Below are 60,948 nucleotides of genomic sequence, written 5' to 3' on the forward strand. Positions count from 1 at the left end.
TGGAGATATGGATACCAAGGAATTTGAATCTCTCAGCCCGCTCCACTACAGCCCGCTGATGTCAATGGGGGCCTGTTCGCCCCGCCTTTTTCTGTATTCCACGATCAGCACCTTTGTCTTGCTCACATTGAAGGAGAGGTTGTTGTCCTGGCACCACACTGCTAGTTCTCTGACCTCCTCCCTATAGGCTGTTGTGTCGTCAGCAAACTTAATGGTGTTGGAGTCGTGTTTGGCCACGCAGTTGTAGGTGAACAGAGAGTACAGGTGGGGACTAAGTACACACCCCTGAGGGGCCCCAGTGTTGAGGATCAGCGTGGCAGATATGTTGTTGCCTACCCTTACCACCTGGGGGCAGCCTGTCAGGAAGTCCAGGATCCAGTTTCAGAGAGAGGTGTTTAGTCCCAGGGTCCTTAGCTTAGTGATGAGCTTCGTGGGCACTATGGTGTTGAACACTGAGGTGTAGTCAATGAACAGCATTCTCACATAGGTGTTCCTTTTGTCCAGGTGGGAAAGGGCAGTGTGGAGTGCGATTGAGATTGCATCATCTGTGGATCTGTTGGGGCGGTATGCGAATTGGAGTGGGTTTAGGGTATCACGGAGGGTGCTGTTGATGTGAGCCATGACCAGCCTTTCAATGCACTTCTTGGCTACTGACGTGAGTGCTACGGGGCGGTAATCATTTCAGCATGGTTACCTTCGCTTCCTTGGGCACAGGGACTATCTGGTCTGCTTGAAACATGTAGGTATTACAGACTCAGTCAGGGAGAGGTTGAAAATGTCAGTGAAGACACTTGCCAGTTGGTCCGCGCATGCTTTGAGTGCACATCCTGGTAATCTGGGTTTCCCTTTGTAGTCCGTAATACTTTTCAAGCCCTGCCACATCCGACAAGCATCAGAGCTGGTATAGTAGGATTCAATCTTAATCCTGTATTGACACTTTGCTTGTTTGATGGTTCGTCTGAGGGCATAGTGGGATTTCTTATAGGTGTCCGGATTAGTGTCCCACTCCTTGAAAGCGGCAGCTCTAGCCTTTAGCTTGATGCGGATGTTTCCTGTAATTCATGGCTTCTGGTTGGGATATGTACATACAGTCACTATGCGGGCGACGTCGTCGATGCACTTACTGAGGAAGCCGATGACTGAGGTAGTATACTCCTCAATGCCATTGGATGAATCCCGGAACATATTCCAGTCTGTGCTGGCAAAACTGTCCTGTAGCGTAGCATCCGCATCATCTGACCACTTCCGTATTGAGCGAGTCACTGGTACTTTCTGATTTAGTTGTTGCTTGTAAGCAGGAATCAGGAGGATATAACTATGGTCAGATTTGCCAAATGGAGGGCCGGGTAGAGTTTTGTATGCATCTCTGTGTTTGGAGTAAAGGTGGTCTAGAGTTTTTTTCTCTAGTTGCACATATGACATGCTGGTAAAACTGTGGTAAAACTGATTTAAAGCATTTTCTTGTTTGCTTATGGCCTTCTAGAAATGGTTGAGTGCAGTCTTAGTGCCAGCATCAGTCTGTGGTGGTAAATAGATGGCGTCGAATAATATAGATGAGAGCTCTCTTGGTAGATAGTGTGGTCTACAACTTATCATAAGGTACTCTACCTCAGGCAAGTGTAACAGTAAAGACTTTACGTCCACTAACTAGCTAGCCATTTCACATCCGTTACACTCACTCCCCTTTTGACCTCCTCCTTTTCCGCAGCAACCAGTGATCCGGGTCATGGCACCAATGTAACAGTAAAGACTTTACGTCCGTCCCCTCACCCCGACCTGGGCGCGAACCAGGGATGCTCTGCACACGTCAACAGTCACCCTTGAAGCATCGTTACCCATCACTCCACAAAAGCCACGACCCTTGCAGAGCAAGGGGAACCACTACTTCAAGGTCTCAAAGTGAGTGACGTCACCAATTTGAAATGCTATTAGCGCGCACCACCGCAAACTAGCTAGCCATTTCACATCCGTTACACAAGCAATACCTCGAGACTTCTTTAATACTAGACATTGCGCACCAGTTGTTATTGACAAAAAGACAAACACTCCCACCCCTCGTCTTACCAGAAGTAGCTTCTCTGCTCTGCCGGTGCTTTGAAAATCCGTCCATTTCTATATTATCCGTGTCGTCGTTCAGCCACGACTCGGTGAAACATAAGATATTACAGTTCTTAATGTCGCGTTGGTAGGATAATCGTAATCGTAGGTCATCAGTTTTATTTTCCAATGATTGCATGTTAGCAAATATAATTGATGGCAGTGGGAGTTTACTCGCACGCCTACGGATTCTCAAAAGGCAGCCCGATCTGCGTCCTCTTTTCCTCCGTCTTTTCTTCATGCTAATGAAGGGGATCTGGGCCTGTTCCCGGGAGAGCAGTATATCTTTCTCGTTGGACTCGTTAAAGGAAAAAGCTTCTTCCAGTTTGCGGTGAGTGATCCCTTTTCTGATGTCGAGAAGTTATTTTTGGTCATAAGAGACGGTAGCAGCTACATTATATACAAAATAAGTTTAAAAAAATAACAAAATAGCACAATTGGTTTCGGGCATGTAAAACATCAGCGTCATCTTAGCATGCAACAATTTCAAAGATTTTACTGATTTACAGTTCATATAAGGAAATCAGTCAATTTAAATACATTCAGTGGGCCCTAATCTATAGATATCAAATGACTGGGAATACAGATATGCATCTGTTGGTCACAGATACCTTTAAAAAAATGGGCCTCAGGATCTCATCACAGTATCGCTGTATCAAATTGCCATTGATAAAATCCAATTGTGTTCGTTGTCTGCCCATACCATGACCCCACCACCACGGGGCACTCTGTTCACAACGATGACATTAGCAAACTGCTAGCCCACACGACGCCATACATGTGGTCTGAGATTGAGGCCGGTTGGACATACTGGCAAATTCTCTAAAACGACGTTGGAGACAGCTTATGTTAGAGAAATTAACAGTCAATTCTCTGGCAACAGCTCTGGTGGACATTCCTGCAGTTAGCATGCCAATTGCACGCTCCATCAAAACTTGAGACATCTGTGGTGTTGTGTGACAAAACTGCACATTTTTAGAGTGGCCTTTTATTGTCCTCGGCACAAGGTACATCTGTGTAATGATCATGCTGTTTAATCAGCTTCTTGATATGCCACACCTGTCAGGGATAGATTATCTTGGCACAGAAGAAATGCTGACTAACAGGGATGTAAACAAATTTGTGGCCAAAATGTGAGAGAAATAAGCTTTTTGTGCGTATGGAACATTTCTGGGATCTTTTATTTCGGCTCATGGAACATGGGAACAACACTTTACATGTTGCGTTCGTAGTTTTGGTTCAGTGTACTTTGACTAAGTAATGGTCAGCATGTAAGTCAAAGCAAACGAGTGTGAGATGCGAAGTAGAAGATCAAGTACCATAAAGGTATTTGTATCACAGCATAGTCAGAGCTTAGCATAGTCATGATCCATTTAGTCTAGCTCATAAAGACAGGCTGCTGAATGAAACCTCCCACTGGGAACAGACGTCAATTTAATGTCCATTCCACGTCGGTTCTACGTCATTTAATTGAAATGACGTGGAAACAACGTTGATTCAACCAGTGTGTGCCCGGTGCACTGTGTCAATCCCTGCCGCCTGTAGCATTCTCTCCTCCTTACAATCAGGAGAACGAGTATGGATGATTGGGCAGATTTTCTTTGTCAACATCAATACGGCTGCTATCCACTTCAATCCACTCTCAATCCACTTTCAACAGTTCTCGCAGGATTGGATTCAGACGTATTTTGATACGATTCAGTGCAATAGCCATTTCAGTCACTGTAGTCTATAATTTGGCCCGCTAAACATATACAGTATGTTATAGGTAAAATAATGGGGTATCGTCTATTTCTTAGTGTTATTGCTTTTTTTTAAGCTGGTTTTATGGGTTTGACTTTTTCCTGATGGAGGGATTAAGAAGTGTGATTATTTCCTGTGGTGGTTTTAGACTAACGCGCTTGCCTTCCTTATATGTTTCAAGTCTTCTGTCTAGCCTGTGAAGTAACCACTCTTCAAAACCCAGAATTACCCACTACCATTTGCCAAGCTTCTAGCATACAAATGTAGGTATCAGCTTGGCATTATGCCAGTTTTTAATGTCTATTATTTTAATTTGGAAACGTTTTGTGGGCCATGAAATCTACAAAACACGCTCCACTTGCACTATACAGGAAATGCCATTGTTTATAAGACTTCGTTTTAGCTTGGTGTGTTGAGTCTGCCAGGCAAAATTGGGAGCCATAATGCTCCCCATAGCTGTGCCTATGTTGTTTGAAGGAAACATTGGTATTTGAATGAATTGGTGGTGGAACAGTTTCAGTGTGGAATAGTTGCAAGGTCTCTGTTACAGAGATTGTGCTACAGAAATTAAAACTTGGTCCAGTACCCACTCCTCTGGACACAAACTGCCCTACCATATCCCTAAAATGCTGGTTTTCAAAGTTCTGTTTTCCCCAAAATGACTGTCACATCATCCTAAAAGCTGGTCTAAAAGGCAGGTTATCTTGGTGCAGGAGAGAACAAAGGGAAGCCACCTGTCATTACCAGACCTGTGTACCAGCCTCATAATTAAACCGACTGTGTTTGTTTTGGAAAATGAGGAGGCAGGCAGAGATGAAGGGGGGTAATTTGAGGCAATTAGGCCCAATGTGATCCCATTACAGTGATTTTACAGAAGGAGGAGTTGGGGTTGTGAGAGTGGAGACACAAAGGGCGTCATGCCAATGGCCCTATTCATTCTAAACCAGTAGCTAACCATTGATTTTTCCATGCACAGCTAGAGGAATGCAGTAACATTTCTCCTTTCTTTTTCAATCACTGTAGTTGTACTAGTCTGTGTTTGTATTTGTCTTTGAGACAATACAAATGATTTTTTTTCCATAATTTTCACAATTTCACAGTATTATTCCAACGTCAAGCTCGATTGAAATTTAAAGGCAATGTTCCCGCGTTTGTCGAGACTGCATTCACAGTAAATGCTAAATATGTCGGGTCAATCGAAAATTCCCTTTACATTTTATTGCAGATTTTCCGCAAACCTCAAAGTTTGGAAATATACACTCAGTGGCCAGTTTATTAGGTACCCTTTCACAAAAATGGTTGCTCCTACAGACGATGGGTCACGTGGCCGTGGGTTTCTATATAAATCAGGCATCGAGCCATTCAGTTACTGTTCGTTTGAAAGTTAGAATAGGCAGAACGAATGACCTAAGTGACTTTGCGCGTGGTACGATCATCGATGCCAGGCACACCAGTTCCAGAATCTCAGAAACGGCTGGCCTCCTGGGATTTTCATACACAACAGTACCTGAGGTTTACAGAGAATGGTGAAACAAACCAAAAAAAATCCAGTCAGCAGCAGTCCTGTGGGTGAAAACAGCTTGTTGATACAAGGTTGAAGGAGAATGGCAAGAATTTTTGCTGTAATGTAAATTGAGATTGGCTTTCCAATGGCTAATGAAATACTTTCTCACTTTTAAATGTTCTAATATGCCTCAAGACTTTTATTTGTCAGCTAAAGTGAGCGGTGCTATAATAGTTATCAATGACTCTAACCGATAGTGATCAATGACTCTACCCCCAAGGCCTTACTTCCATCTCTATAGTTGGATCAAGGCCAACGATTTTAGATGACAGAGATAGGAAGGCATAGGAAGGCATAGGAAGGCATAGGAAGGCATAGGAAGGCATAGGAAGGCCATTACATGTTAGACCATGACTATTATATTTTGGTCATTTCAAACACAGCTGTGTTTATCACAAAACTGAAATGACAGTTGTAGACTTGCTTTACACTATTAGCATATGCGTCGACTCCAATATAACAATGAAAAGTATAGATATTGTGTATAGATATTTATTATTAAAAGAAAGAATCTTGTGAAAGCATACTGTGCATTCTGGAATTCTCTGTGTCCACAGTGACTAAGTTTCAAAGTTTACAACTGATTAAAACTTTGAGCTCAGCACAGAACTCAGGCAGTTCATGCCCTTGACTGCTGGTGGAGGCTACCTCTCAGACAGAAATACATTAAATCAGAGATGGAGCTCATCTTTGCCCAGAAAAAGATGAGCCATCGCTTTCTTGGAATATTCTTCAGTCTAGACAAAAAAAGGTATTATCATTCTCAACCGCTCAATAGTCTTATGATGCCTTGTCTCAGGTATTGTCCAATGTTTCCAATATCAAAAGAGCTATTCATAATTTTTGTTGAAATACATGAAAACACTCATGTAGAATGAGCCAAAAAGGATTGAAGATACATTACATTTTCCAAAATCAACATTTATCCAACCAATATATTTTTTATCTATCGTTCTGCTTGCGGAAATGCATTTCCCGTCGATATGGATCCCACAGTGGAGCGCTGCAGGCGCCCCTTCTCCCTCCTCTTTCCTCTCTCCGTCAGCCTCCCACACTGATGAGAGCTGATTACTCCGTAGGTGAGCTCTTTTAACCCAGAGCTGTTTTTGATAAGAGTGACATCAGTAATGATGATTAGAATCATAAAATGTCAAATGACAGATAATGAAAAAGACAGTCCCAGCTATCAGAGGCACAATGCTGTTCCCTTGAAATCTTCGAATCGTTCCAAAATACACGTCATTGGCATCCTATAATCTTCTTCTCTTCATGTCCCCCTAACGTGGGACAGTCACTGATGATGGACTGAAAAAGAAAAGAAATGAGGTGTTAGTTGAAGCAAATGCCATATATAGGGAATGACAGAATGGAACTGCATTTCATGGGAAAGGGAATTGAATTAGGGAATTTGTGGATTACTCTTTAAGTACCACTGGAGAAAGCGTATATACTCTCTGTTAGTACTTGTACCAAGGCTTAGGAAACACTGATCTAATACTGTGTTTAGCATGCTTTAAAGGCCCAAAGCAGCCGTTTTAATCTCAATATCAAATCATTTCCGAGTAACAATTAAGTACCGTACTGTTACAAAAGAGTCATTTCTCAAGTATGAATTTTGCTAGTACTGTTTGGGAGTGGTCTGAGTGAGGGGCCTAATTAGACGAGCCTAATGGAAGGGAGATGTAACCTGAAAACAATCTGTTATTTGTCTTTGAACTCATACCACCTGGTGATGTTGCCAGGCCGGCTATTACACCATCCCACCAGAACAGGCAGAAATTTTAGGCGGTCTATTCAAACAGCTCTTACACTAAAACGCCATTATCATCATTTTCACAATTTCACAGTATTATTCCAACCTCAAGCTCGATTGAAATTTAAAGGCAATGTTCCTGCGTTTGTGGAGACTGCATTCACCGTAAACGCTGCATATGTCGGTTCAATCGGAAATGACCTTTACATTTTAACCCGGGCCTTCCACCAACTTCATAGTGTGGAAATGTACACTCAGTGGCCAGTTTATTAGGTACACCACCCCGTTCCCAAAAATAGCTGCTCCTACAGATAGTCACGTGGCGGTGGCTTGCTATATAAAGCAGACAGACAGACATCGAGGCATTCAGTTACGGTTCGATTGAATGTTAGAATGGGCAAAATGAGTCACCTAAGCGACTTTGCGCGTGATATGATCGTCGGTGTCAGGCGTGCCGGTTCCAGTATCTCAAAAACAGCCGGCCTCCTGTGCTTTTCATGCACAACTAGACACTCTAGGGTTTACGAACAACTCGTCAGTCTTTGCCGCGGATGGGCAATTGCAGCAGACAACCACACCAAGTTCCACTCCTATCAGCTAAAAACAAGAAGAAGCGGCTCCAGTGGGCGCGCGATCAGTGACCAGTGGGCGTGACGAATCCCGGTTCCTGTTGCGTCATGCTGATGGCAGGGTCAGCATTTGACGTAAGCAGCATGAATCCATGGCCCCATCCTGCCAGGTGTCAACAGTACAGGCTGGTTGCAGTGGTGTAATGTTTATGGGAATGTTTTCCTGGTACACATTTAGGTCCCTTGATACCAATTGAGCAACATTTCAACACGGTTCTTGATGGGTGTACCTAATAAACTGGCTACTGAGTGTATATAAAACACGGACAAATCTAGTTTTTGACTTCACTGGGCTTTGAAAGGCAAATGATAACCATGGAATGTTCTAGGTTTTTGATGGTTGCTTCTATACTTAGCCCCATAGTCTCCATACATACTTCAAGGCACTGGAGGCCTTCAGAAGAACAAGCTTTATCTGCGTAGGAGGAGACACGCAGAGGAGTTTGGCTTCTCGTGTTAAGACATGTCACATATCCTCCCCCTGCTGCCCTTGTGTGTCGCTACGGATAAGAACGTGCTAGAGGAATGAATGCTGATGTGCAGCTGACAGCTAGATGGTAGTCCCAGTTCTGATATACAGATTGCAATGTGCTGCATTTTGGAGGATCCTTTTGAATGTATCCTTTTGAAATGATCTCATTTTGCAATTTTTTTTGATCAGTCGTTCTTCATCATAAATTAGGTACTTAATGTGTTGCATTGTCAGTGTCACAGGTGTACCTTATTTACGTGTTTAATTTAATGAGTGATCTCATTGGCTGATTTAAAATATAATGTGATTTTGAATTGGGTATTTAAACTTTGAAAACCATGCCTTACAGAGCAAATGTTGAAAAGGGTACTTTGTGTTCTGCCTCTGCTTCCCGCTCAATCCCAAACCTGGAACCTGTCACTTATCTACCTTGTGACATCTGCATGAAGATACAGAACCATACATCCACATGGAGATCAGAGTAACAGAGTATTCATCACAATTCCAATTCAGTTCTAATGACTTTGCAGCAATTCTGTCTCCATCTGTTTAGCAGGTCATTGCCATTCACTGATTCAAAAACACATTTTTTCATCCATACGAAAGGCCATGCAGTCTCACAATTTAAGTTCATTACATTTACTTAGTGAGAACTAATTGTGCATTATATTAACACAAGTTATCTACACAGATAGATGTAAACATTCCAAAGGTTACAGTTAAATCTCTTACGTGTGTAAATATTAGTGTATGCTTTACTGTGTCATTTGTGTCAATGTCCATCATTTAAATAAATAAAACATTATGTCACCTTTATTTAACCAAGTAAACTAGTTGAGAACAAGTTCCCATTTACAACTGCGACCGTGCCAAGATAAAGCAAAGCAGTGCGACAGAAACAACAGAGTTACATGGAATAAACAAGCATACAGTCAATAACACAATAGAAAAAAAAAGAAAGTCTATAGACAGTGTGTGCAAATTGCTTGAAGAGGTAAGGCAATAAATAGGCCATAGTAGCAAAGTATTTACAATTTAGCAGATTAACACTAGAGTGATAGATGAGCAGATGATGGTGTGTAAGTGTGTGTGATATTGGTGTGCAAAAGAGCAGCAAAGTAAATAAAAACAATATGGGGATGAGGTAGGTAGATTGGGTGGGCTATTTACAGATGGACTATGTACAGCTGCAGCGATCGGTTAGCTGCTCAGATAGCTGATGTTAGTGAGGGAAATGTAAGTGTAATCTTGAAATGTAATCTCCAGCTTCAGCAATTTTTGCAATTCGTTCCAGTCACTGGCAGCAGAGAACTGGAAGGAAAGGCGGCCAAAGTAGGTGTTGGCTTTGGGAATGACCCGTGAGATATACCTGCTGGAGCGCGTGCTACGGATGGGTGTTGTTATCGTGACCAGTGAGCTGAGATAAGGTGGAGCTTTACCTAGCATAGACTTGTAGATGACCTGGAGCCAGTGGATCTGGCGACGAATATGTAGCGAGGGCCAGCCGACTGGTGCATACAGGTCGCAGTGGTGGGTGGTATAAGGTGCTTAGGTAACAAAACGGACGGCACTGTGATAGACTGCAGCCAATTTGCTGAGTAGAGTATTGGAAGCTATTTTGTAGATGACATCGCTGAAGTCGAGTTTTACAAGGGTAAGTTTGGTGGCGTGAGTGAAGGAGGCTTTGTTGCGAAATACAAAGCCGATTTTAGATTTGATTTTGGATTGGAGATATTTGATTTGAGTCTGGAAGGAGAGTTTACAGTCTAGCCAGACACCTAGATATTTGTAGTTGTCCACATATTCTAAGTCAGAACCGTCCAGAGTAGTGATGCTAGTCGGGCGGGTGGGTGCAGGCAGCGAACGGTTGAAAAGCATGCATTTGGTTTTGCTAGCGTTTAAGAGCAGTTGGAGGCCACGGAAGGAGTATTTTATGGCATTGAAGCTCGTTTGGAGGTTAGTGAACACAGTGTCCAAAGAAGGGCCAGATGTATACAGAATGGTGTCGTCTGCGTAGAGGTGGATCAGGGAATCACCCGCAGCAAGAGTGACATCGTTGATATATACAGAGAAAAGAGTCGGCCCGAGAATTGAACCCTGCGGTACCCCCATAGAGACTGCCAGAGGTCCGGACACCAGGCCCTCCGATTTTACACACTGAACGCTATCTGCGAAGTAGTTGGTGAACCAGGCGAGGCAGTCATTTGAGAAACCAAGGCTATTGAGTCTGCCAATAAGAATACCGTGATTGACTGAGTCGAAAGCCTTGGCCAGGTCGATGAAGACGGTTGCACAGTACTGTCTTTTATCGATGGCGGTAATGATATCGTTTAGTACCTTGAGCGTGGCTGAGGTGCACCCGTGACCAGCTCGGAAACCGGATTGCACAGCGGAGAAGGTACGGTGGGATTCGAAATGGTCAGTGTGGCGCTGACTTGTACTGTGTCTAAAGGGAGATGCAGGTGTCAGACCTTTCCCACTGAGCACAGACATCAATTCAACATTTATTCCATGTTGGTTCAACGTAATTTCATTGAAACAACGTGGAAACAACATTGGTTCAACCAGTGTGTGCCCAGTGGGTTGTTTGGCTCGGTCTCTCTCTCTCTCTCACTTTAGCCTCCTCTCATCGATCGCACACGTCATCTCTCCCACAGTCTTTCTTTGTCTCTAACTCTTGACATGAGAAGAAAATAGTCTATCAAGGAGAAAGTCAACCTGAGATACTCGTGCGTCCTCAAAGCCATCAAAGGCAATTTCCCCGACCATGCACCTTTGTTCTTTCATCTCACTTCATTCATTTTTTAAATAAAGAGATTCGTGACTGGATTAGGGCGGCATTTAAGATTGCCACCCGGCGCCACACTGGCGTGGAGTGTGTCTTCCTCGTGTTCCCTGTTTCTCCATGAATATGTAACAGCCTCCTCTTTATCCTCCTCCTCCCGCACCATTACAGAAAATCCAATTATGTCAATTTCACCTACTGTGAAGATGGGAATAATCCCAACGATAATCACCTCACACAAAGGAGTGGGTTGATCACTACCAGTAGAGAAGAGCGCTTTTGAAATGCTAAAGTCATGATTTTTTTTCCCCTTTAGATCTCAATCATTGTATCTGAGTTTATGTTACAGCTGTTGTGCAGACCTACATAGGTTAAACACATGAGAAAATATGTATTTCAAAATAAGAATTATTTTGAGGCATTTGCAAATACAATTTGTCAACACCATTACTTGACAGTTCAAGCATTTGCAAATACCAGAAGTGCTTGATTTTTTTCTTCTGTTGAAGTAACATTCCTCAAAAGTAGCAATCAGGTCTGATATTCTTACATGTATACCGTGTTAGTCACGTTATTGACTAAGTTCTAAAATAGTTTTCTAATCTTTCTGTCTGTCAATAGCACGTGCATGTAGTACTATCGTGTTGTCAGCACAAAGATGAAATTAAATGAGAAGTTGCTGTGTACAATCTTGAATATTAAACTTGGGGAATATACGAAGATGATGCCTCCTCTTATATCGGTCTTAAACCAATATTACCTACAAGTGCCTTCAGAAAGTATTAACAGCCTGAATTTAAAATGGATTCAATTTAGATGTTGTGTCACTGGCCTACACACAATACCTTTATAATTTCAAAGTGGAATTATGTTTTCAGATATTTTTAATCAAATTAATAAAAATGAAAAGCTGAAATGTCTTGTCAATAAGTATTCAGCCCCTTTGTTATGGCAAGCCTAAATAAATTCAGGAGTAAAAATGTGATTAACAAGTCACATAATAAGTTGCATGGACTCACTCTGTGTGCATTAATAGTGTTTAACATTATTTTTTAATGACTACCTCACCTCTGTACCCCACACATACAGATAATTGTAAGGCCTTTCAGTTGAGCAGTGAATTTCAAACACAGATGATTCAACCACAAAGACCAGTGAGGTTTTCAAATGCCTCGCAAAGAAGGGCACCAATTGGTAGACTGTAAAAGAAAAAGCAGACATTGAATATCCCTTGGAGTATGTTGAAGTTAATTACATTTTGGATGGTATATCCTCAATACACCCAGTCACTACAAAGACACAGGCGTATTTTCAGGATAAAATAGAATTGGAATGGAGCTAAGTACAGGCAAAATCCTAGAGGAAAATCTGGTTCAGTCTGCTTTCCACCAGACACTGGGAGATGAATTCACCTTTCAGCAGGACAATAAGGCCAAATCGACATTTGAGTTGCTTACCAAGAAGAGTGAATGTTCCTGAGTGGCCGAGTTACAGTTTTGACTTAAATCTGCTTGAGAATCTATAGCAAGTCTTTCAAATTGTTGTCTAGCCATGATCAACAAACAGTTTTTACAGAGCTAAAATGTTTTGCAAAGAATAATGGGGAAATATATTAGTGTTTTATTTTGACATTACAGAGTATATTGTGTAGAGCGTGGACAAAAATATGACAAATGTAACACAGCCAAATGTGTAAAAAGTTCAGGGGTGTGAATACTTTCTGAAAGCACTGTATGCTACATTATTGTATGTTAGACATTTCTTCCATGCCCTTCTCAAACTGAAAATGAGAGTGCATACATGAACACTGTGAAAAATGTTATTCTCTGTGCATCAGAGGATGGATAGGAACAAACGATGGTAAACCAACGGCAGTGGAGGTTCACAGAAAGTTTGTGCATGTAATTCCTTTGCATGACATTTGCAGACAGCCATGAGAATGTGGGACAGAGACGCAGTGTGTTTGTGGAAGGTCAAGGGGAACTATAACAGGGAGAATGAACAGACTCTTCTAACTCGGTATAGTGAAATGGTCTGCAGGGTGGCAGCATGCACTCTTCATTTCCAGGCCCAAGGGCCTCTTCAGGAGATGAACTCATTATCATTCACAGTCAGAGACCAGCCCTGTCACACCTTGTCTCCTTGAGTAGCACTTTGTCTCGATGCAAGTGTAGATGGTGGACACACACACACACACACACACACACACACACACACACACACACACACACACACACACACACACACACACACACACACACCTGAAGTGAGTGTAGTAGACGTTCCCATCAACTGACACATTCCAGATTTAGGCATGCATTTCAGATCATTCTTAACACTTAACAGGTGACTTTAATTGACTTCCACAGTAAATAAAAATGTGACCAAAATATGAAATGACGTACAATTTGCCACCATTTTTCGGGGTGTTTTCACCTCTTGGTCTTTTGCTTGTTGTCGTTACAATGGGTTTTGACAATAAGTCATAGGCTATATGCTACATAACATCAACCAGTTCCCGAGCCTGTCATTGTGTAACCTGTCAAATACATCCCCGTAGCAAGCTAATCCTCTGCTAACACAGATAACAAAGTTCCAATTAAGCATGTCCTCACAAGTCTAAGCTATAGAAAAAAATTAATTAATATTGAGCCAATAAACTGAGCTATGCTAATTGAATTTGCAAACAGTGATTAATTAAAAGAAAATGATGTCTTTAACGGCTTACATTTTAAAGGACCCTGTGTGGTTTTCTACTTAATAAGGGCATGCTAGGATAATTAACTAAAGATTATGACAAGTTTTCGGACAAGTGTGCCTTGTCAGAAATCACATCAGAATAGGGGAAGGGATTTGAACTGTAAATGGGTTTTGTCAGGTGCATAATTGTTCATTTGAGACACACTGGGGTCTGTCAACATTTGCATGAGAACAGACTTTCTGTTGCTATACAGTCATAAAATGACAGAACAGTAGTCCCTTTTACTCAATACATTACAAACAAACCATGCACCAGTTGAACACAAAAATCCTGGACATTTGTCAAAAGGAACCATAATATTGCGGCATATAAGTAACATCATGAGGCGTTCACTAGAGAGAACAGAGATTTTACAGACGACCGACCGTTCATTCTAATGACAGAGACATAACCACAAAAAAGGCCCGCCGAAATGATCAAAACAACCTCCTAAACTCTAAATTCATTTTGTTATCACACTGGTTTATGGCAATACTCCAACAACTAACCTATCTACTAGCTTTGGATAAATGGGTGTGCTTAACGATGCGGACCACTGGTGTTATGTTTTTTTCCTCAAGGTCATTTCTAATGAAATTAATGACGTCTTTTTCTTGCTTGTTGATGTCTATCGCGGCTGGAGTTAGGTTAAAGTCTGTCTTTGTTTGTGTTGTATAAAGATTTATTAGACAATATGGTTCTATATCTATATACACTTATTTTTTTAAAGGGGCAATCTGCTACATCCATTTTGTTAAATAATGATACAGTACATACTGACTGATTATTGAAGAATATAACTTGTAAATGCCTTATGAGCTTTGTTCAACTGTCATACCTCACCAGGACCTAAATACACCCTTGTTTTATTCCTTTGTTTGTAAACAACACAATTATCAACAAACACTGTGTAGCCTCAAAACATCGATAAAGCTATTATTTTATTTTGTGTATATCATGGATGGTCAGCCCTTGCATCCATAGCGTCATCTACGAATTTGAGAGTGGTTGACTGTGGTTGCATTTTTTCCATCCATTTACCAGAACAGAGGATGGGTGCGCACTCTGCTATTGTTGGAACTGCAGATTTCCCCTTTAAGACTGCTTTTAACTTATGCCATTCTTGAATATCTCACGCTGGCTTCTGCAATTTGGGATACAGCCCATGTGGTAGAAATTGAGTAATGAAACACAAATGTTCAGGTTTTACTATGTCATCCCTACTGCTCTGTAATCTCCAAATCTCACTGCTCCTTTTCATTAAACGCAATGGAATCATTTCAGTCACCAATGATTGCTTTGGAGGGGGGGGGGGGTTTATTTCGAGCAGCATGCTGAATTCATTCTTAGCCAATAGCAGGATGTGAACGTTACCTTGCAAAACCTCCCCTCGTTCAGCTGGTTATTGTGCGGTGAAATGGCATATGAATACATTAGCTACCGAGCTACCTGTAACTACCCTACAACATTTTAAGGTATTTTCTAAAGAGGATCAGTTGTCATTCGGTCTGGTCTTCAGTGCTATTGCTCTTTGAAAACAGGACACACGGTTAGCCTACGGAGAATTCCAGCTCTGTGCAATATGGCTATTTTTGCCTTTGACATGTTAGGGTATATGTGGAGAAGTTATTACTCATCAATTCAAGCACACCAACTTTGATCCTCTTGTGCAGATAGAAGTGACTGCAATGGAGTTTGAGGAGGCCACAGGGTGTTACATTTTAAAATATAAAAGCACAAAGGCTTGATTTGCATTTCTCTGTCTTACTCTTTTTGATTCCCCTTATACACCTATTGTATTTTATTACACTGTCTTCCTCTCCAATTTTCCTAACTTCTTTGTAGTTGTTTGGTAGGTACTGTAGGTGAGAAAGCTAGCTAACTATAGGGTACCAGTAGCCAAGAACTAGCTACAATTGTAATTTATATTAGCTACCAATATCAGATTCTCATATGCAAGCAAGCTATATACCTAGCCACAAACTCGCTATATATACTTTCCAGCTACATATTCACCATCTTAGCTGACATCAATATTTCACAGGAGATAAGTGAGGACACTAGCTTTCTGAGTTAATTGTTTCTTTTCTTTTCGTGAGAGAGGTCATATTCCTCCCCAGTTCTGCAGCTCTGGGCATGACACTGGAGCATGGAGTGCTTTCTTATTTCCGTCTGTTTGACATATTTGAGCAGATGGCTGGGTAATTATTCAGGTAGTGGGTGAGACACTCAGACACGACGACCCTGGAGGGCCAGTGGTCTAAACAACAGTGACGACAACAGACCGAGCACGACCACATGAAGGTACCATAGAAGACGAAAGGTCTGTCTGGATGTGGTCTAACCTATTGACGATATTGGGTCCCTAAGCTATTGACATCAATGGGGCCCGAAGGAGCAGTCCTGATAGGATCCAAGAGGTTTCACCTCTACACCCTTGTCATTGCAAGTTATTCTCACCCCGTCACCCCCACCTACACACACAAACACACACCAGGTGTCTGAATTTGCCCCACTGCCCTGGAGGTACACTGATAGATGTTGACAGGTCGAAACAAACACCTGACACTCAGATATCCTTATGTGTAACGCGTTGCTACCAGGACCAAAGCCTCCCTCCAGCACCCATGTGAGGTTAAGGGACTAGTTACACTGTAGTTACTAATATAGCGTATGCAACTTGGAACACATCTTTCAAGTAAATGTAAATTCAGTAGTAGTAGTATTACCCTGTAGTAGGTTAACCTGCGCTAGTACCAACATACAGTTGAAGTTGGAAGTATACATACACTTAGGTTGGAGTCATTAAAACTCATTTTTCAACCACTCCACAAATTTCTTGTTAACAAACTATAGTTTTGGCATGTCGGTTGGAACATCTACTTTGTGCATGACACAAGTCATTTTTCCAACAATTGTTTACAGACAGATTTTCACTTATAATTCACTGTATCACAATTCCAGTGGGTCAGATGTTTACATGCACTAATTTGACTGTGCCTTTAAACAGCTTGGAAAATTCCCGAAAGTGATGCCATGGCTTTAGAAGCTTCTGATAGGCTAATTGACATCATTTGAGTTAATTGGAGGTGTAACTGTGGATGTATTTCAAGGCCTACCTTCAAACTCAGTGCCTCTCTGCTTGACATCTGTAACGGCTGTTGGTGAAAGAAGGTGAGGACCAAGGTGCAGCGTTTGTTTGTTCATTGACACTGAACACAAAAAATAACAAAGGGAATAACCGAAACAGTCCTGAAAGGTGAAAAACACTAAACAGAAATCAACTACCCACAAAACCCAGGTGGGAAAAAGCTACCTAAGTATGGTTCTCAATCAGAGACAACGATAGACTGCTGCCTCTGATTGAGAACCACACGGTCAAACAACAAAGAAATACAAAACATAGAAAATGAACATAGAATGCCCACTCTAGTCACACCCTGGCCTAACCAAAATAGAGAATAAAAGCCTCTCTATGGCCAGGGTGTGACAGTACCCCCACCCCCACCAAAGGTGCGGACTCCGGCCTGACTCCCGAGGGGAGGGTCCGGGTGGGCCTTCTTTACGGCGGCGGATCTGATGAGGGATGGAGACCCCACCTCCGGCTTGGCCCACTTACAGTGCCTTGTGAAAGTATTCGGCCCCCTTGAACTTTGCGACCTTTTGCCACATTACAGGCTTCAAACATAAAGATATAAAACTGTATTTTTCTGTGAAGAATCAACAACAAGTGGGACACAATCATGAAGTGGAACGACATTTATTGGATATTTCAAACTTTTTTAACAAATCAAAAACTGAAAAATTGGGCGTGCAAAATTATTCAGCCCCTTTACTTTCAGTGCAGCAAACTCTCTCCAGAAGTTCAGTGAGGATCTCTGAATGATCCAATGTTGACCTAAATGACTAATGATGATAAATACAATCCACCTGTGTGTAATCAAGTCTCCGTATAAATGCACCTGCACTGTGATAGTCTCAGAGGTCCGTTAAAGCGCAGAGAGCATCATGAAGAACAAGGAACACACCAGGCAGGTCCGAGATACTGTTGTGAAGAAGTTTAAAGCCGGATTTGGATACAAAAAGATTTTCCAAGCTTTAAACATCCCAAGGAGCACTGTGCAAGCGATAATATTGAAATGGAAGGAGTATCAGACCACTGCAAATCTACCAAGACCTGGCCGTCCCTCTAAACTTTCAGCTCATACAAGGAGAAGACTGATCAGAGATGCAGCCAAGAGGCCCATGATCACTCTGGATGACCTGCAGAGATCTACAGCTGAGGTGGGAGACTCTGTCCATAGGACAACAATCAGTCGTATATTGCACAAATCTGGCCTTTATGGAAGAGTGGCAAGAAGAAAGCCATTTCTTAAAGATATCCATAAAAAGTGTTGTTTAAAGTTTGCCACAAGCCACCTGGGAGACACACCAAACATGTGGAAGAAGGTGCTCTGGTCAGATGAAACCAAAATTGAACTTTTTGGCAACAATGCAAAACGTTATGTTTGGCGTAAAAGCAACACAGCTGAACACACCATCCCCACTGTCAAACATGGTGGTGGCAGCATCATGGTTTGGGCCTGCTTTTCTTCAGCAGGGACAGGGAAGATGGTTAAAATTGATGGGGAGATGGATGGAGCCAAATACAGGACCATTCTGGAAGAAAACCTGATGGAGTCTGCAAAAGACCTGAGACTGGGACGGAGATTTGTCTTCCAACAAGACAATGATCCAAAACATAAAGCAAAATCTACAATGGAATGGTTCAAAAATAAATATCCAGGTGTTAGAATGGCCAAGTCAAAGTCCAGACCTGAATCCAATCGAGAATCTGTGGAAAGAACTGAAAACTGCTGTTCACAAATGCTCTCCATCCAACCTCACTGAGCTCGAGCTGTTTTGCAAGGAGGAATGGGAAAAAATGTCAGTCTCTCGATGTGCAAAACTGATAGAGACATACCCCAAGCGACTTACAGCTGTAATCGCAGCAAAAGGTGGCGCTACAAAGTATTAACTTAAGGGGGCTGAATAATTTTGCACGCCCAATTTTTCAGTTTTTGATTTGTTAAAAAAGTTTGAAATATCCAATAAATGTCGTTCCACTTCATGATTGTGTCCCACTTGTTGTTGATTCTTCACAAAAAAATACAGTTTTATATCTTTATGTTTGAAGCCTGAAATGTGGCAAAAGGTCGCAAAGTTCAAGGGGGCCGAATACTTTCGCAAGGCACTGTAGGTGGCGCCTCTGGAGCAAGGACCCTCGCCGCTGACCCCGGACTGGGGACCCTCGCAACGGGCCCCGTACAGGAGGGCGACTCTGGCAGCTCTGGACAGGAGGGCGACTCTGGCAGCTCCAGACAAGAGGGCGACTCTGGCAGCTCCAGAAAGGAGGGCGACTCTGGCAGCTCCGGACAGGCGACAGGCACAGGACTCACCAGGCTGGGGAGACACACAGGAGACCTGGTTCTGGGAACAGGCACAGGACTCACCAGGCTGGGGAGACACACAGGAGACCTGGTTCTAGGAACAGGCACAGGACTCACCAGGCTGGGGAGACACACAGGTGGCCTCCTCCTTGGCCGATGCACTGCACACACTGGGCCGTGGAGGCGCACTGGCGGTCTCGAGCACAGAGCTGGCCCCACCAGTTCTGGCTGGATGCCAGCTTCCACCCGACAAATGCGGGACGCTGGCACCGAGCACACCGGCCTGTGAAGTGCATGTAAACTTCTGACCCACTGGGAATGTGATGAAAGAAATTAAAGCTGAAATAAATCATTCTCTCTTCTATTATTCTGACATTTCACATTGTTAAAATAAAGTGGTGATCCTAACTGACTTAAGACAGGGAATTTGTACTAGGATAAAATGTCAGGAATAGTGAAAAACTGAGTTTAAATGTATTTGGCTAAGATGTATGTAAACTTCCGACTTCAACAGTATATTTGTACCTATTTGGCTTACTAAACTAACTAGCTTTGGTTAAAAATCATGATGTCAGGGTGGCTGGGATAGACCAATCAGCACACCCACTGGGAAAATATACATTTACGGCCCAGTGCCGTGACCCTGCGTAATGAACACCGCCAGAAATTGGAAATGAAATGACTACCATTGAATAACTGGTTCTCATTTTTGTTTGCTCTCCTACGCAACATTTCAAACGTAATGTGTCCTTACATCTGAGGTAACCAGTTACAGAACATTAATGTTTTTTAGGGACAGGAAAATAGGTTCTTCTGTTTGTTATGCTGTCAATCAGCTGCTAACTGCTAACTGTCCATTCAACCTTGGGTGGAAACGACACACTTTATTCTTCTGTACGGTAGGTCGAGCAATTTGAAGAAGCAATCATTTTTCTTTGCGTATACGGTAATTTTCAGTCAATGTGGTCCTGTTTATACAATAAAAAAATTATAGATGGGAGGGGTTTGCACTTTTGGGATTATCCCATTGGCTCCATTGTGCCAGCCTGGGCTCAATCAAGTGCGTCTAGAGTATTTGAAGAAAAACAAATACTATTTGTATGGCGCCTTACATAGGCAGCAGTCCATAAATAGGCAACCTGCAAGATGCAAAAAAATAAACAATATACTTGTTTTGTTAACTTAAAAAAAAATAATAGCACAATCAAGTCATTGTTATGCAGTTACATGTGGCTAGCCAAAATAAAACAACACAATTCATTTCACATTTGCTGTAAAATTAATGAAGTTCAGGTTGTCAACACAATGTGTTGCAGTACTGAAAGTAAATGCATCATCCATTTCGTCAACTTTCACAGACAGAATGGCAGAATATTAGCTTCATCAGTTGCTCTGTTCAGAGACATTTTCATAATTGGACCAGAGTCAGTTATTTAGATAGGCCTATACGTAGGAGGGAAACATCTGTTGGCTATGTTCCTATTAAATCAACCTGCAGAGACAAGACATGCAAACACACACACACACACACACACACACACACACACACACACACACACACACACACACACACACACACACACACACACACACACACACACACACACACACACACACACACACACACACACACACACACACACACACACACACACACACACATTCCCTTACTCCCCCATCTATAATAATACAACAACAAAAAACATTTAGAGAGGTAATCCTCAAAGCCACTGTCATAGATATATACATCGGAATACAAATTAAACACCATAACTATTGATAAGGGGTCTGCGTAGTAGTCTACCATTGCTTTGACAGCTGGTGAAATGAAAGATACACTTGGCTTAATGAAATGATCTATACAAGGGATATAGGTGTTGGCTGGCGATGCTTGTTGAGAGGAACCAGCTGTGTATAATACACTGAACATGTTTCTTGTACCCCACACTGAAACGACTACTGATGTCCGCAAGCTGCAGTTGAAAGCAGTGTGAGGTCTAAACACAGAGCTTCATGTGCTATAATTCACACTTGGGCAATAGCTTTGACAAGTAAATCTGTCACATTAATCAATAACAGCAACAATCCCTGAAGGGTGCTGACTTGTGAGAATAGATCCACTTGCTGCTTGTTTGTCGCTGCCAGCTAGGGGATAGAGAGAGGCATGTAAAAAAAAAAACAATTTGCATAGATCTATTGCCTCAAGCACTGCTAAACAACACAGTGAGTTAGTTGCCAGGCAACATGAAGACATTTTGTCATGGATTATTCCATGGTGTCTGTCTGGTCTGCTCAGTGGGCTATGGTGGGTCGGGTGCTATTGTGGTAGTACGGTTCAGTCTCTGTCTCTCCCTTCTCTCTCGCTCCTTGTTTACTGAAAAGTCATGTTTAATTCATCTCTTGACAGACTTGGTCTTCACAATGGTAATGGCCTTGTTTGTGTTGGGCCAAGCTGGTGCGTGAGTTGTAACAGAGGTCACAACTGCTTTGGTAAAGGGTGTTTTGACACATTCAGTCAGCCACAAATGCAACGTAGCGATAGCGATTTGAGATCAGATCACAAACCAGACAAAAGAGCTCTCTTCAGTAGACTGTTTCATCGGCTAATAAAGCAGAACTTGACACTCCACTTAATGTCTCTTTAATATTAATTTTGTTCAGATTGAAATGTTAGTCTAACGATTTTTAAAAACTATAATCTAATCAGAAATTGACTATTGAAAATGCATGGCTGGGGAGCAGTGGTGTAAAGTACTTAAGTAAAAATACTTCAAAGTACTACTTAAGTAGTGTTTTTGGGCATCTGTACATTACTCTACCGTTTATATTTTGGACAACTTTTACTTTTTCTCCACTATATCCCTAAAGAAAATAAGGTATTTTTTACTCCAAACATTCTCCCTGACACCTCAAAGTACTCGTTACATTTTGAACGCTTAGCAGGACAGGAAAATGGTCCAATTCATGCATTTATCAAGAGATCATCCCTGGTCATCCCTACAGCCTCTTATCTGGCGGACTCGCTCAACACAAATGCTTTGTTTCTGAATGATGTCTGAGTGCCCCCTGGCTATCTGTAAGAAAAATATATATATATATTGCCGTCTAGTTTGCTTAATATCAGGATTTTTTTTAAAATTATTTGTACTTTTACTTTCGATACTTAAGTATATTATACTATAAGTATATTTTAGAAATTGCATTCACTTTTAATTCTTATGTACATTTAAAACCAAATACTTTTAGACTTTGATTCAAGTAGTATTTTACTGGGTGACTTTTACTTTTACTTGAGTCATTTTCAACTAAGGTATCTTGACTTTTACTAAAGTATGACAATTGGGTACTTTTTACCATTGCTGGGGGGGGGGTCACTCCAATCTGACCAGCCATAACTCCAGGGGCAGGATTTCAATCTTGAATCAGCAGAAAATAATTGCCACTTAAACAACAACTGGACTGTAGGTCAAGTGAACAAAGGGAAACCATTCATCATTGAACTATTTCAATAGCATGCTGTGCACAGAAGTACAACCATTCAATTGAATTGTCTTGCTTGGCTTCTCATATTACATCCCTGCGTGTACATTACAGGTGGATCAAAGTGGAAGTCCTCTGAGGCTTGCGTACATTTAAGGCCCAATTCTGACGTAACCATTTTCCCTGACGATCGATTGGCTCACTTTATAATCTTTGCATTCACGGCATGTAATCTTGACTATTTGACATTTGTGTGCATATTCAGAGCAAAATGAAATGTGCCATATCAGATCGGTTGGGTAGTACTTTGCTGTGATCTATTTTAACCGTAGAAAAATAGTTTTTATTTTTCAGAAAATCAAAAAGGTATTTTACCACTTATTCTGCAAAGAAAATGAGGTTTATAGCAAATTGATCGGTTAAATGCCTGAAGCTCTTTTGACATGTTTTTCTCGAACAAGCACAATACCTCATGGCAATAGCAGTATTCAGCACAATATCCATCCTTGTATGTTGCCCCACCCAATGGTAACACAGGAGTAATACATTCATGAGGCTGTCATTACATTGGGATAGTTACCCATCCTCTCTTACCATGCACTACATAGGGGCAACTGTGAATTTTACAGTAATTTATCGGCAGCTGGTTCGAATCACAGGGCTGACAAGAAAAATCTGTCAGAAGTGAGCCGGATGGTTACTGGTGTTACTGTCTGGCTTAGATCCTGGGTCTCCCCTTGCACCACAAGCCTATATGCTGCCTGAGAAAGCCTGCAGACTGAGCTTGAAGACCTAATGCAAGTATTCAGGTCTCAGGCAAAGTAACTCAATTGTGGCTTTGTGCAGGGCACTTAATCCATCTGCAGCACTAGATTCTGTGTAGAACCTGGTATGTTGTCGCCACCCATTGGTAACATATGAGAAATACATTTATAAGGGCTGTCATTAAATTGGAATAGGTATCCAACCAAAGATGGTGGATAAATGAAGATGTCTTACTCAGGCAGTTTACCATTGGAAATAATAATAAAGATTCCTTTCTGTGTAAGTGGGCGTTCCCTCTCTCTCAGGGGCGGCAGGGTAGCCTAGTGGTTAGAGCGCTGGACGAGTAGCCGGAAGGTTGCAAGTTCAAACCCCCGAGCTGACAAGGTACAAATCTGTCGTTCTGCCCCTGAACAGGCAGTTAACCCACTGTTCCTAGGCCGTCATTGAAAATAAGAATTTGTTCTTAACTGACTTGCCTGGTTAAATAAGAAAATGTGAGCACTGGTCTACTTATTTTGACCTCCCCGCTCTCTCCACCTGCCCCTCCACTACCAGAAAAAAATTGCCAGTAAGTTCTTTCGCTTCTGTGGCACCCGATCCGTTGGGTGGGGCAATAAGTAGACCAGACTGACCAGACTGGCCTTGCAACTATCCATCCTCTCTAACCATGGCAACAGGACAATCACAGGAGCTAATATTCAGTCAGTTTTGAACATGCTTCAGTACAATAGTATGTCTGTGTTGGAAGGGGAAGGCCTTTGTTTTATTATACTTGTGTTAATACATATTTTTTTATGAACAATACATAGAGGTTTGGGGTTGTTTTGGGTATTTAAAATGTTTTTTTTTTTATTTAAAAAAAAACCCATCCTTATTGATTATTCCCTTACAGAAAAAACACAGGATTTCACATGAAAACATGTGGTTTTGGAATTAAAGTCATATGTGAAAACAAAAATAAGTCATTGTGATACACAGAGTGCTTTTATCATGCAGTGTTTTCAACATATGTTTATTACTCAACGTGTCTTACCTCAGATTTGAATTTACAACCTCTTGGTTCACAGCATTTCGATCTTTCTGCTACGCCACATTAGACAACGCCTGTGCTAACAACTTATTTCACCTGTATTCTTACACTTTGGAATTAAAAGTGAATCTCGGCTTTGTTAAAAAGAAACTTGATAAAAATGAGTAACATTGAATAATATACCCCACCAACATTAGACAACTATACAGAAAACCCTCAAATTGGTGAAATAAGTCAATTAAATCAAATGACGTGAGAATAGTCCAATTATTTGATAACTAATAAGATGGCACTCTAAGTGCAGAGATGCATTATAGGTAATGAACTTGTATTGGAATGTCACAATGTGAAGTGTTCTGTCACGATCGTTATAAGGAATGGACCAAGGTGTAGCATGGTAGGCGTACATTATCCTTTAATAAATGAACACAGAACAAAAACAACAGTCTACCAACCAAAGCGTGAAACTACTGGTGTGCACACAGGCAACTAACTGTAGACAAGATCCCACAAACACAATGGGGAAAATGGCTACCTAAATATGATCCCCAATCAGAGACAACGATAAACAGCTGTTTCTGATTGGGAACCATACCAGGCCAACATAAACCATTAATCACGTAGATGATCCACCCTAGTCACTATCACGCCCCAACCAACATAGAGAATAAACAGCTCTCTATGGTCAGACGTGACAGTACCCCCCCCCAAAAGATGCGGACTCCGACTGCAAAACCTGACTCGATAGGGGAGGGTCCGGTTGGGCATCTACCTTCGTGGGGCGGCTCCGGTGCGGGGCAAAGTACCCACTCCGCTCGCAGATATGACGTCTTCCTCCATGGCGGCTCTGGTGCGGGGATTGTCGCAGGAGGAACCGGACCGTGTATCGTCGCCGGAGGAACCGGACCGTAGATCGTCGCAGGAGGCTCCGGACTGAGAACCCCTGCTAAAGGCTCCGGACCGCAGACCGTCTCAGGAGGTTCCGGACCGCAGACCGTCTCAGGAGATGACTGTGGAGGCGCACTGAAGGCCTGATGCGTGGGACCGGTACAGGTGGCACCGGGCTGATGACATGCACCTCAGGGTGAGTGCGGGGAGGAGGCACAGGATGTACTGGACTGTGGAGGCGCACTGGAGGCCTGATGCGTGGGACCGGTACAGGTGGCACCGGGCTGCTGACACGGACCTCAGGGCGAGTGCGAGGAGCAGGAACAGGACACACCTGCCTGGGAAAGCGCACTTGAGAGGGGAGTACGAGGAGCAGGAACAGGACACACCTGCCTGGGAAAGCGCACTTGAGGGAGAGTGCGAGGAGTTGGCACAGGAAGGCACTGGGTTGTGAAGATGCACTGGAGACCTGGTGTGTATAGCCGGCATCAATTGTTCCGGAACTGTAACACACATCTCTCATGACGAGTACCTGACTCAGGTGGCACCAAACTGACAACACGTTCCTTTATTCCAAATCCCTGGGTCCTCCACCAACTCAACAACTCTCCCATTTCTCTCTCCTCCAAATTCTCCTTCTCCCAGACTGGCTCTGGTTCACTCCTCGGCTCTGCCGACTGCTCCCCCCAAAAATGTCTTGGGGTTCCTGTGGCCTACCTCCCCGACTTCGTCGCTGTCCCTCCTTCGCTGCTTCTGCCTGCCTCCATGGCAGGCTCTTCTCTCCTGCCATTATGTCGTCCCAAGTCCAGGATGTTCTCTCCCTAATCTCCGCCACAGACAAGGATGCCATTACCTCCCGTGCACGCTGCTTGGTCCGTTGTTGGTGGGATCTTCTGTCACAATCGTTATAAGGAATGGACCAAGGTGCAGCGTGGTAGGCGTACATTATCCTTTAATAAATGAACACTGAACAAAAACAACAAACTACCAAACGAAACGTGACGCTACTGGTGTGCACACAGACAACTAACTGTAGACAAGATCCCACAAACACAATGGGGAAAATGGCTACCTAAGTATGATCCCCAATCAGAGACAACGATAAACAGCTGTCTCTGATGGGGAACCATACCAGGCCAACATAAACCATTAATCACCTAGATGACCCACCCTAGTCACTATCACACCCCAACCAACATAGAGAATAAACAGCTCTCTATGGTCAGGCGTGACAGTACCCCCCCCCCCCCCCCCGTCGGGGGGCGGCTCCGATGGTCAGGGCGTGACATGTTCCAAAAACACGTTTTCATATGATTTCGTCTGCAGAGCCTCAATGTCTCAGCATTGACATCCGATACTTATTTGTTACCAAGAACATATATCCACACACTCTTGAAAATAAGAGTATGGTTACAGTACAATGTTGTCCCTGGTTTACAAAAAGGTCAAAAGGTACACATAAGGTACCTTCAGAGGTACAAATAGGAATTCACACAGTACTGGTCGGTGCCTTTTAGAGTACATGTGTGGCTAATCTATACTTAACAAAAATAGAAATGCAACATGGGACAATTTCTAAGATTTTACCGAGTTACAGTTCATATAAGGAAATCATTCAATTGAAAAAAAAAATGAATTAGTCCCTAATCTATGGACTTCAGATGACTGGGCATGGGAGCACCCATGGATGGGAGCAACCAATAGGCCCACCCACTTGGCAGCCAGGCCCACCCACTGGGGAGCCAGGACCAGCCAATCAGAATGAGTTTTTCCCCACAAAATGGCTTTATTACAGACAGAAATATGAGATTTTTTTTCAGCTCATGAAACATGGGACCAACACTTTACATGTTGGGTTTATATTTTTCTACACAACATATTCAGTATAAGGTACAATTATTACAGCACTGAAATGTAGGTGGGAACAATGTGCTGGCTCGGACTCATTAGCATATTTGGGGGCTTAGTGTAAAATATGTTGTTTTTGTGGCAACCATCATTGGAAATGTTGTATGTGTTTAAGTGGTTAATCATCATGTTAATAAAAGTTGTTAAACACCCCTTCTGACACGGTTAATTCTGAAATCTTTATAAGAACCTATGACACTCAGGAGCTGTATTGTTAAGAGAGTAGTGTGCAGTTTAATGTCTACTGGTTTACAGAAAGCTGACGTGAAGTTAATGATTAGTTGTTTGTCTGATGTGCAGTAGGGAAGGGCGTAGTACAATGACATGGTACTAGGTACTGTATTAATTCAATATTATACAGTTATTTGGTATCACATACAGTCATGTCAGGCTGGAGAACTGACAGCCCACAAGCACAGAATTATAAACAGAACACAACAGACCATATTAACTGGGAAGCCATTCCCACTCTTGGGAGACCAAAAAGAGCTAGTTAAAAGCCATTGCCTGCAATATTCTGATAGGCTGCTAATTAGCAAGTAAGGTTGCTTGTTGTCAACAGAAGAGTCAGAGAAGGCACAATAGGTTACTGGTATGTTACTGTGAATTTTACAATCATTTACTGACATATGGTTTCCAGATAGGAAAAGACAAATTCCAGTAGTGAAACTACTGGACAACAGTCAATACCTTTTTTTTACAGTGGCGCTCATCAGTGCCACATGCTCTAACAGAATTAGTCAAATAGACCATGTCAAAAGAGACACTCAACTTCCAGCAACATTAACTATGAGACAGTTCAAATGCTACAACACTGCCACTGACGGTAGGCACAAATATATTTGACCACGTCCCCAAATATGCTAATGACCCCACCAGTACATTGCACCCACCTATCAAAGCAGGGGGACTGTTAAAATTGAAATCATGTAAATTATGCATTTTAAAGTAAAATATTCTGAATGACATTTGACACCTGGATTTTCACATGTGCTCAAATGTTGTCACATGTTCACATGTTGAAATTTTGCATCCCCATGTTGCCACATTTATTTCACATGAGATCCTATGACATCCTATTTCACGTTATCACATTAGTTGATATAAAAAAAGTAATCTTTATTTAACTATGCAAGTCAGTTATGAACAAATTCTTATTTACAATGACGGGAAACAGTGGGATAACTGCCTTGTTCAGGGGCAGAACAAGAGATTTTTACCTTGTCAGGTCTGGGATTTGATCCAGCAACCTTTCAATCACTGGCACACCACTCTAACCACTAGGCTACCTGATACCCCCATAAAATCATATTAAATTCACGTGTTTTTTTGCATGAGGGTTTTCCCTGAATTCGTATTGTGGTATGGATTGGAATAATTTCAGTATATGTGGACAGTATCATCACCATAGTGGAATTAATGTTTCAATGTGAAACATTTTATTCCACTCTGGAAAATCCTATTCACCTCTCTGAAGAATCAGTAGTGCTCCACCGTATAATACCTTCCCACATGTTATTACAGAAACTCCTTTACCCAGCCCTCCCCTTGGTGCTTGATCAACCAATCGAATCATAGTTTTTGCTTTAACAGCCAACCACAAGCCTACCTTGCCCTCTCTTCCTGTTGTTGCTAGAACAGTGATGTCAACTCTCCTGTGACATGATTGGCTGTGGAGGCTGTGCTGGGTTTCAGGTCGCTGCCTAGGCTGAGCAGCACAAAGGACTGGGGGAGAAAGCTGCATCCATCTCTGCATTGGAAGAATCCACTGGATTGGGAGAAGAAGACCAACGCCACAGGCTCCATTACCCACGTCTGCTCAGAGACCCAGACCGAGACTGCGCACAGCCAGAAAAAAATAGAGAGAGATATTTCAGGATGTAGAGAGAGAGAGGGATAGATACAGGGAGAGTCATAGATTTAGCACAAAAGATATAGATAAATATAGATTTGTATATAGACGGGAGGCAAAACAGGGCCGGTGCTACCTGCTGGGAGGTGCAATGAGGCTGTGTTATCGATACTGGCCAGACGCAGGTTGCAGCAACAGCAGCAGCAGCAGGGCATTCCTCCGGCTGGATGTCTGTTATTCTGAGGCAGTGCTGTGAGTGGTGCGTAGTACCACCAAATCCAGCACGACTGTGGCGGGGGAGAAAATCTCTGACATGCCCACGGAGATGCTTCAGTCAGAAGGCGTGGGCAAGGATGTCACCCTACCTGCTGCCACAGCCGGCCCGGCTCAACCCGGCGCGGTGCCATTGCGGATCCTCAACAAGGGGCCTGAATACTTCCGCAGGCAGGCCGCAGAGCAGCACCAACCCCATCGTATGAGCGCCGTGGAGAGGCTAGAGGCGGACAAGGCCAAGTACGTGAAGAGCCAAGAGGTGATCAACGCCAAGCAGGAGCCTGTGACGGCTGCTCTACTCCTGCCCAGCCCTCCTGGACCCCCTGGTGGCCCTGCATATGGTCCCAAGAGAGCTGGCAGCAGCCCTGCCCTCAAAGCCTCCAACAAAAACAACGGTAAATCTGATGTGGGCCAAGCCAAGCGTGCCAACCTCAATTTAGAGATCCTGCGGAATCTTCTCAACAGTTCAGAGAGTTGCATGGCGGGCCAGGGGAATGGGGCGAGGAGCTGGGCCCCACAGCGCTCCCGGTCCAGCGAGCTTCACCGCCGCTCCTTTGCTGAGTCGCTGCGGGTGTTCCCCACGCAGGGTGCCAACCTCAACCTGAGCGCCAGCCTTCTGCAGGAGCGGCCTGTCGAGGGCCTGCTGCACCTCTCACTCAGCTCCTCAGACTTGCGTTTGCCCCTCCGTGTGAAACCCGGCATTAGCGGTGGCTCCGGCCCGCCACCGCCACCCAAACCCCATGCCTCTGTTCCCCGGAGACCATCCCTGAACCGGTCCAAATCTGACCTGAGTGAGCGCTATGCCCGGGCAGGCGCTGACGTGGAGCGCTTCTTTAACTACTGTGGGCTGGACCCCGGGGAGCTGGAGGGCCTCGGTGTGGTGGAGAGCTTTGCCCGTGCCAACTCCGACCTCCTCTCCCTCAACTTCCGCAGCGCCAGCATGATCAGCTCCGACTGCGAGCGATCGCTGCATAGCAACGACAACCTGACAGACGACGCGGATTCGGCTGAGCGCGTCCCCTACGGAATATCTGCCGTCGAGCGCAATGCACGCGTTATCAAATGGCTGTATAGCATCAAACATGCACGAGAGTCTCAGAAAGTCTCCCATGTTTGAGAGGACTCAAGCTTTATTAGGTCATGATTAGCGGAACTAGCTACAAAAGGCATTCATAACCCCATCCATAAGCACTAAATAAATATAAATACTATATAGGTATTTGATAAACGCTTTGTGATGTATTGAACATAGCATCTTACAGTGCATTTATGTGAAAGTATAATATCATTATTGATATTTTTGAACCATTTGTAAATCAATAGTAAACTATAAATCATCATGTATTCTGCATTTGCTTATTTATTAACAGTAAGTTAATACAATTGAATTATTTTTTATTCATTATCATGCCAGATGTCATAGCACTAATGTCACTCATGAAGACATCCAGAAACACTATGAAATATCTACATGATAAAGAAACGTAAAATGTGTAAACATTAAACACTTGTTGGAGTACATGCATATGTATAGTAAAACATGCATATGTATAGTAAAACATGCATATGTATAGTAAAACATGCATATGTATAGTAAAACATGCATATGTATAGTAAAACATGCATATGTATAGTAAAACATGCATATGTATAGTAAAACATGCATATGTATAGTAAAACATGCATATGTATAGTAAAACATGCATATGTATAGTAAAACATGCATATGTATAGTAAAACATGTATATGTGTAAAGTATGTCTTGAATCATCGACAACAGGCCTTATACTGTATAAAGGTAAACACGGTTATATGGATTAGTGTTTATAAGAATTTCAAAAGCAGGCATTCAAATAGAAATGTTTCCAATTACAGAACCTTCCCACACTTCAAATTTGGACCTAAGGACTGCTAACCAAAGTTCCAACGAAAGGACAAGACATACCTACCCGCTGGTGGCAGTCCTAACGCCTCTGACCACAGAACATTAGCCTTCCTTTTCTTTTTATTTCCCTACGGTTCTACATGTTGAATCGACACCGTTCGTTGACACCCAGCAGGTGATCTACTGCGCACGGCCAACATTCGTGTTGGTCTGTCTTGTCCTTTAAGGATAAGATGCACTATAGGGTGATGCTATGTCAAACTGTGACGTTTTCATACGGTAACCCTATATACTGCTGTTTCATCATGTTTACCTAGTGCTTACAGTAAGGTTGTAAATGCTCCCTGTAGACACAGTGGATGTAATTCATTATCCATTATGCATTATTTGATCTACAATAGGTATTTGTGGTCCTGAAAACATTGTCCTGTCAGCCTGCATGCTTCCCCAAACCTGCAGTTCTCAGACAGAACCTTGATTTTAAGATGGCTGCTGTAGTACCTTACTATCTTTATAAAAAAAAACGGGGGAAAAAAATGAGTTAAGCAGCATTGGCACAGTCAGCATTGTCTGGGTACATGGACTGTTACTCAAAGTCATTCCCGAGGCTGAGCGCATTATGTCCTGCTATTTGCACTTCAGTGTTGATGCTTTGCTCCTGTGTGCTTTGATCAATACCCGCGTGTGTGTCTGTGTCCAAGCGCTGTGTGAATATAAACTCTTTAGCTGGCAAAGCATGTTATCAACTTCTATTTGGTTTTGTACTGGTTCTGTAGTTCCCTCCATGTGGTCACTGTTGTGTTCATTTGGCGAATTAGGACCGGATGGTTGCGTTTGGGGACTATTGGCTTGCTCTACGTGTCAATGCATCACCAATGCAATGTACCAGTGGCCCAAGATCTTTTTGTATTGTATAATGTATACTGTATAAGGACATGCATAGCACTTCAACTGCTACCATATCTATGAAAGACTCAATTCTGCTTGTTACTGTATTAAATAGCTTATTAACTGCTTAGGCCTTGTCTTTTATCAAATCAAATCAAATTTATTTGTCACATACACATGGTTAGCAGATGTTAATGCGAGTGTAGCGAAATGCTTGTGCTTCTAGTTCCGACAATGCTGTAATAACCAACGAGTAATCTAACCTAACAATTCCAAAACTACTACCTTATACACACAAGTGTAAAGGGATAAAGAATATGTACATAAAATATATGAATGAGTGATGGTACATAACGGCATAGGCAAGATGCAGTAGATGGTATCGAGTGCAGTATATACATATGAGATGAGTAATGTAGGGTATGTAAACAAAGTGGCATAGTTTAAAGTGGCTAGTGATACATGTATTACATAAAAATGCAGTAGATGATATAGAGTACAGTATATACATATACATATGAGATGAGTAATGTAGGGTATGTAAACATTATATTAAGTAGCATTGTTTAAAGTGGCTAGTGATATATTTTACATCAATTTCCATCAATTCCCATTATTTTAAAGTGGCTGGAGTTGAGTCAGTGTGTTGGCAGCAGCCACTCAATGTTAGTGGTGGCTGTTTAACAGTCTGATGGCCTTGAGATAGAAGCTGTTTTTCAGTCTCTCGGTCCCTGCTTTGATACACCTGTACTGACCTCGCCTTCTGGATGATAGCGGGGTGAACAGGCAGTGGCCCGGGTAGTTGTTGTCCTTGATGATCTTAATGGCCTTCCTGTGACATCGGGTGGTGTAGGTGTCCTGGAGGGCAGGTAGTTTGCCCCCGGTGATGCGTTGTACAGACCTCACTACCCTCTGGAGAGCCTTACGGTTGTGGGCGGAGCAGTTTCCGTACCAGGCGGTGATACAGCCCGACAGGATGCTCTCGATTGTGCATCTGTAGAAGTTTGTGAGTGCTTTCGGTGACAAGCCAAATTTCTTCAGCCTCCTGAGGTTGAAGAGGCACTGCTGCGCCTTCTTCACAACGCTGTCTGTGTGGGTGGACCAATTCAGTTTGTCTGTGATGTGTACGCCGAGGAACTTACTACCCTCTCCACTACTGTCCCATCGATGTGGATAGGGGGGTGCTCCCTCTGCTGTTTCCTGTATTCCACAATCATCGCCTTAGTTTTGTTGACGTTGAGTGTGAGGTTATTTTCCTGACACCACACTCCGAGGGCCCTCACCTCCTCCCTGTAGGCCGTCTCGTCGTTGTTGGTAATCAAGCCTACCACTGTAGTGTCATCCGCAAACTTGATGATTGAGTTGGAGGCGTGCATGGCCATGCAGTCGTGGGTGAACAGGGAGTACAGGAGAGGGCTCAGAACGCACCCTTGTGGGGCCCCAGTGTTGAGGATCAGCGGGGTGGAGATGTTGTTACCTACCCTCACCACCTGGGGGCGGCCCGTCAGGAAGTCCAGTACCCAGTTGCACAGGGCGGGATCGAGATCCAGGGTTTCGAGCTTGATGACGAGATTGGAGGGTACTATGGTGTTAAATGCTGAGCTGTAGTCGATGAACAGCATTCTCACATAGGTATTCCTCTTGTCCAGATGGGTTAGGGCAGTGTGCAGTGTGGTTGAGATTGCATCGTCTGTGGACCTATTTGGGTGGTAAGAAAATTGGAGTGGGTCTAGGGTGTCAGGTAGGGTGGAGGTGATATGGTCCTTGACTAGTCTCTCAAAGCACTTCATGATGACGGAAGTGAGTGCTACGGGGCGGTAGTCGTTTAGCTCAGTTACCTTAGCTTTCTTGGGAACAGGGACAATGGTGTCCCTCTTGAAGCATGTGGGAACAGCAGACTGGGATAAGGATTGATTGAATATGTCCGTAAACAAACCAGCCAGCTGGTCTGCGCATGCTCTGAGGACGCGGCTGGGGATGCCGTCTGGGCCTGCAGCCTTGCGAGGGTTAACACATTTAAATGTTTTACTCACGTCGGCTGCAGTGAAGGAGAGTCCGCATGTTTTGGTTGCGGGCCGTGTCAGTGGCACTGTATTGTCCTCAAAGCGGGCAAAAAAGTTATTTAGTCTGCCTGGGAGCAAGACATATTTCATCACATTTGAATTATCCTGCAAAACTTTTAGTAAGTTCTTTAAAAAATTGTTTTTTTACACAAATGGCAAAACCCCAAGCACATGTGTTGCGAAACCCTTCTCATAAAATCAACAGCCAATAAACAGGGAGTTCGCCTTTCTAGTCAGTGACCATTCCAACATATTTGCACTTACCAGTAATAAAATAAACCATGCTCTTGCATGTGTTAAAGGCCAGGTAAGATTTCCTGCTGTTTAATTGTCATTTCCTAAGGTTCTACAAATAACCACGTTGCCTTTGCATGCCTTTATTTATCATTTGAGTAGAAATGTGTGTGTGTGTCTTCTTCTCTCCATTCTACTCCCTTTTGATGAGGTCAGGGATGTAATCACTGTAGCTGTCCTGTCTGGCAATGAAAGAAAGAGTTTATGTACTTACCGCATCAGTGCTTTGAGGTGGTTTATGCAACCAAACACGAGTATACTACCTGAGATCTATTCAATCTCAAATGAATAGTGTCTCTGGGTAGGTATATGACCTAATGTTAGTGAATAGTGTCTCTGGTTGTGTATATGACCTAATGTTAGTGAATAGTGTCTCTGGTTGTGTATATGACCTAATGTTAGTGAATAGTGTCTCTGGTTGTGTATATGACCTAATGTTAGTGAATAGTGTCTCTGGTTGTGTATATAACCTAATGTTAGTGAATAGTGTCTCTGGTTGTGTATATGACCTAATGTTAGTGAATAGTGTCTCTGGTTGTGTATATGACCTAATGTTAGTGAATAGTGTCTCTGGTTGTGTATATGACCTAATGTTAGTGAATAGTGTCTCTGGTTGTGTATATAACCTAATGTTAGTGAATAGTGTCTCTGGTTGTGTATATGACCTAATGTTAGTGAATAGTGTCTCTGGTTGTGTATATGACCTAATGTTAGTGAATAGTGTCTCTGGTTGTGTATATGACCTAATGTTAGTGAATAGTGTCTCTGGTTGTGTATATGACCTAATGTTAGTGAATAGTGTCTCTGGTTGTGTATATGACCTAATGTTAGTGAATAGTGTCTCTGGTTGTGTATATGACCTAATGTTAGTGAATAGTGTCTCTGGTTGTGTATATGACCTAATGTTAGTGAATAGTGTCTCTGGTTGTGTATATGACCTAATGTTAGTGAATAGTGTCTCTGGTTGTGTATATGACCTAATGTTAGTGAATAGTGTCTCTGGTTGTGTATATGACCTAATGTTAGTGAATAGTGTCTCTGGTTGTGTATATGACCTAATGTTAGTGAATAGTGTCTCTGGTTGTGTATATGACCTAATGTTAGTGAATAGTGTCTCTGGTTGTGTATATGACCTAATGTTAGTGAATAGTGTCTCTGGTTGTGTATATGACCTAATGTTAGTGAATAGTGTCTCTGGTTGTGTATATGACCTAATGTTAGTGAATAGTGTCTCTGGTTGTGTATATGACCTAATGTTAGTGAATAGTGTCTCTGGTTGTGTATATGACCTAATGTTAGTGAATAGTGTCTCTGGTTGTGTATATAACCCAATGTTAGTGAATAGTGTCTCTGGTTGTGTATATAACCTAATGTTAGTGAAAAGTGTTTGTGGCCATGGAGGCACCTGTATAGTGTTTCTATTCCTATAGCTCAGGCTATGTGCAGTATACCAAACAGAATACATACAGAAGGTCATTTGGAGTTTCTGTACCTGTATTTTCCATCCCCAGTCTATTTTACTTGACAAGTCTGCGGATCAATTCCCTCTTCTCATCCCGCAACTTGCTAATCTTCATCTCATAGTCCTGCTCTCTCTTTCTCTGCTCTGTCTTTGAGCATCTCTCGCCTTCTCAACACACTGTCTCACCGTCTCCCAGGTTTTGTCTTACATTCTCCGGTATATCTTTTTTCTCTCCAGCTCCATCAATGTGTCTATGTATGCTTCCTTGTCTTTCTTTTTCTATTTCTTCCTTCTCTCCTTCCATCATCTCGCTCACTCTCCTTTTCTCCCTGCACCTCCTCTCTCACCTGCTCTATTTCGTTCTTGACCCTCTTCTCCATATACTCCCTCTTTCTCCCTCACATTTTTCATCCTCTCTACCTCTTTCTCTCTCCTCCATCCTCTATACAGTGCCTTGCGAAAGTATTCGGCCCCCTTGAACTTTGCGACCTTTTGCCACATTTCAGGCTTCAAACATAAAGATATAAAACTGTATTTTTTTGTGAAGAATCAACAACAAGTGGGACACAATCATGAAGTGGAACGACATTTATTGGATATTTCAAACTTTTTTAACAAATCAAAAACTGAAAAATTGGGCGTGCAAAATTATTCAGCCCCTTTACTTTCAGTGCAGCAAACTCTCTCCAGAAGTTCAGTGAGGATCTCTGAATGATCCAATGTTGACCTAAATGACTAATGATGATAAATACAATCCACCTGTGTGTAATCAAGTCTCCGTATAAATACACCTGCACTGTGATAGTCTCAGAGGTCCGTTAAAAGCGCAGAGAGCATCATGAAGAACAAGGAACACACCAGGCAGGTCCGAGATACTGTTGTGAAGAAGTTTAAAGCCGGATTTGGATACAAAAAGATTTCCCAAGCTTTAAACATCCCAAGGAGCACTGTGCAAGCGATAATATTGAAATGGAAGGAGTATCAGACCACTGCAAATCTACCAAGACCTGGCCGTCCCTCTAAACTTTCAGCTCATACAAGGAGAAGACTGATCAGAGATGCAGCCAAGAGGCCCATGATCACTCTGGATGAACTGCAGAGATCTACAGCTGAGATGGGAGACTCTGTCCATAGGACAACAATCAGTCGTATATTGCACAAATCTGGCCTTTATGGAAGAGTGGCAAGAAGAAAGACATTTCTTAAAGATATCCATAAAAAGTGTTGTTTAAAGTTTGCCACAAGCCACCTGGGAGACACACCAAACATGTGGAAGAAGGTGCTCTGGTCAGATGAAACCAAAATTGAACTTTTTGGCAACAATGCAAAACGTTATGTTTGGCGTAAAAGCAACACAGCTGAACACACCATCCCCACTGTCAAACATGGTGGTGGCAGCATCATGGTTTGGGCCTGCTTTTCTTCAGCAGGGACAGGGAAGATGGTTAAAATTGATGGGAAGATGGATGGAGCCAAATACAGGACCATTCTGGAAGAAAACCTGATGGAGTCTGCAAAAGACCTGAGACTGGGACGGAGATTTGTCTTCCAACAAGACAATGATCCAAAAAATAAAGCAAAATCTACAATTTAATGGTTCAAAAATAAACATATCCAGGTGTTAGAATGGCCAAGTCAAAGTCCAGACCTGAATCCAATCGAGAATCTGTGGAAAGAACTGAAAACTGCTGTTCACAAATGCTCTCCATCCAACCTCACTGAGCTCGAGCTGTTTTGCAAGGAGGAATGGGAAAAAATGTCAGTCTCTCGATGTGCAAAACTGATAGAGACATACCCCAAGGGACTTACAGCTGTAATCGCAGCAAAAGGTGGCGCTACAAAGTATTAACTTAAGGGGGCTGAATAATTTTGCACGCCCAATGTTTCAGTTTTTGATTTGTTAAAAAAGTTTGAAATATCCAATAAATGTCATTCCACTTCATGATTGTGTCCCACTTGTTGTTGCTTCTTCACAAAAAAATACAGTTTTATATCTTTATGTTTGAAGCCTGAAATGTGGCAAAAGGTCGCAAAGTTCAAGGGGGCCGAATACTTTCGCAAGGCACTGTACCTCTTTCTCTACCACCTTCAACTTCTCTACCTCTTTCTCCTTCCTCCTCTCTACCTCTTTCTCGCTCTCTCCCTCATCTTCTCTTCCTCTTTCTCTCTCTCCTTCATCCTCTCTACCTCTTTCTCTCTCCTTCCTCCTCTATACCTCTTTCTCTACCCCTTCAACTTCTCTACCTCTTTCTCCTTCATCCCCTCTACCTCTCTCCACCTGCTGAGTTTAAGGATTCAGACTTATGGGTGTCATTCAGGCTTATAGGTTTGCATTGTGCTCTGCTTCAAGTGTTCAGCAAAAGTGACTCTGAAGTGGAATTTAAGTGCAAGATTGTTGGGTATGTTGTCATGACAACAGCATTGTGATGCCCCAGAACCAGAATGATGACATTACGGTACTCCAGAGTTCTGGTCCTATCCTGTCTGTGTTGGCCTGCTCCCTATGTAAACTAGCATTTCATTCTCACATGTATGCCCCTACACCAAATATTCTTAGAAATAAATCTATAAAATAATGGGTTCTCCTCCATTTCTGTCTCCAATACACAAACCATAGAGATTAGGCTAATAGGCTATTTCTATGACACAAACTGCTTTCTCAGTTGACTAAAGACGAATCTCTGCTAGGCTACTACATATAATTGTTCAATCAATTAACAGTTAGATGAATGGCAAAGCAGTTAGATGAGGAACAGAAAACGAATAAAATACTGAAAAATGTAATGTTTTATTAAAACCTCTCTGATATACTAATTTAAAGAAAACACATGTTTTTATTTTCCACTATGTTCACTTATATAGATATCTAACACAGTCAAACGCCTTAAGGGACTATTCTTATTGCGCTTTTAAGCTATACAGCAGCCGTTCTAGGTAACTGATCTGGCTGTTACGTTACCTTGTCCTATAATAAATGGGCTGGACAAGGTCGCGCAAGACGCGCATAGCCGCCTAGCTGTCTCCACAACAAACGTACGGATATCAGAAACGGTTACACCTCAATGGAAAAAACAGCACAGTAGACTAGACCATTTGCGACCGTGCATGTATAACGGACAGTCAATATATCGCATAATAAAAACACATATAAGTAGGCTATTCTCTCGGTCTTCCTCGCGCTTGCCAGGTGAGTTTTGGCGTTTTACTCCTGTCTTTTATTTTCTCAAACATAACAATGTAGGCAATTTCTCAATTAAGCTACACATCCCCATCTATATTGCAAATAGCCACAATGATGCATACAATATAGTCTTTAAATTGATGCTTTAGAAGAAAAACGCCAAATAACCGACATTATTTTTTGTCCGGCATATTAGGGTGGTAGTCTATTGTTAGCATAATATTGCGCGTGGTATTTATCAATGTTGGACACGGTTATATCTCTGCCTCCCGTTTCCTTCTCTTACATTTTGGCTACAGTGTTTAGTTCACGCTTTTTATTCGTATCAAATATGAGTAGCCTATTATATTCGCAGGTCATATCTGAGGAGTTGGCTAATTCGTCCCTCTGGTTTAGGTTCACTGCGTCTAATGCTCCCTTGTATAAAAATAGCTGGAAGCATCTCAATGGGGTTCGCGTCATAATGCGGTTTTTCGATGAATTTTTATACTAGGCTTATGCTTTGATGTCTCATGAATAAATCCCTTACGGGGAATGAGAACATAGCCTAACTCATGTGCAGTTTGATAAACATCAATTAAAATAGACAGGAGCTTGTTTTCATGGATTCGATTTGGCGCTGCCCTGGATTACTGAAATAACAATATTGGGTTTAGGCCTATCCGCATTTAGTCAACATTTGATAGGACTGCCAGCTAGACCAAGACGACCTTTGATGTACATTTTTCAGACATAAATTAGGTAGTTGTTGATGTATTAGACATTACCAGTTAGGCCTACAGATGCTGAAAGCCTGTAATTACACAGAGGAATAAGGGAAACCTATTAGAATAGCTATGAGTCTTTGCTGACAATCTTTTGCAACTTTTCTCTTTAGAAACCACCATGTCGCTGTATCCATCATTGGAGGACATGAAGGTGGATCAATTTATACAGGTAAGAGTCCTACATTTGTTTCAACACTCCAGAAACACCTAATGCATTGTTATTGAGCACATGTATAACTAATTGGCCTCATTATTTTACCAGGCTCGAAGTAGTACTTACTCCGCCAGTCCAAGCAAGACACCTGCTCTACTTGCTGTACAGGATGCTCCAAATCCAAATCCTGTGGAGGAAGAAACAGGTAACCAATTCCTCCCATAAGTCTTCCATTATCAATAATGCAGTCTGGATATGTTGTAATGTCTTCACGTGCTGACTCTACTAACCTTTTGATATCATGTCTCACAAATGATGGTAGAATTGTATCCACTTTTAGAGCAAATGGGAAATAATTATTGATCGTAGCTTGCCTTTGTTTCTCATTTCACTGTATCTGTTGGTGTTGGTTGCCTTGCAGGACTCTACCCCAAACTGTACCCTGAGCTCTCAGAGTTCATGGGGCTGAACCTCAGTGAGGATGCACTTCGCCAGGCGCTGTCCATGGTACCAGCAGAAGACTACTCTGGGGTAATCACACACTGCGTTTATAATTTGATATAAAATGGTGGCAGGGTTGATTTTGTTGAATTTCAGTCCACGGTCCTGAAATAAAATACAATTGACACCAACCCTGTTTACTATTACTTTACTATCATGTCTCTGTTTAATCTAAAACTGCAGAAATGAACCATAAAGTAACGTTAATTGTCATCTACTCCATGGGATGCTGATGAATGTTCTCACCTCTGTGGCTCTTTGAGAGTGATATGCTAGCTCTGTGTGGTTTCTGCAGGCAGTGGCTCCCAGGACTTCCGCTCTGAGCTACATGAGCGCTCCGGTCACAGGGAATGACTGTGGCATCCGCAGGGCTGAGATACGACAAGGCATCAGGGAGGTCATCCTCTGCAAGGACAGCGACGGCAAGATCGGACTGCGCCTCAAATCTGTGGACAATGTAAGACACTGGCACTATTCAATGACTTGTCAAGTAATATAAAACGATCCAGTTGGAAGTATGAACAAAATAGTAGGCTACCCTAGGTTTTCCCTTTAGCAAGCCTGACTATAGCACCACTTTTGTACTGAAAATGTCTCCCTTGGATACAGTTCTGTTGCTGAGTATCAGTGTTGCTTGGCAGGGTGTGTTTGTTCAGCTGGTACAGGCGAACACTGCCGCGGCATTGGGAGGCCTGCGCTTTGGAGATCAGGTGCTGCAGATAAACGGGGAGAACTGCGCTGGGTGGAGCACGGACAAGGCCCACAAGGTGCTGAAGAACGCCAGCGCCGAGAGGATAGCCTTTGTGGTACGGGACAGGTGAGCTCCCACCAGCCATTCATAATTCAACTGAGGATCCAGTTACATCACTGAATTATTGACTTGACTTGGTCCATCATGCTTCGGGATGAGGATACTGTGTGCCAAAACACTCTAGCTGCAACAGATATCATTATAGTACTGTGGTGTGTATTATAGTGTTTGCAACTGTACATTTCCTCTGACAGACCATTTGAGCGCACCATCACCCTGCACAAAGACATCAACGGCCAATTGGGTTTCATCTTTAAGAAGGGGAAGATCACCTTTATCGTGAAGGACAGTTCTGCTGCCCGCAACGGCCTCCTGACTGATCACCACATTTGTGAAGTCAATGGGCAGAATGTCATTGGACTTAAGGTAAACAAGCTGTCCTGATTGGTTGCACTCAAAAACAAGCAATGTTTTCACAATCATTTTTTTCTTTGATCCTTTTGCTGTATTCATCAGAAAATGTGTATTTTTTTGTCAATTTGCTGTTCTGTTCTTTGTGCCAGCAATTGCTCACTTTTCCCCTCTGCTTTTGTTCCTGGGTTCAGGATCCCCAGATTACAGACATCTTGAACTCCGCTGGTGGAGTGATAACTGTCACGGTGACACCCACTATCATCTTTGAGCACATGACGAAAAAGTGAGTACGATGTATCGAGGGATCTGTTGAAACGGACACAAAAACCATTAACCACTAATCGCCCCAGAAATCTAAAATTAACAGAATATTGATTGGTTTTCAACAGTAATACTGTGAAACCACATAAGGGGTGGAAATGCCTATGGGAATATGCTAATATAAAAGTCTGTCTTTGTAGGACACTAGTCTCGCGATCCCAGAACTCTCCTTTTCGTTCTGGAGAAACCGCGATTTGGCATCTCGAGGCTAGGACACGGTCACGCCCACAGGACAGTCTGGGAGGAACAATCATTGATATTCTGTCCATCTGTTTCTCTCTACGTTTCTCCAGGATGTCTTCCAGCATTGTGAAGAGCCTAATGGATCACTCTATCCCGGAGGTGTGAGGGCGGCAGTCATGTGATGGGAAATGAAGAGGAGTACCAATAACGTTATATGAATTGATGAGAAATGATGATTCTGCTGAGTTGTGCTCATGACCCCATGTCTCCACGCTGCATCCTGCGTTCGTGAAACAGACCAGTCACATGTGCATCTTTATGCCATTACTTCAATCAAAACCCATAACCATGTTTCTGCGATTAAAAAAGTCAAGTGTGTAAAATCATCTCTGTACAGTATGTTTGTTTCAAGCTCTAAAAGAAGTCCGTATGGATTCAGATGTCGATTCCTGCAGCGCTAGAGGAGTTATGGTTTTGAATTACCCCACAAATTCAGGTTAACAGATTTGATTTTATAGGGTCCTGAGCAATAGACCCCCGTCTTGCCCAATGGGCTAAAGCTCCATTGTAGCCAGTCTTTGGATTGAATGATACCTTGAGCTCATCAATGAACAAATCTCATACCCTCCTTTTTTTGTCCGTGGAAATGACTTTACTCTTCTATGACTTTGTAGTCAAGTGACACAATCTATCTTCTTCTGTACTTTGAATTACCCGTATTTTTTTGCCCTCTTCTATTGTATACGTTTGAAATGTTTCACACGTATGCCTTCTAGTACATGTTGTAAGCTTTAAGAACAAACTATTTACCTGAGAAAGTGAAAATGCTTGGGTGTTTGAAGGTATCCTAACATAATAATATTCAAAACCAGCCCACAATAATATGTAGATACTATAATTTAGTTTAATCTCAACTGTATGTCATTTCTATCAATCCATTCCTGCATATATTGGTGGGTTAAAATGCCCTGCATGATCATCAACGTCATTTTCGCACAAAATACACAATTGTGTTTTACTATTGACAGCTTTCCAGTGTTAATTAAATAAAGCCATACAAACGTTCCTCTTCGTTTCATGTCTTCTGCTATGTTTACAGTGAAACCTAACATTACCACAAAATGACACCAAGAAAAAATACACTTATATTCACAGATGTGCAATATTTTATTGAGCAGGATCTGTACAGTACACAAAAGCTGGGAGGACATACTGCAGCAACATAACACTGTTAGCCCTGAGGCATGAAAGATAGTAGACATCCCGATTTACAGCATAGTTTGTCTCAGCAACCTCACTCAAATACATTCACTTACGTCACTAGGAGGGCACTGCTTCGTTTTTAGCTACTTCCCATTAGGCCAAATGCTGCTGGCAGCTTTTACTTACAGTGCTAGTAGTGGTACTAGATTCTGAGTACATTTTGTTACATATTACTTACAACTGTTACACCTGTCTAAGGATTACAAGGACTCGCAAATAAACTGATCACAGTGGAGACAACTGTGCAATCGAAAGCAATAGGAAAAGGGGAGGTTAAACTACATCTAAATTGGAGGTTTCCCCCTCACAAATCCGATGTATATAAAAAAAGTCTAAATGTGTAATTTTACACAAATGGAAAACATGTATCATAGTACTTAAAACTATGTTCCAATACTGCAATTACATTCTACAGTACTTGGCTATGTAACTACCTTGTTAATACAGGTTTAAGCTCCACATAATGTAAATACAATCTAAAGTAATAAAACAAGATGGGTCATCTCTATTAAAATGGATGTACAGGGTGGTATATGGTTAGTTACAGTGCATTGGCAGTCTATGCCATAGCACAACGCTTCAGTAACACACATATTTATCTTGCTATAGCAAGGTTGACAAACTTGAAAGAAATGCACTCTTTGCATGGGTGAGAGTTCCTGAGTCTACTCAGTCACAGTAAAGCAGTTCCCCAAATACAGTTGGGCCAAAGCGCTTATAAACATTATTTAGAATTATGCCTCAGTGTAAGTTCAACAGTTAGGTGCATTAATATATTCCTTTTTTATTTTATTTTTTATTTTAAATCTACAATAACTCTTGGACATTTCCCATGCATTAGCAATGAATTACTGCTGCTCTCAAATGAAAATTGTGGGTGAAAATAAATTTGAATGAATATATTTTTATGTAGCATGTGTGTATTTAATAATACTATGAACGGAGTGGATTTCTATAGAGCTTTTCCAGCTGCTCAAAGTGTGTTACATTGTACATTTATTTATTGTCATGATAATCTCTACTGCAGGTATTTCTGAAACACTGCTTGCTATACAGTTTGTTTTGTGCCAGAGGTTTATTCCGACCACTATGCGGTCAATTACATCATGATTAAATGGTCAGTCGCTAAGGCACTATGACAACTGAATGAAACAATAGACTGACAAGCAAAACATGCTGTACAGTAAGATAATGTAAAAAAAAATAAAAAAAAATCTAAAGAAACCTGGGTTGACTGTCTGGCAAAAGCATTGAAGTGCAAAATTAGCAAGGGAATGCTGCAAGAGGGCATGTGCAGAATCTAATCATCGCCATACCACCCTCACTAGGTTCAAATGGACATTTCTATTGGCTAACATGATTGAGGATGGCCAATATGTTACGCTAACATGATTGAGGATGGCCAATATGGTACGCTAACATGGTTGAGGATGGCCAATATGGTACGCTAACATGGTTGAGGATGGCCAATATGGTACGCTAACATGGTTGAGGATGGCCAATATGGTACGCTAACATGGTTGAGGATGGCCAATATGGTACGCTAACATGGTTGATGATGGCCAATATGGTACGCTAACATGGTTGAGGATGGCCAATATGGTACGCTAACATGGTTGATGATGGCCAATATGGTACGCTAACATGGTTGATGATGGCCAATATGGTACGCTAACATGGTTGAGGATGGCCAATATGTTACGCCAACATGGTTGAGGATGGCCAATATGGTACGCTAACATGATTGAGGATGGCCAATATGTTACGCAAACATGGTTGAGGATGGCCAAGTTGTTACGCAAACATGGTTGAGGATGGCCAATATGTTACGCAAACATGGTTGAGGATGGCCAAGTTGTTACGTAAACATGGTTGAGGATGGCCAATATGTTACGTTAACATGATTGAGGATGGCCAATATGGTACGCTAACATGATTGAGGATGGCCAATATGTTACGCTAACATGGTTGAGGATGGCCAAGTTGTTACGCTACCATGGTTGAGGATGGCCAAGTTGTTACACTACCATGGTTGAGGATGGCCAAGTTGTTACGCTAACATGGTTGAGGATGGCCAAGTTGTTACGCTAACATGGTTGAGGATGGCCAAGTTGTTACACTAACATGGTTGAGGATGGCCAAGTTGTTACGCTAACATGGTTGAGGATGGCCAAGTTGTTACGCTAACATGGTTGAGGATGGCCAAGTTGTAACGCTAACATGGTTGAGGATGGCCAATGTTACGCTAACATGGTTGAGGGTGGCCAAGTTGTTACACTAACATGGTTGAGGGTGGCCAAGTTGTTACGCTACCATGGTTGAGGGTGGCCAAGTTGTTACGCTAACATGGTTGAGGATGTCCAAGTTGTTACGCTAACATGGTTGAGGATGTCCAAGTTGTTACGCTAACATGGTTGAGGGTGGCCAAGTTGTTACGCTAACATGGTTGAGGATGGCCAACATGTTACGCTAACATGGTTGAGGATGGCCAAGTTATTACGCTAACATGGTTGAGGATGGTTATATTGTTCATAATTAGATTTTGTTTGAGAACTCCAGACAGGAGTATGATTGTTGTCCCTTCTAACTGGACCAGTATATTTGTAAAGTCATATGTGCAATGATAATGCATTACCATCTCTGGGTGAGCCAGCCAGCAGGCCAGCCAGCCTATGTAGTTACCTTGACCGACGATGATAGTCTCTTTGGTTGGAGCCAGACAGTATAAAAGATGTCTCATTGTGAGTGTCCCTCTTGGACTTCACCTCGGTACATACACGTACAGAGGGACTATCTAGCACCGTGGTCAACAGTCAAGTTTCCAGAAGATGATCTGCTTGTCTTCGCCACCTGTGATCACTGTGCTACACTGCTCGTTCATCCACATCGCTGTGACTGCACCTGGTCAGGGCCGAAGAAAAATAAAAGATTAAGAGCAATTTATTCTGCACATGTATACACGAGGGACCGTTTGAATGATACCAGATTTAATTGAAGTGTACTGGTATTCATTTATGCTGTTTCATTTGTGTTTTGGCATTTTAGTGATGATGTTTGGTGTACCTGAATGTCCAGGGATCCTGGTTGTCACTTTGTTGCTTAGCAGGTCCAGGACCTGGAGGTGTCCGGACTGACCGCCCGACAGGACCGTGTTCCCGTCCCAGCAGAAACAACTGTCCCCAGGGACATGGTAACAGTCAGGCAAGGGTCATTATATTTATGCAGATGCACATTATGAGCCAGGGACGAATGAAGATACAGGTAACCTGTTCTATTCTGGCCCCTCGCCTCTGTTCACAAACCCAGGGTTGGATAGGTGTAAGAAATACAGCAGAAGCTACACTCAGCTAATTAGAGGGATTCAAGAGGCTATCACCATATTGCTTTACCCGGTAAGTTCCTTCCAGATCTTTCTGAGCAGGGACTAAAGGAAGTTGCCATGGACTGAAATGGAAGTGGGACAGAGTGGGTGTGGCCTTACCGCTGCTCCTCATCAGCTTGCACAGACGAGATCATCATGCCCGTCTGGACGTCGATTACCTTCAGACACGAGTCCTCTCCTACACTCAAGATGTGTCTGCTGTCTGTGAAAATAAATAAATGCCTTTGATAAGCTGGCTCAGTCATGCTTGGTGTATATTATGCAGAGATAGCGAAGGTGTAGAGTGAAAGGGAGTAATTATAAACCCCATTGACAATGACCAGCAGACCTCATTAATTGTATTACTCTAGTACAGTTATTCCTGTGGGTGGCGGCCTCAATGATAAGGGTTAAACTACCAGTAAACGTGTTTTAAATGCTCCCATGTATAGTCCATACTGGGACTGAGGGACGTATTAGTTAATATTACATACGTACCAGGACTAAAGGCCACATCGTGGATCTTTCCTGAATGGCAGTGGACTTGATGGAGTTGTACTGAGCTACTGGTATCCCAAATGGTGACGGTTCCATCCTTAGTCCCCGAAACCAACAAAGTACCTGCTGGGTTTAGGTTAATAGTGTTCACCTGGACATGGAGAAAACATAGGTTAGGGCAAGGCTGTTGGACAGAAAGACTCAAACAGATCGCAAACAGTAAAGTAATTTCTGAGAGACACGTTAGTATCATGTGAGGTGATAGGCAGGCCCTTACCCCCGCTTCGTGTTCAAACTCTGCCAGCAACTGGAATTGGCATCTCTTATTATTCGCGATATCGGCAGAGTCACATTGCCAAACCTTCAATAGAAATAGAAATATTAACATTCATACAGGCCTATTATATTGTCAAACAGCTGAATTAGAAATGAATTAAGCAATACAAAGATCATTTGGAAAAAGGCTGTCCTTTTACACCCCTGGTGTTCATCATCAAGATCATGATGTGTCCCTAACCTTGACTGTCGAGTCCCAGGATGCAGTGTAAAGCTGGTTGTCCTTCCAGCACATCTTACTGATGGCATCATCATGACCCATCAACGTGTCCTGACGCCTGCCAAATGGTATCGAGTAGAAATACCTGGGGAGGAAGAACACTGAGTATGAATGGATGTGATGAAATATTAATGTTGTGCTGACTGGAATAGGCCATGTTGTGCTGACTGGAATAGGCCATGTTGTGCTGACTGGAATAGGCCATGTTGTGCTGACTGGAATAGGCCATGTTGTGCTGACTGGAATAGGCCATGTTGTGCTGACTGGAATAGGCCATGTTGTGCTGACTGGAATAGGCCATGTTGTGCTGACTGGAATAGAACATGTTGTGCTGACTGGAATAGGCCATGTTGTGCTGACTGGAATAGGCCATGTTGTGCTGACTGGAATAGGCCATGCTGTGCTGACTGGAATAGGCCATGTTATGATGAATAATGTTAAGGTAATGGTCAAGTGATGAACTGAAAATGCTCACACATTATTGTCCCAAGAGGAGCAGACTACGGCCTTATCCTCTGGTAGCATCAAGCACGATGATAATGCCTGCAGGAAAAAAATGCAGAATACCAATTCATACATTCATCTCATAATAATGTAAATGGTTTCACAGTAAAGGGTGCGAGAGGGGATAACATTCTGCTCAGTACCATGTTGGAGAAGGACATGCTTCTCTGCAATCCATTAGACTCTCTGGAGAACATCTTCAGTGTCGAGTCTGGAGGAGACAAGTACTTTTAGTCCTTATCAGACTTCAATAGCAAATGATACTCATATTAATTGGACATTCATGTTCAAATGGAAAGGCTCAGCAATATTTGAATTCACCATATGCTAAAACATAACCAAAGTCTACTTTACAAGCTGATAGGTTTTCCAGACCTTGTGATGTTGTGAAGACAGACGACGCGGTCCGCGTCACTGCGATGCCCGTCACAGCCCTGTGTTTTTGCAAGGAGTGTATTCAGTCAGAGGTGATCAAGTTGAAAAGTCACCGTCCAAGAACAGGGTGAACATATTTTAGGGGCGGAGAGAAAAATGACAGTTTAAATTCTCACTCACTCTTTATGGATTTTGTGGGTAGACATCAACTTGAGTTTAGCTATGTTGTTCCAAGCCAGTCTCCTAGTCTCTTCGGTTAGGTCTTCAAAGGAGGAGTCCTCACTGGTGGATGCTAAAAAAGAAGAACGGGTTAATTAACACTACACCTCCAAACTTCAACAACTGGCACTTGCGATTATATCGCAAAAGCAAAAACGTTGAGTCTGACTGGGAAAAAGATCCAACAAACCGACATTTTGCAATGTCAGTATTTGATTGACTGTCTGTCTGTCAGTACAAGTGAGTGAGTTTGTTCCCTGTGTTTGTCTGTCGGTCAGTGTGTGGGTGAGGGTGTTACCTGGAGAAAGCTCGTTGAGGGGTGTGTTTACACTGGGTGTTCGCGATATGCTCTGGAATCTGGGTGTTATCCTCTGTGGGTGTGGGGTGGTGAACAGTTGCGTCGGGGTTTGCCCAAACTCCAGGATCTGAATCAACATGGCAATCTTCTCATTGGGGTCCTCTATACTGTTCAGAGGGAGAGAACAGTTAAGGAAACAGTATTTCATCAATCATTTAATCAGTTTCCTGGATATGTCTGAAATATGGAGAGGCGGATAACACTAATGCTTTCATTACCTATCACAGTCGATGCCACCCTCATATGTCAACGGATGGAACACTGCCATTAAAACCAGGGAAATCAACATCATTACATCACACCCATATGAATTAAAAACAAGGTTTCATCATCAGGCAAATGGATACTCAGTCTCTGATAAGATCCTAGGGTCTTGTACCATTGTGGGCTGCCACGGCTTCACTTCCTTTTTGCTTGAAGCCAAACACCAGGTCGATCCACTCGTGCAGGTGTTCTGACACGTACTGACTCTCCAGCGCTTTCTGACTCTTCTGAAGAAAATCACTGGCATCTACACCATACATACAGGAAGGAGAATAATGAACATAAACAACACACACAACCAAAATAATATCACTAAAAATACAACACCCGAAAAATGGTTTCCCTGTTGTAGTTGTTACCTGCAGCCCATGGCGGAAGAACTACATCTTGAACCGAGCTTCCACCTTGCCTCTTCCCCAAATCCAGACTAAGGCAGTTTAACAGAAAGCTGGGGTCATTCCCATAGAAGTCTGGGATTAACTGAAACAGATGGTTGACGAGGAAACAGCCACATGTGACAGAAATAATGTGCAAAGGGAGATTTGGTATTATACAATTCTGATCATTATAAAATATTTTCCACTCAAGGTACTTTTTACCTCTTTGAAGTCAGTTGCACCTTCTAAGCAATTTTTCCACGTTTCTCCAATGCTGCAAACACATTAATAAACCCATTTTTCAACAATATGGCATGGTTGATTCAGTCAAATATTGTAAACCTAATTGGCTAACCCTTTACATTAAAGCTGCAATATGCAACTTTTCGTGTGACCAGACCAAATTCACTTAGAAGAGTGTGTATAGATCTGTCATTCTCATTGAAAGCAAGTCTAAAAAACAGTAGTTCTATACACACTATTTCTATGCTTCCCATTCTTAAGTTTATTTTTTGAGTCTTCTACGTTTGGATTTGTACACCAGCTTCAAACCACTGAAAATAAAACATTTTTGGTTATGGAAAAGATATTTCACAGCAGTTTAGATGGTACAATGATTCTCTACACTATACTTGCTTGTTTTGTCACATAAACTGAAATGATGCGAACTATTAGAATTTTAGCAACCAGGAAATGGCGCAGCTATTTCTGCATAGTGCATCTTTAAATTGCCCCTATTACTATGTAACTACACAGCAACAACTGTAGTAACATAGTAGTTGCACAATTGGAACAAGAAATGTGTAATATCTACTTGCTGAAGGTTATTCCACATGTGTAATTACTGATGCTATTGCACATTTTCTTGTTCCACTGTGTAACTAACCTTTTGTAATTACATGTTTGAAAGTCAGCTCTGAATTACCATGTCACTTACTCAAACCAAAATCTGATCTTGTTACACGTGCCACTACCAATGAATCCACATGTAATACAAAGGTTGATAAATAGTCTAGGACCTTCACCAACCTATGTTAGTACGTTTTACTAACTAATACTAGTACATTTTACTAATAGTTATTGCTTTGAGTCTGGAATATGAATCTTTGTCAAATCCATAAGAGTCTAAGCCCTGTCTAAGCCGGGGGAGGGAAGTACTACTAAGCTATATGGAATCGTTTTAAGAAGGTCATACCAAGCATCCTTTTGCGATTTGATTTTAAAAAACATGTAAGACCCATTGAAGAATCCCAAAAATATATACAAAAAATATTTGATTTAAAAATTGATTTGCCTTACTGCGACACCACATGACCAAATGTATGTGGACAGCTGCTCATCGAACATCTCATTCCAAAATCATGGGCATTTATATGGAGTTGGTCCCCCCTTTACTGCGATAACAGCCTCCACTCTCTGGGAAGGCTTTCCACTAGATGTTGGAACATTTCTGCGATAACAGCCTCCACTCTTCTGGGAAGGCTTTCCACTAGATCTTGGAACATTGCTGCGATAACAGCCTCCACTCTCTGGGAAGGCTTTCCACCAGATGTTGGAACATTGCTGCGGGGAGCATTAGTGAGGTCGGGCACTGATGTTGGGCGATTAGACCTGGCTCACAGTCAGCGTTCCAATTCATCCCAATGGTGTTCGATGGAGTTGAGGTCAGGGCTCTATGCAGGCCAGTCAAGATCTTTCACACCGATCTCGACAAACCATTTCTGTATGGACCTCGCGTTGCACTTTTTTGTCATGCTAAAACAGGAAAGGGCCTTGCCCAAACTGTTGCCACAAAATTGGAACCACAGAAATCGACTAGAATGCCATTCTATGATGTAGCGTTAAGATTTCCCTTCACCAGAACCATGAGAAACAGTCCCAGGCCATTATTCCTCCTCCACCACACTTCACAGTTGGCACTATGCATTGGGGCAGGTAGCGTTCTCCTGGCATTCGCCAAACACAGATTTGTCCGTCAGTTTGCCAGATGGTGAAGCGTGATTCATCACTCCAGAAAACACATTACCACTGCTCCAGAGTCCAACGCCGGCGAGCTTTTCACAACTCCAGCAGATGCTTTGCCTTGTGCATGGTGATCTTAGGCCATGGAAACCCATTTTCTGAGCGATATAAGAAAGATCAGGAAACATTGGTTCTGTTTTTACATGTATTTTACACCTTATTTTTGGCACTAAATATTCTCCATACACAGTGCATTTGGAAAGTATTCAGACACCTGGACCTTGGCTGCATTCTGTCTTAAACTAAAATTGATGAAATTAGGCCTCCCGAGTGGCGCAGCGGTCTAAGGCACTGCATCGCAGTGCTTGAGGCGTCCGCGACCAGGAGACCCATGAGGCAGAGCAATGCACGCTGACACGGTTGTATTATGTTTCCTCCGACACATTGGTGAGGCTGCCTTCCGGGTCAAGCAAGTGGTGCGGCTTTGCAGGGTCGTTTTTCGGGGGAGAATAAATGGCTCTCGACCTTCGCCTCTCCAGAGTCCGTACAGGAGTTGCAGCGATGGGAAATAAATATATATTTGATTAAATTGAGTAAAAAACTATCTACACAATAAAAAAAAATAAAAAAAATCACAGACCGTTTACTCAGAACTTTGTGGAAGCACCTTTGGCAGAGATTACAGCCTTGAGTCTTCTTGGGTATGACGCTACAAGCTTGGCACACTTGTATTTGGGCAGTTTCTCCCATTCTTCTCTGCAGATCCTCTCAACCTCTGTCAGGTTGGATGGAGAGCATTGCTGCACAGCTATTATCAGGTGTCTCCAGCGATGTTAGATCAGGTTTAAGTCCAGGCTCAGGCTGGGCCACTCAAAGACATTCAGAGACTTGTCCCGAAGCCACTCTGCATTGTCTTGGCTGTGTGCTTAGGGTCGTTTTCCTGTTGGAGGGGGAACCTTCGCCCCAGTCTGAGGTCCTGAGCGCTCTGGAGCAGATTTTTATTCAACGATCTCTCTGTACTTTGCACTGCTCATCTTTCCCTCAATTCTGACTAGTCTCCTAGTCCCTACCGCTGAAAAACATCTCCATACATGATGCTACCACCACACTTCCACGTAGGGATGGTGCCAGGTTCCCTCCAGACGTGGCGCTTGGCATTCAAGCCAAAGAGTTCAATCTTGATTTAGTGAGACCAGAGAATCTTGCTTTTTGTGGTCTGAGAGTCCTTTAGGTACCTTTTGGCAAACTCCAAGTGGGCTGTCATGTGCCTTTAATTGAGGAGTGGCTTCCGCCTGTCCACTCTACCATAAAGGCCTGATTGGTGTTGTCCTACTGGAAGTTTCTCAGTCACCTCCCTGACCAAGGTCCTTCGCCCCCAATAGCTCAGTTTGGTCGGGCGGCCAGGTCTAGGAAGAGTCTTGGTGGTTCCAAACTTATTCCATTTAAGAATGATGGAGGCCACTGTGTTCTTGGGGACCTTCAATGATTCAGAAATGTTTTGGTACCCTTCCCCAGATCTGTGCCTCGACACAATCCTGTCTCGGAGCTCTACGGACAATTCCTTCGACCTCATGGCTTGGTTTTTGCTCTGACATGCACTGTCAACTGTAGGACCTTATATAGACAGATGTGTGCCTTTCCAAATCATGTCCAGTCAATTGAATTTACCACAGGTAGCTCCAATAAAGTTAAAGAAACATCGGAAAGGATGATCAATGGAAACAGGAATAACCTGAGCTCAATTTCGAGTCTCATAGCAAAGGTTCTGAATAATTATGTAAATAAGGTATTTCTGTTGTTTCTAAAATTTAAAAAAACTTTTTTCACTTTGTCATTATGGGGTATTGTGTGTAGGTTGATGAGGGAAAACATTTTTTTAATCAATTTTAGAATAAGGCTGTAACGTAACAAAATGTGGAAAAGGGGAAGGGGTCTGAATACTTTCCGAATGCACTGTATACTTCCATTCATTTTTTCAACTGGTACCAGGGGACCTTCAGACGAGTCTCGTGATGCCTGTGGTGTCCTAGAGCAAAACAGTCTCACCTTTCCATAGAGGGGTCATATTAGTGTGTAGCCCAAACTCTTCGGATGCTACAGGAAGATCGGCTTTACCGACTTCAGACGAGTCCCAAGACGTTTTCGTAGAGCAAGTCTCATCTTTCAAGAGTAGGCCAAACTTTCAATTTTGCGAGAAGACCGATTTTAGAGATGTCTCATGATCTGACAAACACCGCTCTAGCTCTGTCACCTTTCACCGACGATGCGGAAGTGCAACATCGGCGGATGTGATGGACGGAGATGCATCCAAAGCAAAAAAAACATCTCTAGCTTAAACTGAAAGAATTCTATTTTTCTATTATGCTAATTTGATGTTTGCGGGGGAGCTGACATTGATTCTAAGGGGTCCTGGGTAAGTACATTGTAAATAGACGTACAGTATATCCTTGTAACAACATTGTAATTACAGAGTTGGTTGTTAAAGATTGTTACAATGTTACTAAAAGGGTTACACATCATTTCCACCTGTCTCCTAATTTATCCTGGTTAGGTTATTGTCTGCAAAGGTTGTTTCACTTGAACTACATAGTACTCTGAACAGAAATAAGCACAACATGCAATAATTTCAAAGATCTTACTGAGTTACAGCTCATATATGGAAATCAGTCAACTGAAATTAATTAATTAGGTCCTACCATATGGATTTCACATGACTGGGAATACAGATATGCATCTTTTGGTCACAGATACCTTACAGCAAATGGGCCATTACATTGCTTTTATATTTTTCTCTAATAGTTATGTAATAGGTGATTTTCCCTTCTTTAAATGAATAACCAAAACTGGTGACATGAACTTTCTTGGGCAGAACTAGAAGCAAGCTACTAACCTATTGAACATGCGGTCTGCATTGTCATAGCGGCCATTTTGAAGACACAGCATGTGTTCTGGGGCTGCAAGGGAGAAGATGGTCAGAAAAAATAAATAGTATGTCATGAAAGCCTTCTCAGAGAGTACATTAAATAATGTAAAAGCTTCCGTTTGCAATAACCACACACACACAGCGGCAATGTTTGTACAGTCAAAATATGTCAAACAATATAAGAAGGCGTTGACATACCAACTCTGACTAAGTAGAAAAGCACATAGCCTGGAGAGGAGTAATGACTGCCGTACATGAAACGAGGATCAGGCATGTCTCTGTACCGGGACTGTAAGGAAGCGAGAGATGCACCCTAGTTAGAACATTTTATCGTGCTTTTAGTCGGGATGCAAATTTCAGTAAATTTTGCTGCCGACTAACCAACCTTTATTAACAAATGATCACATTTCTTTTCCAACCAGTAAAATTATGTGACCAACAGAAAATACTATGCATGCATGCAAGGAACTGACATTTTTCATTAAGAGCTCAATGAAAACATGCAACAATAGCCAGCTTTATGTCTTTATGTCTTAGTCAAAAGGATATAGCAGCAACTGCTGTAATAATGCAGCTAATTAAACATCATTTTCAAACATTTGCCAAAATACAATTTGGGGGAAGAAAACTGTTCTAAACTGCACACCTAATGTCAGCGGTTCCATATGTGACAGAGAGAAAAATATCTATTAAAAACATAGAATGAGGGGGAATCTACAAGGAACAACTAGGATGGGGGTTGTTAATATGACTAGGATTGTGCCTTTGGCTTTTGGACAACGAAAGAAAGTTGATATAAAAAAAAACAATAGAACAGGAGAGAACTGCTGGTTAATGGCACGAGGAAGTCTTTATAAAATAATTACCTCCACGTTTCTATGGATGGATTTTGGCTAGGCTACTTTGAAGCAATGTTAGACATGCCTCATTATTTGAAGTAGAGTAAAACGTTCAGGTTTCCCCCAAAAAATGATGCCTCACATTGTAAAGTTGTAGGTGACGTGCTGATCGCTTGCCTACCGTTGACTACAGCCTATGCAATCAAATAGCGACTGGGATGCACGCTTTAATTAGATATTTTTTTTTAATCGTTGCCATCACAACAGTTTAGCACGCGTTTACATTTAGAATTGTAATTTGTTGCGCAATGACTGGGCTTACAAAAGCAGGCTTCACTCCACTACCTACTTTTTGAGTAACTACTCTCGAGCTGTCGGATAAATGTGATAAATAAGATACATAACGACTAATGAAAATACACACTTGCCAATTTCATTCCACAAAAGTATTCAAATTAACCTATAGACCGATAAGACCGGCTAACCGATTAACATCCTTAGGTTTTTACAAATATCAATTATTTAATCCTATTTTCTAAACTGCGGCACATCAGTCCTGACTCAAAGGGGGAAATAATGCAAGGGGCCATTGAGCCTGGGACAAAGGGTAGTCTCACCAACAATCTCTCTAGTCTCTCTTTATTCAGCGCTCCCACAGGCTTGCTCAGGTCACGGAAAGTTGCAGGGTTCATCATATCTGAGACAGAATCAAAAGGATCCATTACAAAACAATGACCTAATAACTACGGAAACACATGTTGGTGTTACTACAGTAATTACAGTGTTACTATACAGGTAGAGCAATTCCAAATGAATAGGAAAGATGGACAACGTCCAAGTATGCTAATATACAACACTGGCTCAAAAATATTTCAGCCCGAAGCTACAGCGCTACGGGATCCCAATGTACTGTCAGTCCGTCAAATTTCTGTCAGTCAAAAGGTGTTGTAAACTAGACCTTGCGCCCCACTCACCAAGCTCTGTGCTGTTGTAGTCAGCGATGATCCAGGGGAAAACGGGGTACTGAGACAGATCGTTCCCGCTGCGGTCAGCCAGGTTGTTGAGGTGCAGAAGGTACTGGTAGTTACTGAGGTGACCGCGCTGCCACTGCAGCATGTAACTCTCCGCTGTGTGTTCCACCATGTGGTTCTCTGCGAGGGGGAGAGAGACAAAAATCAGGAATCTGGTATGTTTACGGGAATGCAATCCAAATAGCACCTTATTTCCTTATAGCGCAGTGCCTTTGACCAGGGCCCATAGAGGTATTTATGGTCTCACCGGGATCAACTCAAGAGAGAAAGAGCTGACGCGAGGTCTTCCTGCAAAATGTGTTTGTATGTTTGCTCCGTAACTTGCTGTGTGTTACTGACCCAGAAACGTGGCGATGTAGTAGTAGAGGTCATTTCTGTCGCTGGTCTTGTAAAACTTCAGATAGATGTCCGAGCAGAAGTCGTTTTCGGTACAGAACACCTCCAGCCCCTGATCAAGACAGAGCGAGTTAGTTTGGGAGGGAGACTAAAACACATTATAGTTGGGGACAGAGCAGCCTCAGGCGTGTCTACATTTATGGAACTAAACTTGGTCGGGGTATGAAAAAGCGGCATAATCTGACTAGTTAGATCAACATGATGCAAATATTTCAGATGAATGACTTGAAACGAATACAACCACTACTCTTCAGGTCACTAGATAATAACCAGAATGAGAAATTAATCAGTTTCTACATTGCTTGGTTGAAAAACCTCCTGAGCATCGCACTCACCAATGGCCTGAGTCCATGCCTTCTCTTATAGATTTGTTTCACTCGATGGAGCTCGATTCGGACTACCTGTTCCTGAAACGAACATTGCGGAAGAGGAGACAGAAACCAGATTGTATCTTCACAAAATCCCAACAAGGAAGGCATTTTCCATCTTAGAGAAATCGCAATTAATAATAGCAAACTGGCATAACATGTGTACGTATGGATAACTCACAGGATAGCCATTGAGGGGTTGGAAGTAGAGGCTTTGGTCAGTTATACACACGTGACCAGGGTTTGTAACCAATGGAGTGACCATCTCCGCCTCGCATTCCATGTGTGGAATTTCTGAAACATTCTGAAAGCTGAGAACCCCAAAATATTGTATTATATGCATTTTAAACTAACAAACCATACATTGTGGTATATATTGTAGCTAGCTGGAGAGGAATTAGACACTCAGTGCATTATGTAAGTACTTCAGTATCACATCAAGGTTGTGACCAAGAGCTTGTTCTCATATTATTTAAGTACATACCTGTTCTTGTCAAATGAAGTTCTTGCCAATCTGGATTGTAAATTAGCAGCAATCTAGAAGCACAAAAAATAAACAGTTTACATGTCCTGTATACAACAACGCTGTGGTAAACAGGGAAGCTAAATGGGTTTGAAACTACTTATTCAACCGTTCAATCCAGTTCGATTTACTGTATGTTGACAAACAATATTCTCAGTTGCACGATAAAACCATCTGTTTTCACAATGTTTTGGTACTTCTAGTGTTGCAGTTTTGTACAGTTATGACTTACCATTGCAGTCTGGTCTCCAAGCTTGTCCAGACAAGAGGCCCTATGCAGCTGGAGAAGTGGATGAAAACAATAAATGAGAGCAAGCAAAAGCTGCATTACAACATGGAAGGCAAGCACTTTCACGGTTGTAATAATCCGGCTATGGTACTGTTGCATACCTGAAGTAATGTTTGGACAACATCCTCCGTTTTACTGGAAACTTCCAGATGGAAGAGAAAGGTACTGTCTCCCTATTAGAAATGGTTTGAAAAGTCATACAATGTGCAAAAGTATCAATTTTCCTACAGCTGCTGATTCTAAATCATGTCATGTTTATAATCGGACAACCTGCATCACAAATCTAATTGACATTTCATGTACTCACCCTTTCAACTCTGTAAGGTGCAACGACATTGTTCTCTTTGATGAGGTAAACCTGAAGTTAAAATGTGCATTAGATTAGTTGTACTAAACCTATTTATACAGAATAATGTCAGCAACATTCTATGACAAAATGTTGGTAAATGTTCCTTAATTCAAATGTAAACACTTGAATTAAACACACCTGTTTGCATAAAATGGTGAGGCCAGCTGGTTTGCTCCTATAAAATAAAACATTCAAATCAATGAAGTTGTCATCTTATTGGTTTATGTATGTGCATAAACCCAGTTTAATTGCAAATTAAATTAGACTTACTCATTGAAAGGATTCTGGTCCTTTTCTTCAACCGCTTCAATCTTTTTGCAATCTCTGAGAGGAATCTGGTGGAGGTTAAAATCAGTATGAATAACAAACCTATGTAAACTATTTATAAAGCAACGCTCTGGTCTAGGATCAGATCCTCCTATCCATTCATTATGATTTTAAAGGCAAGATCAGTGCTCCTTTTCGAAACATTTTGTAAATACGGGCTCTTGAGCGCCATTTGAGTAATTCCTCCGTGGCAAGTGGTGCTGTACTACAATGCACAAAAACACACCTTTAAAATGGGCTCCACATGGTCCTCAGGTTCAAATATGATGGATTTGGAGCATACTTTGAGTGACCCTCTGATCTTTCTGCAAGGAGTAAAGAGTATCAGTGCTGCTACTACTGTGCTGCTATCCACCATGACATAGATAGGGGATAGAAAATGGGTGGATCTGTCAGTCAGTCAATTTCAGACATTACCTTTTTTTGGCTGAACTGGTTGTCACATGATACACTGTGTGCTGTTCAAAGTAATACTCTTCCAGGTCCAGCAACAGGAGAGAAAACCTAGGGGAAAGACACCGAAAAAACAATGGCGGTGAAGAGCTCCTTCAATTCAGACATTTTTGCTGCATTTTCACACAGAACTACCACATGTTTGAGGTCATGACTCAAAATAATGACCTAGAATAACCTCAACTACATTTTTCCCATCTAATGACTAAGTCACATAATAACATTAACTTCCAATTGATTTGCCATTTGGACAATGCCACTGGCTATAAGGGATGGTATAGTGCTGGACAAATGTAAACCACTCTCAAATGCATAGATGGGGCTATGGATTCAAGGACTGACAGTCCATCCAGTTTAAAATAACAGTTTTAAACATATTTTGAATCCGATTGGTTAGTTTTCATAGCAAAAATATTTATAATGGAATAGGCCTATAGTACACAACCTAATTTGAGTTCATGGCGGGGGAAGATAGCTGTACTAAGGTCATGAAGAATGTATCAGTTATATTCTTAAAGAATCAGTAGGTAAACAATGAATGCAACAAATGTAGCGTAATTATCACAGACTGTACATTAAACTTAATTCTAATGTCCTGGAAAAATGTATACATCGTTAACATCTCGTCTACTCTAGTAGACGTGTAACAATGTATCCATTCTCTTCACCGCCAGACAGTCAAAACAAACAGCATCTACGGTCAAATCACAAGATAGACTGGCCTACAAACACGGAAATCCCAGGGTCTCAATTGCATTTTCTTGCCCGAAGTCAGACCTCTGTGCTCGGTCAGGCTTGTCAGCACGCGCCCTGGCAATTTCCAAGTGGACGACGACAACATTAGATTGCAAGAATCTCTTACAACACAACCCCATAGGAAGCCTATAATGTTTTCCAACTACGAACCTTTCTTTCGATCGTTCTTTCCTCTTTATAAAAGCCATCACTGCACACCAACCATAGCATTTGAGAGATGTTGTTGTAGCTAATGCCGCGTTCAACACAACTGGGAACTCGGAAATCTCTGACTTCCGAATTCAAAACAACTGGGACTTCGAAAAAAACGAGCTCAGACTGGGAAAAAATCAATTTGAAAGGTCATCCAGCTCGGAATTCCAACGTGGGAACTGGAAAGCACAGACCTTCCGACCTGAAGATCACTGACGTCATCATTTGACTTATTTCCGAGTTCCCAGTTGCTTTGAACGCGGCAAAAACACGGAAACTTACTGCGACAGGAATGACGAAGCAAGCTTTCAATTCGATACCAGGAGCCAGATAGGTGGAGTTGGTCCGAAATTGAAAAACGTTGTATTTGAAACGCAATAGAGCTCGCCAGTGTGTAGTCCTAAAACCCGGAAATTAGTTTGATCTAGTTCATTCAGCCATCCCTATGGGATAAACTAATATGGAAAGAATAGGGATTTAAGGTAAACCGCAG

The 60,948-nt window shown here is 42.3% G+C and overlaps 3 protein-coding genes across 3 annotated transcripts; 2 read left to right on the forward strand and 1 right to left on the reverse strand.

Moving 5' to 3' along the window:
- Nucleotides 1-28,981: 28,981 nt before the first annotated feature.
- LOC110489862 (protein FAM110B) lies at nt 28,982-32,309 on the forward strand. The gene has a single exon (XM_021562810.2). The coding sequence runs from the start codon at nt 29,449-29,451 to the stop codon at nt 30,523-30,525; it is 1,077 nt and encodes a 358-aa protein (XP_021418485.1). The 5' UTR covers nt 28,982-29,448; the 3' UTR covers nt 30,526-32,309.
- Nucleotides 32,310-38,980: 6,671 nt separating this feature from the next.
- LOC110489863 (syndecan binding protein (syntenin)) lies at nt 38,981-43,337 on the forward strand. The gene is made up of 9 exons (XM_021562811.2): nt 38,981-39,187; nt 40,059-40,117; nt 40,211-40,307; nt 40,524-40,633; nt 40,899-41,060; nt 41,245-41,420; nt 41,609-41,780; nt 41,960-42,051; nt 42,383-43,337. Exons 1-9 carry the CDS (start codon nt 39,106-39,108, stop codon nt 42,435-42,437), a joined length of 1,005 nt encoding a protein of 334 aa, XP_021418486.2. The 5' UTR covers nt 38,981-39,105; the 3' UTR covers nt 42,438-43,337.
- An 81-nt stretch (nt 43,338-43,418) lies between these two features.
- Nucleotides 43,419-60,716, reverse strand: nsmaf (neutral sphingomyelinase (N-SMase) activation associated factor). Its single transcript, XM_021562813.2, has 31 exons — nt 60,414-60,716; nt 59,472-59,558; nt 59,281-59,359; nt 58,998-59,062; nt 58,866-58,902; nt 58,686-58,736; nt 58,480-58,551; nt 58,322-58,369; nt 58,051-58,103; nt 57,748-57,877; nt 57,534-57,605; nt 57,142-57,250; nt 56,746-56,922; nt 56,389-56,468; nt 55,131-55,221; nt 54,900-54,963; nt 50,270-50,321; nt 50,030-50,150; nt 49,786-49,917; nt 49,625-49,667; nt 49,347-49,513; nt 49,010-49,121; nt 48,830-48,888; nt 48,598-48,665; nt 48,426-48,493; nt 47,912-48,035; nt 47,672-47,755; nt 47,395-47,545; nt 47,017-47,119; nt 46,599-46,708; nt 43,419-46,436 (listed from the first exon to the last, which is right to left on the reverse strand). Exons 1-31 carry the CDS (start codon nt 60,449-60,451, stop codon nt 46,342-46,344), a joined length of 2,742 nt encoding a protein of 913 aa, XP_021418488.1. The 5' UTR covers nt 60,452-60,716; the 3' UTR covers nt 43,419-46,341.
- Nucleotides 60,717-60,948: the final 232 nt, after the last annotated feature.

This window comes from Oncorhynchus mykiss, chromosome 15, assembly GCF_013265735.2.
Source record: "Oncorhynchus mykiss isolate Arlee chromosome 15, USDA_OmykA_1.1, whole genome shotgun sequence".
NCBI lineage: Eukaryota > Metazoa > Chordata > Actinopteri > Salmoniformes > Salmonidae > Oncorhynchus > Oncorhynchus mykiss.

Excerpts from the sequence above, each read along its gene's own strand:
- LOC110489862 (XM_021562810.2), top strand. The coding sequence starts at position 29,449 with ATGCCCACGGAGATGCTTCAGTCAGAAGGCGTGGGCAAGGATGTCACC.
- nsmaf (XM_021562813.2), bottom strand. The coding sequence starts at position 60,451 with ATGGCTTTTATAAAGAGGAAAGAACGATCGAAAGAAAG. Across the intron at positions 57,878-58,050 it reads ACTTCATTTGACAAGAACAG|CTTTCAGAATGTTTCAGAAA; the intron begins GTATGTACTTAA and ends TGGGGTTCTCAG. Across the intron at positions 49,668-49,785 it reads AGCCGTGGCAGCCCACAATG|TGTTCCATCCGTTGACATAT; the intron begins GTACAAGACCCT and ends TTTTAATGGCAG.
- LOC110489863 (XM_021562811.2), top strand. The coding sequence starts at position 39,106 with ATGTATAACGGACAGTCAATATATCGCATAATAAAAACACATATAAGT. Across the intron at positions 40,634-40,898 it reads CAGCAGAAGACTACTCTGGG|GCAGTGGCTCCCAGGACTTC; the intron begins GTAATCACACAC and ends TGGTTTCTGCAG. Across the intron at positions 41,421-41,608 it reads GCCTTTGTGGTACGGGACAG|ACCATTTGAGCGCACCATCA; the intron begins GTGAGCTCCCAC and ends TTCCTCTGACAG.